The sequence below is a fragment of the Impatiens glandulifera genome, chromosome 2 (genome assembly GCF_907164915.1).
Source record: "Impatiens glandulifera chromosome 2, dImpGla2.1, whole genome shotgun sequence".
NCBI classification, from domain to species: Eukaryota; Viridiplantae; Streptophyta; class Magnoliopsida; order Ericales; family Balsaminaceae; genus Impatiens; species Impatiens glandulifera.
In genome coordinates this window covers 13,950,230-14,022,318 of record NC_061863.1, presented here as the reverse complement: position 1 = coordinate 14,022,318, position 72,089 = coordinate 13,950,230, and the positions used below count along the sequence as shown (strand labels likewise).

Sequence of the window (72,089 nt, the reverse complement as noted above, 5' to 3'; positions counted from 1 at the left end):
ATTTTTCTTTTTTTAAGTTGTTTCAATACAATTAAACAAAAACATATTCAAGTAATCTTATGTTACAACATCTTATTTATAAAATCACATTAAAAAATATAAATACTAAAGTACTATTACAGTAATACTCCTAAGCTCATTTACAAATTTAAAATCAATTATAATATACTAAAATAAAATGTGAGCTTATAACTTAAATAGCAAAAACCTTAGGAATGACATCACTTGAAAACATGTAAAAAGATATAAAGACAGAGTGAAATAATCCCCTGTTTGCCTCCAAGTAAAATACACGTACATATTTTGTAGAATGGAGATATTTTCTACTCTCATTTGATCATCCACTCTTTATTTATAATATAAATAATTTCTCAACTATTTTAATTAGGGGAGAGCATAATATGGGTTTACCCAAACCCAACCCTAACCCAAACCCAAAATATTAATTTGGGTTGGTTAATATGGGTTGGGTTGAGTATGAGTTGAGTTTAATTTGGGTTGGGTTAGGGTTACCCAAATTACCCAAATTATATAAATTTAGTTTAATTCTCTATTATTAATCCAATATAAACTAATCATCTTCCAACTTTAAGTCGAACACGTTTTTAACATGTTTAACATATTTTTCATACGTTTAACACGTTTTGCACACATCTAACACGTTTTTAATATTTTTAACACGTTTTACTTATAACATGTTTTTCACACGTTTAACACATTTTTGACACGTTTAACACGTTTTTCACATTTTTAACACGTTTTTCATACGTTTAAAACGTTTTCACATTTTGACACGTTTTCACGTTTTGGACACGTTTAACAAGTTTTCACGTTTTTGATACGTTTAACGCGTTTTTAACATGTTTAACACATTTTCACACTAATAACACGTTTTTCACGTTTTTGTCACGTTGAACACGTTTTTGACATGTTTAATACGTTTAACGAATTTTTGACAAGTTTAACACGTTTTTTACGTTTTTGGCACGTTTAACACGTTTTTAACATAACTAACACGTTAACGCGTTTTTGATAAGTTTAACACGATTTTCACATTTTTGGCACGTTTAACACGTTTTAAACATATTTAACACGTTTTTGATAAACTTAACACGATTTTCACGTTTTTGGCACGTTTAACACGTTTTTAATATTTTTATCACGTTTTCACACTTAAAACATGTTTTTCACACGTTTAACACGTTTTTACGTTTTTGGCACGTTTAACAAGTTTTTGACATGTTTAACACGTTTTCATACTAATAACACGTTTTTGTCACGTTTAACACGTTTAACGCGTTTTTGACAAATTTAACACGTTTTTTTACGTTTTTAGCACGTTTAACACGTTTTTAACATAACTAACACGTTAACACGTTTTTGATAAGTTTAACACGGTTTTCACGTTTTTGGCACGTTTAACACGTTTTTAACATTTTAACACGTTTTTGATATGTTTAACACGTTTTTCACACGTTTAACACTTGTTTCACACATTTAATATGTTTTTCACGTTTTTGGCATGTTAAACACGTTTTTGACATATTTGACACGTTTTTCACACATTAACACATTTTTTCACATTTTGGTACGTTTAATACGTTTTTGACATGTTTAACATGTTTTTCATGTTTTTCACATTCTTAACACATTTAACATGTTTGTAACATGTTTAATACGTTTGTAACATGTTTATCATGTTTTTGGTACGTTTAACACGTTTTTGATATTTTAACACGTTTTACACATTTAACATATTTTTGACATGTTTCACATATTTTTTTTGCACGTTAACACGTTTTAACAAGTTTTAACACATTTTTGTCACGTTTAACACGTTTTTGGTATTTTTGACACGTTTAATATGTTTTTCACACATTTCACATTAAACGTGTAAAAACGTATTAAACGTGTCAAAACTGTGAAAAACATGTTAAACGTGTGAAAAACATGTTAAACGTATCAAAATGTGCCAAAACGAGGAAAACGTGTTAAACGTGCCAAAAACGTGGAATATGTGTCAAAACGTGTTAAACGTGCCAAAAACGTGAAAACGTGTGAAAACATGTTAAACATGTTACAAACGTGTTAATAATGTGAAAAATATGAAAAACATATTAAACATGTCAAAACGTGTTAAACGTGCCAAAAACGTGAAATATGTGTCAAAATGTGTTAAATCTGTCGTAATCGTGAAAAATGTGTCAAACGTGTTAAAAATCGTGTTAAACGTGTTGAATGTGTGAAAAACGTATTAAATGTGTAGAAAACGTATTAAACGTGTCGAAAACATGAAAAACGTGTCAAAAACATGTTAAACGTCTCAAAACATGGAAAACGTGTTAAACGTGTCAAAACGTGCCAAAAATGTGAAAAACGTGTGAAACGTGTCAATAATGTGAAAAACGTATTAAATGTGTCGAAAACGTATTAAACGTGTCGAAAACGTGAAAAACGTGTCAAAAACATGTTAAACGTCTCAAAACGTGTCAAAACGTGTTAAACGTGTCAAAACGTGTTAAACGTGCCAAAAATGTGAAAAACGTGTGAAACGTGTCAATAATGTGAAAAACGTATTAAACGTGTCGAAAATGTGTTAAACGTGTCAAAAACGTGGAAAATGTGTTAAATGTGTCAAAACGTGTCAAAAACGTGAAAAACGTGTGAAACGTGTCAAAAATGTGAAAAATATGTTAAACGTGTCAAAACGTGTTAAACGTGTTAAAACGTGCCAAAAATGTGTCAAAATGTGTTAAATGTGTCGAAAACGTGAAAAAATGTGTCAAAAACGTGTCAAACGTATTAAAAACGTGTCAAAAAACGTGTTAAACATGCCAAAAACATGAAAAACGTGTTCAACGTGTCAAAAATGTGTTAACTGTGCCAAAAACGTGTCAAAAACGTGTTAAATGTATGAAAAACGTATTAAAAATGTCAAAAACATGAAAAACGTGTTAAACGAATAAAAATGTTTTAAATGAGTCAAATACATGTTAAATAAAAAAAAAAAATAATAATTTGGGTTACCCAACCCATACTCAACCCAACCCATACCCAACCCATATTGGTAAATAATATGGGTTGAATTATGGGTTGGGTAAATTTAATTTGAATTGAATATGGGTTGGGTAATACGGGCTGGGTTTACCCGTTTGCTCCCCCCTAATTTTAATATCTCAACCTTTAACCTTAACCTTATGTTTGTCAACTTTCTTAATCTTACTATCCAACAAAAAAAACAGTAAAAAATGTAATAAACAGGTTACACATATTTTTATAATCAAGGACTAATAAGTAAGGCAATAATTCAGTTGTATAAATAGTAGGTTACTAGATACAAATAAGAAACAAGAGACCCATCACCATGGCCAAATTCTCTTCCTTTACAATGATCATGGCCATTGTTGTATCATGTAAGTATGCACATAATAATCCTTAATTACTTATAACTCTTATAGCATGTTCATATAATAATAACAACTTTGATGATCATTCGTTTGCAATAATAGTATTTGGATTAATCCTGATGAAGACTCGAGCTTTACCCTGCCAGAACTCTTCCATAAATAAAGTGTCTGAGAATAAATGTTCAGCAATCGAGTGTTTACAAGAATGTAGAAAGAATGACAAGAATGCATTTGGAACATGTTCCCGTATTTTGATCGAAAAACCCATCTTCACGTGTACTTGCATGTTCAAAGATTGCATGATAAAAGTTTGATCTATTAGACAACATGTCTAATTTATTTATTTATTTATTGGTTCTATCTCTTAAACTTTATTAATATAACTTCGACCATCAAATAATAAATTAATAAAACTGTCGAAGGGTAAAAACAAATGTTATGTATGCAAGCAAAATAATATAAGAGATTATAGAGATTATTGTGATTTACTTATTTGTTTTCCTATGGTTCTAAGAAATAAATTATTACAGATTATAATATTATCGATTTTAAGGACTGAATGCCAAGACCACCACTCATATTTGTATATACTCTTGGATTTTCTAAAAAAACAATTCTTAAATTTCATGTATTCTAAAACCAAAGAATCCAACATTAATCGTTTACTGTTTTCTCATATATAAATAGTGATATATTTAAATGTTGGTCATCAAGCAATATTATTAAATATGATAAAAACAATGTAACTTTTTAAAACATGTTCTCTCTTACTTTCATTCACAAATATTAATACTTCATTCTCTGATTTACATTATCTTTTTCTATTATTCTAAGTATCGGAAAAGCCCAATGACATAACATCAGAGATGCCAACGGGTACTCTACCCATCGGGTAGTGAAGTATTCATCTCCGAACCCAATTTATATTCTACTACCCGACCATGACGGATATCTCTATTTATATATCATGCTTGATTTGTCGGGTATTCAATCTCCGACGTGTACCACATTACCCGGTTAAAAATTTAAAATATTGTAGAGGTCGAAGAAAAAGAAATATAACTATAATAAATAATAAAATTAGTAATACTGAAAGGTTAAAAAACAAACAAAGACATTATTTACCTGTATACATATGTTGTAGATTTTGAAAAAGATAACTTTATTGTTGTTAAAGTGAAAAAAATATATATATAGAATGAATGTTGAAAGAAAAATTTAAAGATCGAATAGAAAGAGTTTAGAGAGTGAAATACATTTTGTTATTAAACAAAATGTTGGAAATGATAAAAGAAAGAAATATTTTGGGAATATAAACAAAATATTGTTAGAGTGAAGTATGGATAAAAACAAAATATTAATAATGATATTTGTAATGATGATGTATTTGAAATGTCACATCAAATTTTAATAAAAAAATATTTTATTTTTATATATAGTCAGGTATCAGGTTTTAGTTTTGCACATTCCCCATCCCCGACCCCGTACCCGATTGGGTACCTTCTCCCATACCTCATGCCCGACCCCGGCCCCATAACCAATTTAAAATACTCGAACCCAACAATCGGGTACCTAGGGGTACTTGTGATGTTAAATAGCGACGAATATTGCAACGTAAAGAAAATGCGTTAAATAGATCATCATTAATAGGGTGACGGATTTTGCGTTAGTACTTGCGGTGTTTAATAGCGACAAATATTTTTAACAATATTTTGCTACCAATCGTTTGTGACGATATTTTCTGACAAATTATTTATGATTTATTGTGACGAATCATTTATGATGATATTTTGTGACGAATAATTTGTCACGATATTTTGTGATGAATCGTTTGTGACGATATTTTGTGATTAATCATTTGTAATAATATTTTGTGACAAACCATTTATAATGTTATTTTTCAGGATAAATTATATTTGATGAATTTTGCGATAGAAATATATTTTATGACGTAATAATTATTATGTCCAAACATTGTAACAAAAGAAATGTAATTTTATTTTGTGAAAAAATTAAACTCTTTTAATTTACGTTAATTTTAAAATGAATTACAAAATAAATTTTCAAAATATGTATAGACGAGTAAAATTAGAATGATACTATTTAAAAATTCAAAAGAACTTAATTAATTCTTAATATATATATATATATATATATATATATATATATATATATATATATATATATATATATATATATATAAATGGTATAAAATCAAATTATCAATATCTATTAGAAAATGCCTTCATGAATACCTTCATCTTTGCATCGATTTTTTTTTTTTTTTGTCGGAACGTTATCACATATTTCTGGCAATTTAACTTCTTATTTTCAAATATTTTTTATCTCTTTCTTCTCCTTTAAGCTGCAATTCTTCTATCTCATCTTTTAATATTATAATCTCCTTTAAAACTTGGGAAGATTACTATTGTTTTATGGATAAATTAACAATATTTTTCATCTTTCCTCAATCCAAATATCCGCCTCTCCTAGGGCCATCGACTGATAATACCCATAACTAATCTAGAGTGGATCATTTTGACTTGGTTAAAAGAAAATACAATTATCCTGTAAAAGTAAAATTGTTTGTGTAAATAATTTTAGTCTGATGAGAACAAAGACTGATGATGAAAATAAGTAGTAACAAACCAATAATTCGAAAATTTAGGTTGCGATTTATTAGTCACCAATTGATTTTAAAAGCGTTCTCATTTTATTTCAAAATTTTCAAAGAATTTTTTTTTTTTATTAAATTCGAAAAAATCATTATTTCGTGCCAAAAGTTTTAAACGCGTACAAAAAGAGATGTAGTAGAAATTATACCTCCATAATAAATGGGAGATTAATATGCATTTATTACGTAGCAGAAGTTGGAATCCACAAAATCTTACCTTGAAAGAGTTCAAGATCTCTCAAATGTCTTGTTCAAACCATTCACCAACTAGTATGCCCGAGTTCACCGGAAAATATTGAGTACAATTATAACTGAATATTCAATTATACATATAGAGAGAATTAGACAAATTAGTTAGCGTTGTCGTCGATGTCCCACGGTCGTAAACCTTGTACTCTTGTTGCGAACATGTGGTCGTCCTTTTAAGAATCTATTCTAGCTTGTGCTAGTAAAGGTAAAGGAAGTCTGAATAGAGTGAAAACGAAGAAGTAAGGGTCATGGTATCTCGACAATTTGTAACGTTGCACTAGTCCCAGTAGGATCTTTCTTCTCCACACTCTTACTAACACCAACAACCACATTATGTGAAAAGCCACAGTCTAACACATGTCCATAACAGCAAACCGAACCAAGAGGAGGATAATCTGAAAATGTCTCCACAACCATAGGCTCTATTAAGTTCAGAAAGCCCAGGTTAGGACAGTCATTTAATGTTTCTATACTAATTAATTTATATATATATATATATATAAATATAAATGACTACATCTAATTTAACTAATCAATCTTTCTTAATTTTTTATTTATTTTTTCTTTAATTTATATTTATATCTATATACTTTTTTAAAGCGATAGAGAGATGAAATGATGTGTTACTATATCACCACTGATTGGAAAAGGATAAAGGGTGACTAGAAATTGAAAAGAGAAAATTTTTGTTATTTTTTCAGGTCAATATTGCGCAAATGTCATTCCCTCCTAATTTTCTCTCAATCATTTCTCATATTTTTTAGGTAGATAAGACATTTTCATATCTATATATATAATGATGCTTAATTTTGAAAGTGTCATGCCGAGTCGAGAGCTATGGTTAATTTGAATATATATGTGAGAGTAAATGGATATTTGGGTCGAATTCTGGGTTAACCCGCCCATAATTTAAAACCGTTAAAAATAAAATTAAAAATTCTATAGGTATGTTTTGAACTCGCAACCTAACAAAACAAGTACAACTCTTTAACCAACTAAGCTAATAACACTTTATATTTTAAATTCAACACCAAATTTGATGAACGAGGGACATTTTTAACTAACTAATCTGTATATATATATAATGATGCTTAATTTTGAAAGTTCTGGATTGTCGAGTCGAGAGTTGTGGTTAATTTGGATATATATGTGAGAATAAATGGATACTTGGGTCGGATTCTAAGTTGACCCGCTTATAAACTTAAAACGTTTAAAAATAAAATTAAAAATGCAATAGGTATGTTTCGAACTCGCAACCTAACAAAATAAGTATAACTCTTTAACTAGCTAGGCTAATAACAATTTATATTTTATGTTCAACACCTAATTTGATGAACGTGTGACATTTTTAACTAATTTCTTTCTCTCTCTCTAATGATGCTTAATTTTTAAAGTGTCTAGAATGCCGGGTCGAGAGTTGTGATTAATTTTGATATATATGTGAGAGTAAATGAATATTTGTGTCTAATTCTAGGTTGACCCGCCCATAAACTTACAACGGTTAAAAATAAAATTAAAAATGTTATAGGTATGTTTCGAACTCGCAACCTACAAAAACAAGTACAACTCTTTAACTAACTAGGCCAACAATAATTTATATTTTAAATTCAACACAAAATTTGATGAACTCGGAACATTTTTAACTAACTAATCTATATATATATAATGATGCTTAATTTTGAAAGTGTCTGGATTGTCGGGTCGAGAGTTGTGGTTAATTTGGATATATATGTGAGAGTAAATGGATACTTGGATCGGATTCTGGGTTGACCCACCCATAAACTTAAAATGGTTAAAAATAAAATTAAAAATGATATAGGTATGTTTCAAACTCGCAACCTAACAATACAAGTACAACTCTTTAACGAACTAGGCTAATAACACTTTATATTTTAAATTCAATACCAAATTTGATGAAAGCGGAACATTTTTAACTAACTAATCTATATATATAATGATGCTTAATTTTGAAAGTGTCTTAATTGCCGGGTCAAAAGCTATGGTTAATTTGGATTTTTTTCTTTTTAGAAAAAAACGACTTACCGTCATTTTATTAAAAATTCCCAAAAACGGGAAAAAAAAACACAAGTTTAAGAGATCATTCTAGACAGGCCTAGAATGATTTTGAAGTTGTAACATTCTGAATAAAAGTTAAAAAGCTAAAACCGTAAATGAATTATCTGATTACAATGCTTTCAATTCTAGTGAGTTCAAAAAATGGTAAATTCTTGTTTCTATAGATATTCCAGTTCTGCTCCGTGCTTGAAATTCTTCTCCACGTTCTCGCGAGGGCGCCTCAATCCGATACAATATTTTTCCATGACTCTTCAACGCTCCTACGAGTTCTGCTATATGTCATTGCATTCCGTTCTTGTCAAATGTTATACACCACTACTCCAAAGACGCACTTGAACACTCTTGTTGCAAATCTATTTCCCTTGGCTTTGAGTAGTGCCGCTTCTTTGATTTCATTCTATTCGCTCGGAAACTGATCAGCTCCAGACTTTTATAGAATCTGTCTCAAAGCTCCGAAGCAATACATCAACTCCCGAATAAGTGATCTACGGTTTCTTCATTTACTCTACATAGAAGACAGCTCGCGTCCAGGATGCTCATATACTTGCTGATACAATCACGAGTGTTGAGTCGTTCCCAGAAGGCGAGCCATAGGATGAACTGGTGTCGAGGAATAATCTTCGTTGACCATACAAGAGGAGCCCATTCTACTTTCTGCACTTTTTCCCGGGTTTAATTTGGATATATATGTGAGAGTATACTTGGGTGGATTCTGGGTTGACCCTCCCATAAACTTAAAACGGTTTAAAATAATAATAAAAAATGTTATAAGTATGTTTCGAACTCGCAGATAACAAAATAAGTACAACTCTTTAACCAACTAGGCTAATATACAATCGTATTCGACTCAGTTAAGTCGTGTTATATTTTTAATCGTGTCGTATCGTGTTAAAACTCATTCTCATAAGTGTCGTGTCGTGTCGAAACTCATTCTCATACGTGTCGTACGTATCGTCTTTTGACCCGCTCAAAATATCATGATTTATGAGCTCATTCATGTCGTGTTAATTCGTGCCCATGAGTTTATTTGTGTCGTGTTCTTATTTAAATTTGTATGTTGTGTTGTTTTTATTAGAGTCGGTCATTGTGTCCACTCAATTGTATTGGGTTGATGTTAGTATGTGTATCATGTTGTGTCTTTAATAGATAGTTGATATATAATGGGTAGTTTAATAGGTTAAGTTGACCATTGCTAATTGTTAGGATCGGGGACGCCCTTGGAGGACCGGGGTGTTTTCCGGTTTTCGGAAGGGTGGCCGCTTACAACACACAACACTCAACTTTGGTGATAGTCCGGTTAGAGACTAAAACCGTTCTTAACACTACACAGATTGTCACAGACTCTTGAACCGAGTTCAAGTGCGGAAATGTCCGTTTCAATCTGAAGCAATGAATACGATTCGGATGAAGTTTTATGAGGAGTCGGTTTAAGGATATGAGTGACCGGTTTAAGGCGTATGATTAGTTTGAGGTTAAGGTTAAATAAGCAAGAAATGAAAGCAGAGGAAAGAACACGAGACAAGAGATTTGTTTATGAATGTTCGGAGCAAACCCTCCTACGTCACCCCTTCTTCTCAGGTTATGAGAAGGATCTCCACTAACTCTTTAGAGTTACAACAATACTGCCGGTCGAATCCAACTTCGCTACTCGCCGGTTACACCAAACTCACACTTTGATGTAATACAACAACTCAACACAACAACACACAAAAAAGCTTCCGGTTTTAGGCAAACCGGTTTTTGGAATATATGACTTTATCTCTCTAACTTAATGCTTTTCTTAAAAAGATGTGATTGATATTTTTCGCTTGATCACGGCTGCTACTTTTAAATGAAAACGTCTCGTCTTCCTTTTATAGCTGAGAGGACACAACGGTCATATTTTCTCTCTCCTGGTAATGATCAAGAGGCTTGCACGCCTTCCCTCTTGGACAGATCAATTTGGACACATGGCAGACATGCGCTTTAGCCGGTTTGCATGTTGGACACATGGCAGCTCTTAGCCGGCCGCCTGACAGCTACCTGCTGCCTGGAGATTGCTTCTGGATTTGGACAAGCATGCCTGACAGCTACCTGCTGCTGGAGATTGCTTCTGGATTTGAACAAGCATGCCTGACAGCTACCTGCTGTCTGGAGATTGCTTCTGGATTTGGATTACTCATTTAATAACCGGAGCTTGACAACATTTAATCAACCGGAACATTTCCGGAACATTTATGACTGAGCGACTCATTCAATAACCGGAACATTTATGACTGGGCGGTTGCACTTAATCAACCGGAGCATTTATGACTGGGCGGTTGCACTTAATCAACCGGAGCATTTATGACTGGGCGGTTGCACTTAATCAACCGGAGCATTTATGACTGGGCGGTTGCACTTAATCAACCGGAGCATTTATGACTGGTTTATGACTGGGCGGTTGCACTTAATCAACCGGAGCATTTATGACTGGGCGGTTGCACTTAATCAACCGGAGCATTTATGACTGGGCGGTTGCACTTAATCAACCGGAGCATTTATGACTGGGCGGTTGCACTTAATCAACCGGAGCATTTATGACTGGGCGGTTGCACTTAAATGTCGGTTGACCAATCCGGTTTGACTGAACTTTACTGACCGGTTCCGGACTCCTTGACTGAACTCCGGTTGACTGAACTTCTTGGACAAACCGGTTGCGGTTGCTTTTACTTCAAACCGAAGTCAAACAACCGGAACGGTATATATATTTCCAACCGAATTGATTTTGCTCAATTTCCCTGAAACAGCAAAACTTTAAATATTATTTGCAGCCAGTGGGATTTGATCCCTGGTCACCTGTGTGACAGGCAGAGGCGTTTACCACTACGCTACAACAGCTTTTTGTTATATTTAAACCAATTAATATACTTGATATAACTTAGAGGTTTAACATATATATTTGAACTTAGTTTTATCTATTCATTAAACTTTTCATAAGTTATAACAATTATTTTTCTATCAATTTCTCCCTTTTTGATTATTTAGAATAAATATTCAAAACTTGTAATGTATGACCGGTTTTAAAATTAATCTACTTAATTTTTCTATCAATTTCTCCCTTTTTGATTATTTAGAATAAATATTCAAAACTTGTAATGGGTGGCCGGTTTTTAAAAATCTTATATTTGTTTGGCCGGTTTTAAAGAACTTACACTTGTTTGGCCGGTTTTTGAAGAACTTACACTTGTTTGGCCGGTTTTTGAAAAACTTATATTTGTTTGGCCGTTTTTTTTTTTTTTTTGGAAAAACGGTTTCGTTTAAAGAATTTTTTTTTTTTTTTTAACAAATTTTCTTCAAATTTTGTAATCTAACAATTCTAAAATATTTCTAAGGGAAGAAAACTTAGACTCGAGAAGTGGCTTTGTGAGGATGTTAGCCACTTCATGCTTGTTCCCTTCAAATGATGTGTTCGTCAGCAGCCGGCTGTCCGGATGCCATGCTATCTCTTCCAAGCTTCTGTCTTGATTTACCTGCATTTATAGACAATAAAGAATCTGGTCCCCATTTTTCTTTGGGTCCGTGGCTTATTAGTCCCTTGGGAATCCAGACTTTAATAAGTCGGATAACTTTCCCGGTTATGGTTCTAATCACTTTTCCGGTTCTTGACTTAACATCTTTCTGTTGTCCTAAGAGTGCCTTATTTTGTGGGTGTGTATCGGTTTGTTTACCTGCTGGCCGGTTGGCTTTCCTTCTCTCAGGATGAAGCCATTTTTCCGAGTCAGTTGGACTTACATATTTTATTTCTTTTACCGGTTTTGAGTCACATTGTGCCTCATTGTCGGTTGATGAACTCTTGACAAATCTTATGAAAGGAAGATTGTCTTTTGTGAGTTTCATCCCGTTGGAATGCTTGTGAGTGGCGGATTTGTTATAACCAATACCAAATTTACATTTGGGATGTCTTTGGTAATTAGACATCTGGCTTACCGCTTCACTAGATCTCTTCCAAGAAGCCGTGACATATTTAATTCTCTCATTTTCTTCGGTTAACGATTGGACTGTCTCCTTGAGCTTCTCATTCTCTAAGGATAGTCCAACCGGTTCGTAAGTCTCGGTTCCGCTTGGCTCACCAGCGGTACCACTTGACTTTCCGGTTTCATATTTTGTTTGAGTCGGTATTAAAACAGCCAATTTTTTGAACTCATCGACCATGTCGTTGAGTGCAATAACTAAGTCTTCTTTAGTAAATTCTTCAGAAGAAAAATCAAATACCTCAGATTCTTTCTCAGCCGCGAAGCATGTATCAGCTTTATCATCACCGTCGTTGGATGATGAGTCGTCCGAATCGCTATCGGCCCATTTGCTATTGATTTCATAAGCTATCAGAGCCTTATGATCTTTCCGGTTCTCCTTTATTTGGTCGCTGCCTTCACACAGTTGGATCAACTTCTCCCAAATTTCTTTAGCAGAGGAGCACAGTTTGATCTTACTAAACATGTTTTTGTCCAACGACTTGAACAAAATATTTTTGGCAACATTATCCAAGTTATTCATCTTCTTATCTTCCGTCGTCCATTTGTATCTTGGCTTATCAATCTTTATCGGACCATCGGTAATAACATACCACATGTCATCGTCTTGTGAAGCCAAATGCACTTCCATCCGTATCTTCCAATCAACATATTCTTCGATGCAGAACATGGGGGGCTCGTTGATGAAAGACATGATGATATTCGGTTGCTTGAGTGTTAAGAACCTCGCTCTGATACCACTTGTTAGGATCGGGGACGCCCTTGGAGGACCGGGGTGTTTTCCGGTTTTCGGAAGGGTGGCCGCTTACAACACACAACACTCAACTTTGGTGATAGTCCGGTTAGAGACTAAAACCGTTCTTAACACTACACAGATTGTCACAGACTCTTGAACCGAGTTCAAGTGCGGAAATGTCCGTTTCAATCTGAAGCAATGAATACGATTCGGATGAAGTTTTATGAGGAGTCGGTTTAAGGATATGAGTGACCGGTTTAAGGCGTATGATTAGTTTGAGGTTAAGGTTAAATAAGCAAGAAATGAAAGCAGAGGAAAGAACACGAGACAAGAGATTTGTTTATGGATGTTCGGAGCAAACCCTCCTACGTCACCCCTTCTTCTCAGGTTATGAGAAGGATCTCCACTAACTCTTTAGAGTTACAACAATACTGCCGGTCGAATCCAACTTCGCTACTCGCCGGTTACACCAAACTCACACTTTGATGTAATACAACAACTCAACACAACAACACACAAAAAAGCTTCCGGTTTTAGGCAAACCGGTTTTTGGAATATATGACTTTATCTCTCTAACTTAATGCTTTTCTTAAAAAGATGTGATTGATATTTTTCGCTTGATCACGGCTGCTACTTTTAAATGAAAACGTCTCGTCTTCCTTTTATAGCTGAGAGGACACAACGGTCATATTTTCTCTCTCCTGGTAATGATCAAGAGGCTTGCACGCCTTCCCTCTTGGACAGATCAATTTGGACACATGGCAGACATGCGCTTTAGCCGGTTTGCATGTTGGACACATGGCAGCTCTTAGCCGGCCGCCTGACAGCTACCTGCTGCCTGGAGATTGCTTCTGGATTTGGACAAGCATGCCTGACAGCTACCTGCTGCTGGAGATTGCTTCTGGATTTGAACAAGCATGCCTGACAGCTACCTACTGTCTGGAGATTGCTTCTGGATTTGGATTACTCATTTAATAACCGGAGCTTGACAACATTTAATCAACCGGAACATACAACGTTTAATCAACCGGAACATTTCCGGAACATTTATGACTGAGCGACTCATTCAATAACCGGAACATTTATGACTGGGCGGTTGCACTTAATCAACCGGAGCATTTATGACTGGGCGGTTGCACTTAATCAACCGGAGCATTTATGACTGGGCGGTTGCACTTAATCAACCGGAGCATTTATGACTGGGCGGTTGCACTTAATCAACCGGAGCATTTATGACTGGGCGGTTGCACTTAATCAACCGGAGCATTTATGACTGGGCGGTTGCACTTAATCAACCGGAGCATTTATGACTGGGCGGTTGCACTTAATCAACCGGAGCATTTATGACTGGGCGGTTGCACTTAAATGTCGGTTGACCAATCCGGTTTGACTGAACTTTACTGACCGGTTCCGGACTCCTTGACTGAACTCCGGTTGACTGAACTTCTTGGACAAACCGGTTGCGGTTGCTTTTACTTCAAACCGAAGTCAAACAACCGGAACGGTATATATATTTCCAACCGAATTGATTTTGCTCAATTTCCCTGAAACAGCAAAACTTTAAATATTATTTGCAGCCAGTGGGATTTGATCCCTGGTCACCTGTGTGACAGGCAGAGGCGTTTACCACTACGCTACAACAGCTTTTTGTTATATTTAAACCAATTAATATACTTGATATAACTTAGAGGTTTAACATATATATTTGAACTTAGTTTTATCTATTCATTAAACTTTTCATAAGTTATAACAATTATTTTTCTATCAATTTCTCCCTTTTTGATTATTTAGAATAAATATTCAAAACTTGTAATGTATGACCGGTTTTAAAATTAATCTACTTAATTTTTCTATCACTAATATATAATATTTGATTGATATTTGGAGACAATTTAAATAAATAGATAATAAATCATATAATAATAATAATAATATAGACATAAATTAACACAACAAGACAAATGGATTTAAACATAGGTTAACACAATTAATTCAAAAACATAAGATGCCAAAATATGAATGAACTCAAGAGTATAATATTTTGAAGAGAAATGATTGGGGATGAAATTTGGGAGAGTGAATGACGTGGCGCAATCTGATTCGTTGAAAAAATAACAAATTTTATCTCTCTTCTCACTTTATCATTTTCCTATCCAGTGATGTGATGATACGTCATTCCCTCCCCCATTCCATTTCTAAAATTCCCTCCCCTATCACTCCTCTATTTTGAATGGGTCAATGCACGTCATGACACGCATAAAACCGACATCAATCTAACATGATACGATTGGTCCGACATGATATTTAAAGACAGATTGGACGTACGTATTTTAAATCGAGTGGTTTACGTGATTAAAAAATGTGTTATCTAAGAAAATATTTGACAAAATCTTATGAGTTAAATTTGGTATTTATTTTTCACATAATTTCGAAACGACATAACTTTGTGTTTTAAATTGAGTACTTTTTCGAGATATACACATTTCAAATTATAGGGTTTGAATGTCTTCAAAATTGTGTATTGGGTAAGAATAGTTGAAAAAATGGAAAAAATAGAGAATTTAATTTTTTTTAAGATATAGTAATTAGTTAAGAAAAAAAAGTACTATATTAAAGGAAAAACAAGTAAAATGAGTAAAATTATATATATAGACACGAGTTAGCACAATACGAATAAATTTATAAATCATAATATTTTAAACGGTAAAACACATATACGACACGGATGAGAATGAGTTTCGACACAACACGACACGATTGAAAGTTTTGACACAAATTACACGTGTCAAATATGTCCAGCTCTAGCATTTAGAGTTCTCTTAGGAAAAAAAATGGCTTCATATTCTAATACAAAATTTTGAACCACTTTACTTAAAATGAAAATTATTATACTTTTTTTGAACAAATTTAAAAATAAATCAAATATACAATTTTTCATACTTTTGTAGAGAAATACATTTTACCGCTTAACTTCAACTCAATAAATTTTAAATTGAAATTTATAAATTTTGCTCTTGATTATTACAACATTTTTTCACATTTTTACAACAAAAGTTATTGGTAGCTTTACAATATAAAGCTCGTAGGTGACAAGAAAAGAAAAAAAAATATCGCCAACCATTTTTATAAACATAAATTATAAAATCATTTTAGAAGCTTCGTTGTCCAGGAATCCTTCTCAAGTCAAACATAAAAGTAAGATTCCATCCTCTCTTCTTGCTTAGCGGTAACAAGAGGGAATAACTCTAGCCTCCATGAGATCCTAGGTTCGAGCCCGTCAGATGATAAGTTTTGCGCCTAGTTAAATGGTTAAGTGTTTGAGGGCTATGTGCTTAACCCGCGGGAATTAGTCTCACTCCAATTAAGAAGTAGAAACAATGTTCTAAAAAAATAAGATTCCTACAACTTCTCTAACTTGTTAGCAATCCTCAAGTAGGTATAACCCATCATAGATCAAATTGATGTTTTTCGCTATACATCAAAGACAAGTTTCTTCCTTCAAACTTTTGATCCTCCACCTCTTTCCTACTCCTACTAACCATTCCTCCTTGTCTAGAATAAATCAAGTAATCGGGATCTTTCATGTCATTATTGTGGTAACTTCCCGCATCAACTATCGATTCACCATTTTTCTTATAACTAGAGGTCCCAATCCCATTTTAAGGGAAAGTGAAGACCAACAAGAGCAAGGTCAACCCTAAAATTAAACTTGTCACCAATTGAACCAGTTGTTGGTCAACACTTCTCAAATCTTTCTTCTACAACCTCATCATCTTTTAAGTTCGGCATATGCTTTCGAGTTGTCTCATATGTCCACTTATACCTTTTGTCCTGAATAGAGCTAGATATTGTACTTAAACAATCGTATTCGACTCAGTTAAGTCGTGTTAGATTTTTAATCGTGTCGTATCGTGTTGAAACTCATTCTCATAAGTGTCGTGTCGTGTCGTGTCGAAACACATTCTCATACATGTTGTACGTATCGTGTTTTGACCCGCTCAAAATATTATGATTGATGGACTCATTCATGTCGTGTTAATTTGTGCCCACGAGCTTATTTGTGTCGTATTCTTATTTAAATTTGTATGTCGTATTGTTTTTATTAGAGTTGGTCATTGTGTCCACCCAATTGTGTTGGGTTGATGTTAGTATGCGTATAATGTTGTGTCTTTAATAGATAGTTGATATATAATGGGTGGTTTAATAGGTTTTTTGGGGGAGAAATGGATTAGTGTCATTTTATTAAAAAAACCCAAAAGAGGGAAAATGAGTTTCAAGAAACAAAGCTAGACAGACCCTAGCTTTGTTGAAAAAACCAAATGAGAGTTTAATAGGTTAAGTTGACCACTGCTAATATATAATATGTGATTGATATTTGGAGACAATTTAAATAAATAGATAATAAATCATATAATAATAATAATAATATAAACATAAATTAACACAACAAGACAAATGGATTTAAACATAGGTTAACACGATTAACTCGAAAACATGAGATGCCAAAACATGAATGAACTCAAGAGTCATAATAATTTGAAAAGAAATGATTGGTGGAGGAAATTTGGGAGAGTGAATGACATGGCGCAATCTGATTCGTTAAAAAAATAACAAATTTTATCTCTCTTCTCCTTTTATCATTTTCCTAACCAGTGATGTGGTGACACGTCATTCCATCTTCAAAATTCCTCCCTCTATCACTCCTCTATTTTGAATGGGTCAATGCACGTCATGACACGCATAAAACCGACATCAATCTGACATGATACGATTGGACCGACATGATATTTAAAGACAGTTTGGACGTACATTTTTTTAATTGAGTGGTTTAGGTGATTAAAAAATGTGTGATCTAAGAAAATATTTGGCAAAATCTTATGTATTTATTTTTCAACATAACTTTGTGTATGGTATACTAACTTAAACATATTTGTGTTATAAATTGAGTACTTTTTTCGAGATATACACATTTCAAATTATATGGTTTGAATGTCTTCAAAATTGTGTATTGGGTAAGACTAGTTGAAAAAAATGGAAAAAATATAGAATTATTTTTCTTTCTTTTTTTAAGATATAGTAATTAGTTAAGAAAAAATCACTATATTAAAGGAAAAATAAGTAAAATGAGTAAAATTATGATATTTCTAGTTTAATATGGCACCATTCTAAATTAGATCCCTGTTTCATATAAAAAACACGATCCAAAATTTAGCCACAAATAACAATTAGCCATTAAATTTAGGAAGAAATTTTATAAATTTAATAATAAAATATAATTTATATTCTTATAAAAAAATCATTAAAATAATAGTAAATCTAAATATAAATGAAAATTCTTAGCCCTAAAGCTTAAAGTTATTGAGAGCAACAAATGTGATTTCACATGTACTCTAATTTTATATTAGTATTTTTATTTCCCCTATTATCCTTCAAAAGACTCAAACCCAATATTAATATTATGAACAGAGTTAAGAGTCTCCAATTATTATCATTAATTATTATTGTCCTCTTATGAGAAAAAAAAGCATCTAATAAGGTTAAATAATTGATAGGGGCACAAGAAGAAAATAATAATAATAATGAACAGAAAGTAGGGACAAGGGATAAAAAAAAGTAAGTGTTCACTTCACAGTAGCTGTATCATAATAATGATAAATAGATAGGGGCAAATGGAAAATAGAAATTATAGTTCAATATAGTTTATTAGTATTATAATTAAGAAACAAAAGATATTAAGAAATATTTAAAGTAGTTTAAAATTATATTATTGAAAAATAATTGAGTTAAACTCATTCTCAACTCTAAAATAGGATTCCAACAACATAGTCTAAAATTATAACCTCCCACTTCAACTAAGTGTTATTAATGGGAAACAAAAATTGTATCCCGCATTTCAAATTTTTTTTTTTATCAAAATTGAGACTTTAATATAAGGGAATTTAAAAGTCAATACAAGAAGAGAACCAACAATACTGATGGCTTTCTAGCCTTCTGAATCACCAAAAACAGATGAACAAGGCATTATAAATAAGAAAAGAAACCTTCAAATTTAATAGCAAAAATTAAAAGAACTTCTCCTTATTTTTTGGCACAATTAGAATCTCACATCGGAAAATAATGGGAGTGAAAGAAGTTTCTTAGTATATAAAAGAAACTATATTCACAATTAGCATAAATCCCACATCGGAAGATGATGGGAGTTGGGGAAGTTTCTTAGTGTATAAAAGAAACTCTTCCCTCTTTGGTTTATTGCACCCAAATTTGTATCTCTTCTTCCTTATTAATTGATAGCCTTAGTGCTCGGAGATGTAGGCAACATTTTGGCCGAACTCCGTTATCAAATTCTGTTAGTGTTCTTTCAGTTTGTTTTTTCTTCTTTTGTGTTTCTGTCAAGGGTTTTTCCCAACAAGTGGTATCAGAGCCGAAGGTTCGTCCTTGTCATGGTGGAGTCTTCAAAAGGGGCGTCAACTCCTTCGTCATCCTGGACGAGGACACCGATGTCGAATTTGAAGTTTGCGGTGGAGATCTTTGATGGAACTGGGCATTTCGGCATGTGGCAAGGTAAGGTTCTAGATTGTCTTTTTCAACAGGGTCTAGATGTTGCTATTGAGGTCGGAAAGCCAGATGGTATAGAAGAAAAAGAGTGGAGTATCATAAATCGGTTGGCGTGCGGAACAATTCGGTCGTGCATGTCTAGAGAGCAGAAGTATGCTGTGAAGAATGAAACTTCTGCACAGAAACTGTGGCAAGCATTGGAGGACAAGTTTCTGAAGAAGAGTGGTTAGAATAAGCTCCTTATGAAGAAGCGACTGTTCCGGTTAGAATACCAATCAGGTACTACGATGAATGAGCATATAACTAAGTTTAATCAGTTAGTAGCGGATTTGTTAAACCTTGACGTTAGGTTTGAGGATGAAGACTTGGCTTTGATGTTGCTATCGTCCCTTCCTGATGAATTTGAACACTTAGAAACAACGTTACTTCATGGGAAGGGAAATGTTTCTCTTGATGCTGTAAGTTCTACTTTATATAGTCATGAATTGAGAAAGCAGGATAAAATGATAAGCAAAGTAGGTATAGCAGATGAAGCATTGATGGTCAGGGGCCGTCAGCAGAGCAAATCAAAAAGGAAAGGAAGAAGATCTGAAAGTAGAGTTGTCAAAGATGAATGTGCTTTATGTCGTGAGAAAGGACATTGGAAGATTAACTGCCCAAAGTTGAAGAAGAAAGAGAAAGATTCTAAGATGCGAATGTTGCAGAAAACAAAGGTGATGCAGATTCAGAATACTCCTTATCGATGTCACACACAACATCACATCCTGCACTTAAGGAGTTAGATGGTGGAGTTGGACTTAGCCTGCACTTATCATATAACAGCAGTTCGAAAGTGGTTCTTTGACTTTAAGGAGCTAGATGATGGAGTTGTTTACATGGGAGATGCTAATACATGTAAAATAAAGGGGATAGGTTCAATCAAGCTGAGGAATGATGACGGATCCACCAGAATTATTAGAGATGTTCGGTACATACCGAATATGAAAAAGAATCTCATTTCTTTGGGGGCCTTGGAGTCGAAAGGCCTACATGTGAAATTGAAAAATGGAGTTCTTAGGGTAATATCTGGAGCGTTAGTGATGTTGAAAGCTATCAGGAAGAGTAATAATTTGTCTTACTATCAAGGTAGTACAGTTAATGGGACATCATGTGTATCAACTTCCGGGAGCAGTAAGGAGTTAGAGGCAACAAAGCTATGGCATATGCGATTGGGGCATGCTGGTGAGAAATCTATGCAAACTCTTGTCAAGCAAGGATTGTTGAAAGGTACAAAAGTTTGTAAGTTAGATTTTTGTGAACATTGTATTTTAGGAAAACAAAGGCGAATAAAATTTGGCACTTCTATGCATAATACCAAGGGTATTTTGTGCACTCAGATGTCTGGGGACCTGCCAAGACTCCTTCTCTTGGAGGTAGACATTATTTTGTTACTTTTATTGATGATTTTTCCAGAAGAGTTTGGGTGTTTACTATGAAGAACAAAGATGAAGTGTTTGAGATTTTTCATAAATGGAAAACTCAAGCTGAAGACGAGACAGGAAGAAAGATCAAAGTTCTCCGAACTGATAACGGTGGAGAATACAAAAATGATTCATTCCAGAAGTTATGCCAAGAGTGTGGCATAGTTCGACACTTCACAGTCAGAAAAACACCACAGCAGAATGGAGTATCGAAACGTATTAACAGGACATTGGTGGAGAAAGTTCGATGTATGTTGTCTAATGCTGGGTTAGACAGGAAATTTTGGGCAGAAGCTGTGTCATACGCTCAACATTTGGTAAATCGCCTACCATCATCTGCACTTGGTGGCAAGACTCCATTAGAGGTATGGTCTGGAAAACCTGCAACTGATTATGATTTTTTGCATATTTTTGGTTCTACTGCATATTATCATGTAGTTGAATCAAAGTTGGATCCACGAGGAAAGAAGACTCTTTTTATGGGATTTAATACGGGAGTTAAAAAAATATCGCCTCTGGTGTTTGGATGCAAAGAAAATCATTATCAGTAGAGATGTTACTTTTGATGATTATTCAATATTGAATAAGGTAACACCAGACAAGATTGATTGTACTCCGCAACAGGTGGAGTTTGAGCAGATAAAGATAAGCCCAACTAGAAGTGACTCTCCGACGACAGACGAAGAGTTAAATGAGGAAGAGGTTCTGACCCAAGAACCTTCAGAACAAAGTAAATCAATTGTTGTGAATAGGCCAAGACGAGTTATTCAAAAACCAGGTCGGTTTGTTGACATGGCGGCTTATGCACTTCTAGTCGTAGATGATGTTCCATCCACTTTTTCAGATGTCAGTCGAAGTACTGAAAATGGAAAAATGAGAGGTGTTATGGAAGATGAGATGCAATCTCTTCAGAAGAATGAGACATGCAAGTTGACGCATCTACGAAAAGGGAAGAAAGCTATTGGTTGTAAATGGATTTTTGCTAAAAAAGAAGGATTTCCTGAAAATTTTGATGATCCCTACAAGGAAAAATTGGTAGTTGAAGACTACGCTCAGAAGGAAGGAGGTGATTATAATGAGGTACTTTCTCCTGTTGTTAAACACTCTTCCATTAGAATTTTGTTGGCCTTGGTAGCGCAAATGAATTTGGAGCTAGCTCAAACAGATGTGAAGACCGCAGACATACACGGTCATTTGAATGAGGAAATCTACATTTATCAACCAGATGGATTCAAAGTTGCTAATAAAGAAAATTGGGTTTGCAAGTTGAACATATCATTGTACAGGTTGAAGCAATCGTCGAGACAATGGTACAAGCGACTTGACGAGTTTATGATGGAGCATAAGTACACCAGAAGCAGATTCAGTTCATGTGTGTATTTGCGCAAATGGCAAGATGATTCTTACATCTATCTACTCTTATACGTTGATGATATGTTGATAGCATCAAAGAGCCAATATGAAGTTGATAAATTGAAGGCTCAATTGGGTAAAGAGTTCGAGATGAAAGACATGGGGAAAACCAAATCTAATTGTTTAGATTTGGTAAACATCTTCCGCGTTTGAGTCGGCGCTGAAGAGCGCCAATTGGAAGCACTGAAAAGCTATTTTTAATATTGAAGATTAGTATTTGGATATTGTGCCAAGGTGGAGATTTGTTGTTTTTTGGCACAATTAGAATCCCACATCGGAAGATAATGGGAGTGAAAGAAGTTTCTTAGTATATAAAAGAAACTATATTCACAATTAGCATAAATCCCACATCGGAAGATGATGGGAGTTGGGGAAGTTTCTTAGTGTATAAAAGAAATTCTCCCCTCTTTGGTTTATTGCACCCAAATTTGTATCTCTTCTTCCTTATTAATTGATAGCCTTAGTACTCGGAGACGTAGGCAACATTTTGGCCGAACTCCGTTATCAAATTCTGTTAGTGTTCTTTCAGTTTATTTTTTCTTCTTTTGTGTTTCTGTCAAGTGTTTTCCCCAACAATGCTAACATTGACAAACAGTAATAAGCAAATGCAATCATCAATCACTTCATTCATTCTTCAGAAACAGACAAAAGACATCTACAACAACTAACAAATATGACTCACATGTTTAAAATCTTTAAAACAAAATCTATTTAATGATTCTAAAATATTTATGAATATTATAATGAAAAGTGGAAGTGTAATTGGATCAAACACTTACCTTCACTCATTGTCTATATCTCTCGATAATCGCTGATAAACCTTAGTGTTTCTCCCAGAAACGTCGTCTTTAACACGATACCTAAGCTTTAGAGATTCTTCTAAACTTTTTATCTTCCTTAACCCTCAATGGTGCAAGTTCTTAATAGAATAATAAATAGACTTAGTGACCTCTAAATGACCAGTCCTATTTATAGAGTTATTGTCATTAAATAACTCTAAAAAATTATTTGTATAAATATAAACTACATGGACCATATTTTTATTTAATTTTATTAAAATGTCATTATGGAGATTATTGTAACCATATAATGTGTAAATTTAATTACAATGAATTAATTTGTAACACATTATCAAATAAAATAATCACAAATTATTGTGTTACATGAAATTAATATTTTCATTCTCTCACTTGGTACATTACATTAGTATAATATTTATCTTAAAGAAAAATCAAATATACAAATCATGGCGATATGTCCCTATTTAAAACTAAGTATTATCTTTTAATGTATTACTATATGAAATATCTATTCACTTTTAATGAATAATACATGTGTTTATTCTATGTCCAAATTTAATAATATTTTTCGAAACTAATATGTCCATGACATATGGACGAACAATATGAAAAATATCACTGAAGTAAGAGTTTTATTTTATCTAACTCATAAATGTACGTACAATTACATTGTGGGACAAATCTCATTCAAATTGTGTGATCCTTAAAATTCTTAATTGGCATGCCTTTAGTCAAAGGATGAACTACCATCAACTCAATATTAATGTATTTAATTAACACTTTCTTTTCCTTAATGCGATCTTTGGTGACAAATATATATGCCAATATGTTTATTTTGACTCACATTTTATTATAATTTGCCATAAAAAAATACGCAAAATTAAGGTGTAGTAAAATTTCAATGGTTTAAAAATAGAGTTTACAACTCTAAGCCCCCAAAATAAAACTCAATGCACCATGTAAGGTGGCCACAAAGCATTAAACAAATTCAGTTAATCCCTTAAGGATATCTCAAAAACATTCTTTACACTTCTCCATTGATCTTAATCTAGATTAGTAAGATATCTTCTTAATGTATATTATGTTTCCAACAAATGAAGCATACGAATATTTTGTAATTCCTCTTCATTATGATTCTTTGGACATTGTGTTAGAATTTTTAAAAACTATATTCACAATTAGAATAAATCTCACATCGGAGGATGATGGAAGTTGGGGAAGTTTCTTAGTGTATAAAAGAAACTCTTCCCTCTTTAGTTTATTGCACTCATTATTGTATCTCTTCTTCCTTATCAATTGATAGCCTTAGTGCTTGGAGACGTAGGCAACATTTTGGCCGAACTCCATTATCAAATTCTGTTAATGTGTTCTTTCGATTGTTTTCTTCTCTTGTGTTTCTGTTAGGGTTTTTCCCAACAATTCAAACATCCAACTCGCACTTCTGGAAAATATGGAGACAGTTTCATTGATGATTCTTATAAGACACCGAGCGATCTGAAAGAAGTTATTCTTTGGAGTTGACACGACAGAGAGAACATGGATCATGAATACTATCAACAAGAAAAATAGCCTATATTTGTAGAGGATAGTGACTTTACTGCAATTATGAGATGAAATTAGGGCACGTTATGAGTGAAACAATGGTCCGACAGTACTAATTAAAAAATATATGTTTACACTTCAACAAGGAAACCTAAATTTAGAAAATATTATTTTAGGACTAGATTGTATTGGGACGAACTCCTTCACTTACAACCTCATAGGAAATGCTTAAAAATCTATCGATTCCAAATTTAAAAATCAAAGAGATTGGAATTGCAAGAGATTTTACATGTTGCTAATGACATTCATGTAAATCAAAAAATATTTTTTGGATCTAATCGATGATGTTGGCCTAATGGGTCGTAAACTGCTAAAATCCCTATGATTATGGGCATTAAACTCCATGAGGAGTTTCATGAACATAATAGGTTCATGAGACTTATCGATGTTATTATATTTAAATTATATAAGACCCGACATTGCATATGATGTATAACAATTATCTCGGTTTATGAATGAACCATCGATATGTAATTGGGAAGTGGCGCTTCATGTTGTGAAATATTTAAAATTCATTAACTTGTTATTGTATAAACTTAGAAAGTCATTAACTTGTTATTGTATAAACTTTGATCATTAACTTGTTATTGTATAAACTTTGACAATTCTATTGTTTCTTCGAAAACAAATAAACAATCTATGGTCTCTAAATCTACAACCAAAGTTGAATACCTTAATTTAGCTGCTACAGCTTGTAAAATTAAGTGGATTCATATCTATTTAAAGACTTCCAAATTCAACTGTCTATTCCAGTATTATTATTTTGTGAAAATTAGGCTACAATACACATATATATGAAAATACAGTTTTTAATGAACGAATAAACATTTGATATTAGTTAGAAATATATTTTTATTAAATTTATTAAACTAATGTATGTTATCTTTTAAGAATCAAATTGCAGAAGGTTTGTTAGAAATTTTTCAGTTTTCAAATATGTGAGATTTAAACTATTTTTTTTTTTTTAAGATATCCATCTTGAGGGAAAATGTTAAAAGATAAGTATTTTATATGTTTGAATTTAAATTAATAATTAATGTAATGGTATGTTTTCATAACTTCGAAAATGACACTATTTAGTTTATTAAAGTTGTATTTCTTATTTAAATAAGTTTATAAAAATAAAGGCGAATTTGTATATATGACAAATTTTATTCAGTTATAGGCATTAACTCTATATCACTTGTAAAACACATATCGATTTTTTTAATCTCCGATTGAATCAATACAATCTCTCTTACATTTTCTAGGGTTTATTCATATTTCACAATGCATTTTACTATAATGTAATTGAGCTCGATCTTAAAGTTAATTACTTCTTTGCTCGACTAAAAATTTTATAACAAATGTCAACATACGGATAAATATTTAAAAACAAGCACTAATATCTGAGATAGTTTCAACGACTTAAACATGAAAAACATTAACAACAGTTATATGCAACTAGTATGTATCTCATACATTTGCACGAGTAATAATATAAAAAACGTGAAAATAATATTACGGTAAAAATGTGATATCATTTTTAATTTTATTTTTAACATTTTAAGTTTATGGACGGGTCAACCCTCAATCCGACTCAAATATTCATTTACTCTCACATTGCAGAACGATCTCTAAAACAATTGATACAGTTTGATTCCTCAACTCAATTAATTTGACCTCTAGAGTCCACTTCTTCCTCATATTACGAGTGAAAGGGAAAATGTAAAGATTATCATTAAAATAGCTTAGACGGGACTCACTATATACATATGAATTATGTCTCTTATCTCTATAAATATGACATAATTCTTCCATTATTGCTCACTAATAATAGTGAAATTTATAGCGCAGAGTCAAAAGAGAATTATGACCGATTAAAAATTATTGATGAACCACCGCGTTCATCAAATTTGGTATTGAATTTAAAATATAAAGTGTTATTAGCTTAGTTGGTTAAAATATTGTATTTGTTTTGTCATGTTGCAAGTTCGAACCATAACTATGGCATTTTTAATTTTATTTTTAACCGTTTTAAGTTTATGGGCAGGTCAACCCACAATCCGACCCAAATATCAATTTACTCTCACATATATATCCAAATTAACCACAGCTCTCGACCCGGCAATCCGGACACTTTAAAAATTAAACATCATTATATATATATATATATATATATATATATATATATATATATATATATATATATATATATATATATATATATATATATATATATATATATATATATATATATATATATATATATATTAGTTCTTGCGTTCATCAAATTTGGTGTTAAATTTAAAATATAAAGTGTTATTAGCCTAGTTGGTTAAAAGGTTGTATTTATTTTGTTATGTTGCAAGTTCAAACCATACCTATAGTATTTTTAATTTTACTTTTAACCGTTTTAAGTTTATGGGCGAGTAAACCCACAATCCGACTCAAGTATCCATTTACACTCACATATATATCCAAATTAACCATAGCTCTCAACCCAACAATCCGGACACTTTAAAAATTAAGCATCATCATATAGAGAGATTATACGTACTTTGGTACAAGCGGAATCTTAACCCTTCTGAACCGAAATTATACGCACTTTTTTAGGTTTGTTGATTTTGTTCTAGACAAATAAGAAAAAAAAAATGAAGGGATAATGATCCATTTCTTTATGAACGGAATCCAAGTATTGCAACATCTTCCAATAGTTCCGGACATAAACTAATGAATGTGGCTGACCTTATGACAAACAATATTTAATATTCAATATTCTAAAATCAAGCACAATCTATGCTTCTCATGACTCATCCATTCTTTATATATTTGTTCTATAATTTATTCAAAAACAATCAATATTCACAATATCTAAATTCATTAAGAAAGTCTAATATAGGGATGTTTTTGTTAACATTTACATTACCTTAATTTCAGTATATCTTAATTTGGTCCGATATAAATATTATACCTTGATATTTAAAAAAAATATATATATTGACTTAAATAAAAACAAAAAAATCAATTTAATATAATTATTACGTAAAGATTACACAAAATTAAAATTAAAGATATTTATTATAAACTAAAATATTTTTTTTTAAATCTAACATTCTTATAAATTAGTCAATTAAATTAAATTATAAAAATTGGAGTTAACAAAAATAAACATAAGTATAAACTTTAAGTTAGAGTAAAGTAATATGGAAGCAAGAGAGTGAGATTCAGAATGGTCGTTAATTGCATTTGCATCTAAAAAAATTATAAATTGATAATACAATTTCGAGAGTTGTGTTTTATGTCTTAAAAGAATTTAGCAACATATTAAATTCTATTAAGTTTATTTTGAAAAAAAAAATCAAACTCTTTATAATGAAATAAAATTAGTTTTATATTTGATAAAATAGAATGTATGGAGGTATATATTTAATAATATTATATTTGAATTTAATTTTAAAAAATTATGTTTGTATTTAAATTAATATAAATTTATTCACTTCCTTATAATTATAATATAGTATATATTTTTAATTTATAAATATTATTTTAGTATATATATCGATATACCAAAATTTTGAAAATCTCGTACATTTATTATATCAATAATTTCGGTATTAGTATCATATTTTAATACCTTATCTGTTTTTGATATATCAAAAAAATCAATATTTTTAATATATTGCGGTACGATATTTTCATTATACTTATAATTTTTCTCGGGCCTTAGTCTAACGCTATATATAATCATTATAAGTTCATCTAAAATGTGATAAAAATAAATAAATTAATTAATTAAATTGGTAACTTTATCGTGCATATATAATTTCTTTTACTAAAATAAATAAATGGTTTTAATGGTATTTTTATTTCTCATTGCATATGGGGCCTAATCACCAAAGCTCATCAGCCAAACAAGTCAGGAAAGTTTGATATCTTAATTATACAAAAGAGAAAATGGGGGACTAAATTAAAAAAGAAGGAAACAGATTGAAGAAGTGAGATTAACAAAAACAAATAAGAAAAAGAAAAAACAGACATGATTGATGTAGGGCTAGCCGCGACGCACGGAGGTCACAAAAGGTGCAACGGTTCGAGCTCGTTTTTACAACCATTTGGTGCCAGAGGAGGGCGAGATCAATGGGTATAGCAGGAATTTGCAATTTTGAGGAAAAACCCTAGTTGAAAACAATGATTTTCTAGTTTATTATTAGTTCATCTTGTACTAGATTTGTTTTGAAGTAAAACAATGAGTTTTTGATGAATGTTGGGTATGGGTTTTTGAATTGTTAGATGATGAGATAGATATGTTTTACTAAAGTCTAGATTAATGGATTGATTTGGAATTTTGATAATGTCATTTGAATCAAAAACTAAAAAGTGTTACAAAAATTGGTGAACTGGAAGTTTGCTGAAATTTGGGTTATAACTTATGGTCTAATTGATGAAATGAGATGAAAATTTGTTGGGTTAGAGTTCTATAAGTTGTCTAGGGTTGGGTGAATTTGATTCAAACTAATCTAAGCATTTGGTAATTATATTGAGGAAAATACAAAGTGTAATAGACTCTGGAATTTTAAATTTGGAATCTTTTCACTTGTCTTTGAACGAGTTTAATCTTGATTTTCTCTTTATGAATTTGCCTAATTGAGGTTCAACATGTTAGTTTTAAATGACATTATTCAATTTGAGACTTTACTTATTAATAATCTTTCTCAGAATGAATTCAGATAGTGAAAAAGTTGATTTCAAAATTCAAATTCCTAACATTTTCCTTGAAACCAATATATACTTTATAAGATGGAGGAAGTATGTAACAAAATAAATAAAACAAATGGAAACCCCAAAAGCAAATTCGATCTTAGTGATTATATTATACATAACAGTGTCTATCATTTATTTCTTAAACAAAAAAACATAGTACTATGTACATTCCTTAATTAGTTTTAAGTGCCAAAACAAGAAACCATACGAAAAGATGATCAAGTCTAAGAGGAAAGCTTTAACCATATAATTAACAACCGTGCCAAAATTCTGCAACTTTAGCACCGATGGGAGAATTACTACTATGTCAAATCAAGGCTCCCATGGCCATCATCCCAAGTAACTTGGAACAAGGATGAACTTTGTTCTGCATTTTTCGCCATTTTAATGGTGGACTCATCATCATCCACCGCTGCTGATGCTGATTCATTCGGGACTGAGTCTAGCTTCATGACGTAATCTTCCTCCTTTTTCTGCTGCAAAGGTGATGAAGTCTTCTTCTCACTTGTCGTGGACTCATCATCCACCGCTGCTGATGCTGATTCATTCGGGACTGAGTCTAGCTTCATCAGGTGATCGTCCTCCTTCTTCTGCTGCAAAGATGATTCAGTATTCTTCTCACTTGTCATGGACTCATCATCCACCGTTGCTGATGCTGATTCATTCGGGACTGAGTCTAGCTTCATCACGTAATCTTCCTCCTTCTTCTGCTGCAAAGATGATTCAGTATTCTTCTCACTTGTCATGGACTCATCATCCACCGTTGCTGATGCTGATTCATTCGGGACTGAGACTAACTTCACGGCGTAATCTTCCTCCTTCTTCTGCTGCAAAGATGATGAAGTCTTCTTCTCACTTATCATGGACTCATCATCCACCGCTGCTGATGCTGATTCATTCGGGACTGAGACTAACTTCACGGCGTAATCTTCCTCCTTTTTCTGCTGCAAAGATGATTCAGTATTCTTCTCACTTATCATGGACTCATCAACCACCGTTGCTGATGCTGATTCATTCGGGACTGAGTCTAGCTTCATGACGTAATCGTCCTCCTTCTGCTGCAAAGATGATTCATTCTTCTTCTCACTTGTCATGGACTTATCATCCACCGCTGCTGATGCTGATTCATTCGGGACTGAGTCTAGCTTCATCACGTGATCGTCCTCCTTCTGCTGCAAAGATGATTCAGTCTTCTTCTCACTTGTCGTGTTTTCAGTCTTCTTCTCACTTGTGTTTTCAGTCTTCTTCTCACTTGTTGTGTTTTCAGTCTTCTTCTCACTTGTGTTTTCAGTCTTCTTCTCACTTGTTGTGTTTTCAGTCTTCTTCTCACTTGTGTTTTCAGTCTTCTTCTCACTTGTTGTGTTTTCAGTCTTCTTCTCACTTGTAATGTTTTCAGTCTTCTTCTCACTTGGAATGTTTTCTGTCTTCTTCTCACTTGTAATGTTTTCTGTCTTCTTCTTTTTACTCTTCTGATAGGCAGCCATTTCTTCATTGAATCTTTCCTTATCCTTCTTGCTCTCTTCTACATATGGCTAGAAACAAAAATAATAATAGGGGCAGTTATAACAACAAGAATTTGAAGGTCTTGTTTGAGAAACCCTAATACAAAGGATATTTTAGTCATTTAACATCAAAATAATCATCAAACGAGTGCTTTTATAATAGTTTTGAAGGAAAATTTACACGTGCTTGTTTGATGAAGGGTTATTTGGATATAACCCAAATTACCTCCTATCTCCATAATCAAATCATTCAAGAAAACTAAACTAAGGTTATTTTAATTGTTATAACATATAAAAATATTAAACACAAAAATACTATACTAATTTAACCCAAATAATTCATTTTTCATCAATCAAGCAAACAAGGTTTTATGATTTAATTCACCTGTCGATCTGCCTGGCTGAGATTCCTCCATGATTCAATAGCAATATCCCTGAAATTTTGATTTCCAGATGTTTTATCCTCCCCATCTTTATGCATATTTTTCAGTCGAACGCATTCAATCCTTAAATACATTTGATACGCATTTCGCGGAGACATTGGAGCACCCTTTTCGCGTTTAAACTTCTCCTCTGTTTTCTTAGGACTGTTTTTCTTGTTTACAGGAATAGTAGTAGCAGGAGTAGTAGTAGTAGTAGCAGGAATAGTAGTCGTCGTCTTTGTATTATCATATGTTGTTGGTAAGCAAGAAATTTCAGAGTACTTCCTCTTCGCAACGGTTGAGAAGTTTGTGGTTGTGGAGTGTTCTTTCTTTGGAGACCGATAGTGATAAATTTGCTCATAGTTGTAAAGTATGTTTGAATATATGTTTCGTAGATCAGATGCTTCCATTGATATTGTATTACTACTACAACTTGAATTGAACCACGATGTTACTTCATTCCATTTCCCACCCTTAAGTACCTAGGTATAGGATTATTTGAAAATAATCAGTTTGGTTGAGATTTTGTAAAATTAGTTTTTTTTTTTAAAAAGACATAAAAGGGTATATTTATACTATGTGATTGATGCCGGGATAAATTACATGATGTCGATTTGTTTGAGATTATTTGAAAATTTCCAACCGATCCAACCGTGTGAATAAACTAAATGAGAATATAGTTGATTTGATCAAATGGGTAACTATAATCGTGGAAATACATTAAAGACTATTTTACCCTTATGATGATACAATTTGATTAAATTTCAGGGGTTGAAGATATAAATCTTGAAACTATGTTTATTGAAATTTGTTCCTTTTTTATTGTTTAATATTAGTAAGAAATCTATAAACAAACAATTTATTTGATTTCTATTGTTAGATGAGATGTTACCTTCTGAAAACCACCTCTTTCAATTACTTCCTTGTAAAGCTTGTACAAATCCATCTTGGTTTCCCTGAAATTACACAATCATAAGCTCTATTTGGTTGTTCTAAATCTTTCCCCTCTTATGAAAACAACATGCATTGATTCAATAACAATCATAACCTAAATGCATGTATTACTAACAAACAAATTAGCTGAAATCAAACATGCCCTTATGTAAAAGGTTTCACATTAGTGACAAAAAAGGAAAGGGGCTTACTCAATAACAGGGATTCCCGAAGATTCACACAACTTACAGACTTTCTCGTAGAAACAGTCGATGGCGGCGGAATCGTCGGACTGGGTTTGTTCTAACTTTCCACCGATCGGGGCAAAAGGCGGCGAAAGAACATCATCATGTTTGGATGGTTGTTGGTCGGAGTCGGTTTTACCGACATCGGAAGTTCCGATAAGCTGTTTCTTCTCCTCTTCCATATTTCCACCGAAAGTGATTTGATGTTTTCGTGTCAAAACTTTTGCACATTTTTATATGAGGAATCAGAAGAAAGAGACACGTATATCTGGGGTGATGACGTCATCCAAAACTATGGTCTCTTTCATTCCCGCCAACGTAAAAGCATGTTTGTTTAACGAACTAAACTAGTCTAGTTTTTTTTTTTTTTAATTATAGTTTTCTAGCTCATTTTTTTCTTTAACACTTTTTAAATTATATTATTTTTATCACTTAAATTATTTTAATGAGTTAAAATTATTTTATTATTTTAAATAAAGTTATTTTAGATAAAGTTTACATATGAATTAAAAATATCAATCAATTAAATTATTATTAATAAAAAAATAATTAGATTATTGTTTTACAAATTAATATTTTTATAAAAAAAAAAAATAAATTGTACATCAATTAAAATTGAAATAATAAAGGTACTAATAAACAATTCCTTTTATAGAGAAATAATCAATTTAAAATGACCGGAACTTTAACAAAAATAAGAAAAACATTTAAAAAGAGTGACCTCTTTTCTATTTAAAAGTACATTAAAAACTGAAATTTTAAAATAGTTAACGAGAAAAACTGAAAACAAAAAGAAGGTAAGTAAAAAAATAATAACTAAGATTATAAAATATAATACTAATTATATATGACAATTAAATTAAAATAAATAAGTTAAAAGTCTTGTATGACACAATAGTGTAAAAGTCTAAAATCAACTTTCTGGAAAAGTTTTTGTCTTGTCTCATTTTTTTTCGAATTCGAGTACATTTTAATTGTAGAATTCATTAAACTTCTTTACTTAAAATCCTCTCGTAAAATCCTCTCGAATAACACAAAATGAGGCGAGAAAATGACACTTCTTGGAGGTTGTGTTGCCCAAAGTAAGATGATGAATAAAAAACAAGGATTTAATAAAAATATAAACTAGTTTTGATTTTAAAAGTCGCCACCTAATTTGTTTCTCGAGAAAAATGAAAAGAAAAATATGTTTGCGTGTTTAGAATTGGATTTAAAGATTTTATTCATGCACTTGGGATTGTCTACTCCCATGTTCCCTCTGGAGAGGGGCAAACGTGTAATTAATATTTTTTTAAATGAAGGTTTTGGAGGAGTAGAGGATTCAATCCCGTATTAATGAGTGCTTAATTACACGCTATAAAGGGCATCAGCGCTATGTCTCGCGTGCTCATTAAATCACGGTCTATACTTTAAACATTTGACAATTTAAAAAATATCATTTATACCTCATTTATTTATCAAGTCTTAAAATATTCGTCTAAGAATAAATTCAAACATACTAAATGTAATGTGAGGTAAAGTAGGTACTTGTAAACAATGAGGAACACAGAAAGAATACTTGAAATGAGAATTAAAATGTTAATAAAATCTATACAGGTCCTTAACAAAAAAAAAAAATTGTTAGCAATTTTATTTTTAGATGTTTCATATTTTTTGAGTTTTTTTTTTAAAATAATAAAGGACAAATTACCTGGGCGGCCCTCGAACTATCTCGATCGCTCACTTTGGCCCTCAAACTAATTTTTGAAACAAATCGCCCCTTCAACTTTTATAAAGGTCACCAGTGGCCCTTCCGTCAACTTTTTAGTTAAACCTTACTGTTTAAGTTTAAAATATTATTTTTTTATATATTATCTTTAATCTTATATTTTATATTTATATATATAATTATTAAATCGCTTATATATAATATTATATATATATTATTAAATTTTATATAATTATTAAATCTTTTATATAATAAATAAATAATATATATATTATTTATTTTTATCTCTCTCTATATAATTTATATATATTATCTTTAACTAATTTATATATAATATATATTTTAAAAAATAATTTAAGTGTTAAAAGTATTTGAGTATTTAGAAAGTTTCAATTACTTTTAATCTTTCAAATTATTTTTTAAAATATATATTATATAAATTATATAAATTTATTTATATATATATAATTAATGATTATGGATAATCCATATAATTTATTTTAAAACTTTGTTATATATATATATTAAAAATAATTTATTAAAAGTAATTGTAACCTTCTAACTAATCAAATACTTTTAACACTTAAATTATTTTTTTAAATATATATTATATAAATATTATATATAAATTAGTTAAAGATAATATATATAAATTATATATATATATATAGATAAAAATAAATAATATATATATATATTATTTATTTATTATATAAAAGATTTAATAATTATATAAAATTTAATAATATATATATATATATAATATTATATATAAGCGATTTAATAATTATATATATAAATATAAAATATAAGATTAAAGATAATATATAAAAAAATAATATTTTAAACTTAAACAGTTAGGTTTAACTAAAAAGTTGACGGAAGGGCCACTGGTGACCTTTATAAAAGTTGAAGGGGCGATTTGTTTCAAAAATTAGTTTGAGGGCCAAAAGTGAGCGATCGAGATAGTTTGAGGGCCGCTCAGGTAATTTGCCCAATAATAAAACATTCAAACGAAGAAAATAAAGAAAACTAAAATTAAATAAATAGATAAATAAATAAAATCAAGTGGACGGTTCAGTCTCTCGGTCGAGGTCTCCTCGTGGTCGGATGACCGTTCGTATGTCCAGATCCCTCAGTCAAATGATTTACTAATTCTTAGGACAAACGATTAATCAAATGGAAAATAACACTCGGTCGAGATCAAGGTCATGCCCTGAATTTTCAGTTAGAAACCAAGCTAGAGGTCGAAAATGAGAGCCTTAGTTGGATAGATTTTCCTTCTATTGGGTGGCCTTGTTTTTTCTGTGGAATGGCAAGCCAAGCACCTAATAGCTGATTGACTCTTCTCGGTGGAATGATAGGTACTTAGTCACTATTGAGTTTTGTTGGTCATGTTAAATAAATTTAAATTAATAAAGTATTTAGTTTTTTTTATGTTTAATAATCCTAGAGTAATAACTAGGGGTGAGTGGGATACAAAATAATTTATTTTGTTATTTGAAGAGTCAACATATGAAGAGTCTATAATTTCTTATAAAGAGTTGTAAAAATCTATTTGAGATGAATAAGAAAAAGATATTTTGTCATCTTGTTACCAACAAATTGGTATCAGAGCTATTGTGTGTGAGGTGAGCGTGAGAAAACCTGTTAGTTTCAAAAGAGAACGCCGCGGTGTGCGATGACCGAGAGAGAAAAACAAGAGCGATCGAGAGCCTTGTGAGGTGTGTGTGTTAAGTGTAAACACTTGAGAGAAATGACAGGTCTAACCAATGACATCTCGCTACCCAAGTTGACAAAAAGCATCAACTACGACAACTGGAAGGTGCAGATGAAGGTCCTTTTTGGTTCCCAAGATAACTAGGATGTGGTCGAGACTGGGTATGAGGAATCGGAGAACACAGGTGGGTATTCAAATGCCCAGTTGAACGCGTTGAAGGTCGTTCGAGCTAAAGATAGGGCGGCTATGTATCTACTATACCGATCTGTCGACAAATCTGGCTTTGAGAAGATAGCTGACGCAAAATCTTCCAAAGTGGCATGGGATACACTCGAAATAGCAAACAAAGGAGACGAAAGGGCGAAGCAAGTCCGGCTTCAAACCCTAAGGGGCGATCTGGAAAACATGAGGATGAAAGAGTCTGAAAGCGTATCTGAGTTCATTACTCGAGTGGAGACCGTGGTGAACAAACTAAATCGGAATGGTGAGAGTTTTTCATCAAACCGAGTTGTTGAAAAGATTCTGAGGTCATTGACAGATAGTTTCGAAAATATTGTGTGCGCAATAGAGGAATCTAAGGATCTATCAACACTCACCATTGAAGAGTTTGTTGGGTCCCTAGAAGCGCATGATCAAAGAAGGAAAAACAAGAAGGGGGAGTCTCTTAAACAGGCTCTCCAGGAGAAGGCGACAATAAAAGAGGAGAAGGTTCTCTATGCTCAGAGTGCCAGAGGCAGAGGAAGAGGCAGAAGCCTAAGTGGTAGAGGAAGAGGAGGACGAGGAAGTGAGCAAGTCGGCCAACAAAACTGGCATGACAAAGGTCAAGCTCGGGGTGACCGGACAAACTCAAACAATAATATTGAGTGTTATAACTGTGGAAAGAATGGGCATGTTGCCAAAAATTGTTACTCGATAAAATGCTACAATTGCGGAAAACTGGGTCATATTTCCAAATATTGTAGATCCGAGAAGAAAAAAGGAGGAACCGACAAACTTCTTTGCTGAGAAAGAAGATGAAGGATTATTGCTGGTTATAAAAATTCCAGAAACTGAGATCAAGCCAAGATGTTCTGATAACTCATTTTGGTATTTGGATACAGGTGCAAGTAACCACACGTGCGGCGACGAGAGCTTATTCAAAATACTCTCAAAGGTGGAGTCTAGATCCATTTCTTTCGACGATGCTTCAAAAGTAGCCGTCAAAGTTCAAGGAACGATCAGGTATCAACAGAAAAATGGGGGAATCGGAGAGATGAGAGATGTTTACTACGTACCTGATCTCAAAATCAACATATTGAGCAAGGGACAGTTGATGGAGAAAGGGTACTCGGCTATAATGAAGGACCGAGAAATGCAGCTGAAGGATAAACTTGGGAGACTCATTGCCCAGGTAGAAATGAAATGAAGAAAAATCGTATGTACAAACTTGAGCTTAAAATAGTTCAAGATAAATGTATGCAACTTGATCTAGAGGATGAGGCCATGAAGTGGCATTATCGGTTCGGTCATCTTCACTTCAGGGGATTGAACGAGCTGGAGAAAAAGGAGATGGTTCTTGGACTACCTAACATTATATTCGAAAAGAGGTTCTGTGAAGAATGTCTGATCGGGAAGCAAGCGAGGACTTCTTTCCCAAGCAGTTCTGAATACAGAGCAAAGGAGCAACTCAGACTGATTCACACTGATTTATGTGGGCCAATAACTCTAGAATCATTTAGTGGTAAGAGATACTTCCTTTCTTTAATTGATGATTTTTCAAGAAAGACGTGGGTTTATTTTCTGAAGGAGAAGTCAGAAGTGTTTGAAAACTTCAAGAAATTTAAAGTGATGGTGGAGAAAGAAACAAACAAAGTTATCAAAGCAGTCCGATCTAACAGAGGAGGTGAGTTCACTTCTAACGAGTTCAACAAATACTACGATAAACATGGAATCAAGCGTTTCTTGACTGCTCCATATTCTTCGCAGTAAAACAGTGTAGCAGAACGAAAGAACCGAACTATTCTCAATATGGTTCGATCTATGTTGAAAGGAAAGAATATGCCGAAACAGTTTTGGGCAGAGGCAGTGCAGTGCGCAGTCTATGTGCAAAATAGATGTCCACATGCAAAGCTAGGAGAGAAGACGCCTCAAGAGATTTAGAGTGGTATGAAACTGAGTGTCTTTCATCTCAAGGTATTCGGTAGTGTGGCCTATGGGCAAGTACCAAGTCAGCATAGGACAAAGTTATAAGATCGGAGCAAGAAGTACATATTTATCGGGTATGATGAAAAATCTAAGGCATATAAATTGTTTGATCCTATTAATAAGAAATTGGTGGTGAGTCGAGATGTTCACGTGAAGGAATCAATGACATGGAACTGGAGTAACCCGATTGAGGAAGAAACAAGTTCAGAGGTTGTTATGCCTCCGATATCAACAACTACCGAGCTTTCAGAAGATGAATCCGAACCTCTACAGCCCAGAATGAGAAGTCTACGGGAGATATATGACACTACAAATGAAGTTCACATTTTATGTCTTCTCGCTAACTCAGAAGATTTGAATTTTGAGAAAGTTGTACAAGACGATAAATGGAGATCGTCTATGGATGAAGAAATTGGGGCAATTGAACGTAATAAAACCTGGGAGTTAACCGACCTTTCTGAAGGAACTCGACTCATTGGAGTAAATGGGTGTACAAAAAAAAAGATGAATGTCGAGGGAGAGGTTGAGCGTTATAAGGCTCGACTTGTGGTGAAGGGCTATAGACAAAAGGAGGGAATCGATTATGATGAAGTCTTTGCTCCTGTCACGAGAATGGAATCAATCCGACTTCTGATCTCGTTAGCTGCTCAAAACTAATGGCCGATTCTACAGATGGATGTGAAATCAGCCTTTCTAAATGGAGTACTGAAGGAGGAGGTGTACGTCGAGCAACCACTCGGGTATATGAATAGAGGTGATGAGAAGAAGGTGCTGAGATTGAGAAAAACCCTCTACGGGATGAAGCAGGCTCCTCGTGCTTGGAATGAGAGAATTGATGAGTATTTCAAGAAAAACGGGTACCAGCAATGTCCGTACGAGCATGCCTTCTACACAAAGAAATCAGAAAATGATATGATGGTGGTCGCTCTCTATGTCGACGACCTCATATTCACCGGAAGCAACACAAAACTAATTGAGGAGTTCAAGGAGGTAATGAAGAAGGAGTTCGAGATGACAGACTTAGATTTGATGAAATATTTTCTTGGCCTAAAAGTGAAGCAGTCGAAGGAATGGATTTTTATATCCCAAGACAAGTATGCACTTAAAATTTTAAAGAAGTTTAAAATGGAGGACTGCAACCCAATTTCAACTCCAATGGAACCAGGCACTAAACTCTCAAAGTTTGATGGAGGAGAACGAGCTGATGTTGGGAGATATCGAAGCTTAGTCGGAAGTCTAAGACATCTTAGAAGCACGAGACCCGACCTAATGTTGAGTGTTGGGATAACAAGCAGATTCATGGAGGATCCAAGCTATACACATTGGAAGGCCTTGAAGAGAATTCTGAGATATGTTCGAGGAACTCTTTCACTTGGTATTTTCTATTCAAAATCAAATGACTACCAATTAGTGGGTTACTCTGATAGTGATTGGTGTGGTGATGTTGATGACCAGAAAAGTACTTAAAGTTATGTATTCTTACTCGAAAATACGGCTTTTACTTGGTTGTCAAAGAAGCAGCCTATTGTAACTTTGTCGACCTGCGAGGCAGTGTATGTGGAGGCCTCTTGGAGTGTGTGTCATGCAGTATGGCTTTCAAATTTAATAAGGCATTTGGGAGTGATCCGAGATGAAGGGACTGTGATTCGAGTTGATAATAAGTCGGCGATCGAGTTGGCAAAGAATCCAGTTAAGCACGGAAGGAGCAAACACATTGACGTCTGATTTTATTTCATTTGAGAACAAGTCAAAGAAGGAAAGGTTGAGCTGGAGCATGTTGAAAGTCGAGCTCAAGCCGCGGACATATTCACCAAGTCATTACCGACCACATTGTTGGAGAGTTGTAAAAGGCTGATTGGAATGAGAGATGGGAAGAATATTTAAGTTTAAGGGGGAAATTTGTTAAATAAACTTAAATTAATAAAGTACTTGATTTTTTTGATGTTTAATAATCTTAGAGTAATAACTAGGGGTGAGTGAGATACCCAAGAGATTTTGGTGGGAACTATTTAATATGCAGAATAATTTATTTTGTTATTTGAAGAGTCAAGCATATGAAGAGTCTATGCTTTCTTATAAAGAATTGTAAAAATCCATTTGAGATGAATAAGAAAAATATATTTTGTCATCTTGTTACCAATAGGTCAAAAAATAAGTCATGGTCAAGGCCCTCGATCGTTTTTCAGGCGACACAACTAAAATTGCAGGTAGTAGTTTTTCTTTGTCTTCTCCAGTCATGATCAAATTCAGTCATCCATTTGTATAAAGTTAATATAGGGTTCTTTTATCTTGGGTATAGCATAATGAGATTTAGACTAAGTTAAGGCAATGCGTGTTTTCACTTTCTCTTTTTGATCGATTATTTCCATTATTCCATTCCGGCAAATTCATTATGGATTTATCTATAAAATAAAATAAAAATCATTCTAGTGACAAAAAGAAGTTAAGAAAATATTATGCTAAATAGATTTAAAAAATGTAGACTTTCTTCCATTGTCATGATCCTCTCTTTCTTTCGTGCTTTGGTGGGTCTTTAGAAAGTATACAGAAAATAACTATTTAACTCTTCACCTTTGCACCTAATAAATACAAAATTGTCACCACACAAACAACAACAACAACCTAGCTACACGAATTCAAGCCTAAGACGAGCTATCACATAAAGATCGAAACCTACACAAGGTCATTTTTTTAATTTTTGAAATCCTGACTCCAAATGTTTTCTTTTCACACTAACATCAGGGATGCCAATGTGATCGAACCTTCTAAAGGAGCCTAGTTAACCCAACGACCGAGAACAAGACCTTAAATTGAAAGTCCAAATTTTTTTATTTGGGCATTTAATTTCTTATTATCGATTTGAATTACGATTCTATCAAATCTGTTTTTTTCATTCCGTAAAAAATCGATTTTACGGTATAGACACTTATGACCTCCCCCTCTATGCCATGCGGTAATGATTTCTCTGGCATTACGAACTTTACCACAACGACGTTGTTCATAGATCAAATTGTTTTGTGGATTGAATTTCATTTGACTGTTTACAGTTCTATTGTATACTCAGGTTAAAAGTTTTTGTATAAATATATCACAATGCTCTTAAGTATTTTGATTTAAGTTCTTTTCTTTCTAAAAGGTGGACTAGAATAACCCGATAGTTCAAGTTCACATGGTATGTTTAGAACTATATGAAATTGTAAAAACGAACAATAACGAGCTAGAACATGAAATCATATTTTTTTCTTCAAATCGGGTTTCCTAAAATTATTGTATTACAAGATGAATAGAAGTTATATAAAAACTTCCACATGTTATAAATGAGTTCAGGATCAAGCTCCAATGATTCTCACTATCGACTAAAGCTTCTAACTCAAGAATAAAAAAAAAAAACTTAGAGCTTTTGTTAATGACGATTGTTTTAGTTCTCCTCTTTCTCCCTAGAGCTCCTCCCGAGAGATGATAAAGTAATCCCAACCTCGAGCTATTCGTCCAACGTCTTCAATTTCTCGATTTTCCAAATTTCGTTAACTATTCGTCCAACGTCTTCAATTTCTCGATTTTCCAAATTTCGTTAACCTATTTCATTCATTTATTTATTTGTACATTTTGGGTTTTATTTTAAAATAATTCAGATATTTTATTTGGAATTCAATTTATACCTCCAAATTAATTATTTATTTCAATCCTTTGTAATAAGTTATTAAAGAATTTTTTTTGAAATAATTTTATGAATTGAAAATTAGTTAAAAATTGTGAAATTATGGTGTAAAAAATGTGTATAAATTTGTTAATTTGTAAAATTAACCAGTGACATTTTATTGTTTTTATAAATACATTAATTAACATTGATAATATAATATATATTACTGAATTAAGAAAGGTTTAAGGAGAAAATTATTAATTATCTTTTATTTAAATAGTGATCTCATTATTTAAATAATTTAGTTTGTTTAAAAAATTTAAAAATTAAATTATTTAGTAAAATTATGTATTTATTAATATATAATGAAAAAATATTTTTTTTTTCAATTTTATTATTTTAATAAATAATTTAGAACACATCAACAAATGAATATTTAATAATATCACAAAAGTTTAAAATAAATTTTAAAGAAAAAAAAATCATTTAGACTTATTAATTTGTATAATTAGTTAGAATAAAAACACTTATTATATTGTGTTATAGGAAATACACATTTTATTTATGTGTTTAAAAAAATATTAAAAAATAATAATTGTGTTTACTCTTGTGAAATTTATATGAACAGTATTGATGACAACTTTAAGTCACTAGTGATTAAAATGTTATATATATATATATATATTAAATTAAAAAAAATTAACTCTGTGTTTAATAAAATTTAAAATTAAGATCTGAATACTGGATTTTAAGTATTTAATGACTTAAATAATAAGAAATAAAAAATTAAATTAACAAACAGGAACATCTAAAATTTAAGTATTCAATATTTTTGTTGGTTTAATAATATCTAAAACTAATATCTGAACAAATACATCTAGTGTTCATCTAGACTATTATATATACACTTATATATTACTCATATTAGTTAATAAACTTAATATAATATGTTGAAGTATATAATTTAATATATTAAATAAAAAAAATAAAAAAAAATATTATATTTTATTAACTAGTATATATTAAATTATAATTTATTAACGTAATAAAAAAAATTAAAAAATTAATACTATTTTATATTTATATATAAATAAATATAAGGGATAAAATGTATATATATTTCTTTTATTTTTATTTTATAATTAGTTTAGATATAATTATATTTTTATTGATAATTTATATATATATATATATATATAAAAGAGAATAATAAAAGAAAATATATTTATCCACAAAAGAAAAAGAAGTTTGTTTAATAATGTGAAAAAATTGGAAAATTAATAGACTTTATATTTATATATATATATATATAAATAAATATAAGAAATAATATATATATATATATATATATCTTATTTTTTATTTTATAATTAGTTTATATATAATTATATTTTTATTTGATATTTGAAAATGTATTTCGTAAAAATTAATTAAATAAATTATGATAAGGAAAATAAAAAAAAATGGAAAAGTAATACGAATTTATAATATATAACAGTAATTTTAATAAATTTGAAAGGATATATGGGTTTTTTTGATGATTTTATTTTTAGATTAACGTGTTAAGTTTTTTCTCTCTTCTAAAATAAGTTTTATATTTGAACTTATTATTTTTACATTGTTTTCACTTAATAAATGATTATAAATATGTGTTATCAAACCTACTTATATTAAATAAGTTAATTAATATATTTAATTAAGTGATAAGTCAAGTTATCAAACACCGTCTTAATATATATAATAATAAATTTATATATGTAACAAAAATCTATATAATTATATAATTTAAAAAAGTTATTTATAATAATTTAATAATAAAAAATAAAAAAATAACTAAATGTTTTTTTAATAATAAAAAATTAAGGAAGAAAAAAATTATTCAATACTTTACAGTGACATGTGCAATTATTTATAGGATGACAGGTAAAAAAAGCTTTATCTTTCTCGTGTCCGTGTCCAGGGGTATATATGTCTTTATTCCTAACTATTATATATATATATATATATATAATAAAAATTTATTTAAATATATCTTTTATTAAAAATTGATTTTTTAATCTATTTGTCTTACGTAATTATATAGTTATTTCTAATTTTAATTTATTTATTTAAATATATCTTTTATTAAAAATTGATTTTTTAATCTATTTGTCTTACGTAATTATATAGTTATTTCTAATTTTAATTTATCATACTTTCTTTCTCTCTATTTTTGTATTAAAATTAATTTAAAATATATTTATATTTATTTTAATATGAATAAACTTTTATTTATTAAAAATTTTTAATTATATATTTTAAATTAGTTAAATTTTAATTATTTTCATTTAATATTATAAAATATTTTAATAAATTAGTAACAACTATTTTTTTTATTTAAAAAACAATTTATTTAAATAAAATAAATAAATAATTGATTATTATAATTAAATTTATTTTAATATCTTCTCTTATTAATTAATTTTGTAAAGGATTAATTTTTTAAATGAATAATTTTTCAACTATTTTTTATACATAATTTTTCAATTATATAAATAATTTAAAATTATATATGTAAATTATTATTAATATATATACACATAATTATAATTTTAAAATATATTTATTAATTTACAGTTAACAAAATTAAATAATTATTAAAAATATTAATATATAAAAAAATATATTTTTAAAAAATAATTATTATTTATATAATTCTTTGATTTCAAATATATATAAACTTATTTATCTTAATTTTTTATATTAATTTTGAGTCAATTTTTAAATATATATCTATACTTGTGAGTAAATAAATGAGAGATTATATAAACTTTTAATTAGTTAATAATACAAAATCATAAGTCTAAATGTGCCATTACTATAACAACATAGTTTAATTGAATTTTATTCTTTTGAATTTTAAATTCACTTTAATTTAAGAGAATATTTTTCTAACTTAAACTATTATAGTGAATTAAGTAAATATTAACAAATGTATCAACAAAACAAAAAAATTAAAATAAATTTATGAGTTTTTTTCCTCTCTAAACTCAGCTATAACTTTGGATTAAGATGTTCCAAAATTAACTTCATAAATTTCATTCATTGTAAGTATATTTAGTTGTGACATTGACTTTAATATATATATATATATATAGATAGATATGTTAGGTCAAATACAATGGTCAAACTATTTAAGTGAATGATATAAAACTTAAAGGAGTATAAATTATGGGTGGTTAACCCCCCACCAACTATGAGGTTGAAGTTTATAATTCTAGGAGTTTTCTATTAGAAGAATGTCATATCCACTTAACTTCTTTTAGGAAATAGCTTATCATGACTTTTTGTATTATGAATAAAGTTAAACTCTTTGATTTTTCATTTGAATCAGATACTTAGGATTAAAACTAAACAAAAATATTAAGTTGAAGTATTGTCCTGTAAAACAAAAAGTGATATTAAATTCTCTAAAGCTCTAAACTATGAAATTATAATTAAAATCTAGAGGTGTAATTTTATTTTTTAGAAACCTTTTAAAGATTAAGAATTGAAATTAAAATTTCATTAAAATTTTAGAATATAAAACAAAATGATTTTATAATTTCAATTTCATTCTTTTTAGTTTTGAATTATAATTATAATTTATTTATATACTTTTTAAATAAAATATCTTATTATTTTAATAATTATAACACGGTTAATGAGCTATAATAATTTTAAAAATTCAGGAAGTTAAAATGTAACTAATATTTTTTATTTATTTTACTAATATAACATTTCATATATAATTTTTAATTTAAAAAGTTAATTTGTCAAACTGATATTTTGTTTTTTTTAGTTTAGGAAATTAATATTCTGAATCGGTAATTATTTTTAAATAACATATTAAACTAATATTTTTTTTATTAAGAATTGAACATTATACAAATATTTTTTATATTTAAGTTATTATAATAAGTTGTTAGAAACTAATATCTCAATAATATATATTCAAATTATTTTTATTATATATTTTCAAAGAAATTGAATTATAATTTATAGTTTTTTTAAGAATTAAATTGTTAATTAAGCTCAATTATTGTAGAATTAAAATTAAAATTTTATTATAAATTTTAATTCCACTCATCTAATATGACATGAATGGTAAAGTAATTTTTTCTTAACCAACTAAATTATTGAAATTTTATTTTAATTAATATTAATTTTTATAATTTCTCTTTTAACTTATAATTTTTCCTTCTATTTAGTAGTTACTCACTTAAAAGTGGTTTATCCGTCACCAACTTTTACCACCATCTTAGGGTAGATTTCTCTCAAATATTATTTATCATAATTTAAAAAATCCTTAATCTATGTGAAAATTTTACATTTTTTCCACAAAAATGAGTTCAAATTCTTTAGAAACATAAGATTTTCTATAAGCCCTATCCAAAAAGAAGGTGCACCAATGATCTATATGCATGGACAATGAAGGACTAGAAGAATCAATGTTTCCTTATATAGAAATTGGAAGATAATCTTTTATCTTTCCATTTCACTAAACTCCATTAAAAGGCTTAGATGATATTAGTGGTCAAGTTATGGAGTGATAACTTATGGAGCCATACTGATTTAGAGTTTGCGATATTAATTTAAAGGGCAAAATAAAAGCAAAATAATTAAAATTTTGAGTTTAGTATTAAAATTTTATTATTATAAAGGAGGTTAAAGATTTTGATTTAGGTAAATATTTAAATTTGTTAAATTCTTATGATTTTAAATTTACAATTTTAAAATTTTATGAGTTTGTAATTATTTGTTTCAATTTTATAAAAATAACATGGATATATAGTTACAAATTCAAAAACAAATTATTACTTACTCAAATAATTAAAATTATTTAATTGATTTGTGTAATTATTACTAGTTTTTTTTAATATATTTTTAGATTGTTTTATATATTTTCTTGGGTGACCCAGATTTAGTTTTGGGTGACTCCACACCTCTTACATAGTTTAATTAATTATACTTAATTATATAATAATAATAATAATAATAATAATAATGTGTAAATAATATTATTTTAAAGTAAATTCTTAATAATTTGATTTTACGAGTCTATAAATATTAACGGTTTTAAATAATTCTCAATTTTAAAATTGAACTTTCAAATTTTATTCATTTAAATTGTATATACTAATTAAGAAAAAATTCAACTTAATTTTTGTTTAATTTTGTATTTCGTTTCAGCCACTTCATTTACATCGATGTCACAAACCATGCAAAGTACTAATTTTTGGTCATTTTTATTTGTTATTAATTTTAGAAGTACGTTAAATATGAAGAATTCCGATGAAAGGAAACGAGATTGGATATAAGTTAATTTAGATAAGGAAGAAATTAGTTTGTCATATTATTTACAAGTGATGTGATTAGTTGTAAATGATGGGATTAACTACTTATGGTTGTAATTATAAGAAATTGCTGAATTATTGATTACAAATGTTTTAATGGTCTAGTTTAAATATTAAAATTTGATTTTTAAATAGGTTGTTTTTATTATTTATAAGATTTTAATATATATTATTTTTATTCGAACCATGTCAACCAATTCTATGTCGGTTTTTGTTGAACAAATAACTCCTCTTAGATAGTTTTTGTTGAGCAAAAGCAAGGAAACCGACGACCGAAGCCTCGATGAATTTGCAGCTCATACTGTTTGTTGACCATAGTTCGTTATCCAAGTTCATTTGTTATATGATTTCTTCTTCATATAGATAGATATAGGATCTATGAGACAATTACTTAGCAACCACGTTTAGTCATTTTTTTCTGTCCTTTTTATCAACAACAACATTTTCTCTAACAATCGATACCAACCTACCTATATGCGGTTTATTTCTGTCTTTTTTTTTTACTTAGTGTAATGACTTTCTATAATACCTTCATTTGGTTACTCCTCATTCTATCAAATATTTCCAAAAATAAAAATAAAACAAACAACCCTTATTAAATAATGTTTTTTTTTCATCCTTTCAAAAAAACCATATTATTTACAAATAAACATATGTCAAACATGCTCCAAGAAATATACCACATAAAAAAAATCAAAAGTTGAATAGCCCAAAGAAAAAGCCTGTACTTTTACAATTGGGCTTGAATCAACAATGGTAGGCCTGAAATTAACTGAATTAGGGCAGTTATGAAGCATATCCCTACTATATATACCAAAGAACTTCATATCTGTCTCTTTTCAGGGCGAAAACGAAGATACGAAAGCCGAAGAAGAGGGCTTACCTTCGTGGAGCATATTAATCTCAATTTATCGAAGAAGGTAATCCCTAACTGTTTCTTAGATTCAACCTCTTCTTTACAACAACCTTAATTTGATTCAATCTAAAGGTTCTATATCAATTATAGCCTGTTTTATCTAGATTCCTTGTCTCATTTTGTATAATCTGTTTTGTTTCATGTGAATTTAGGATATCAGATGGATCGGTACCGGAGAATCGAGAAGCCTAAGGCTGAGAAACCAATTGAGGAAAATGAAATCAGAATTACTAGCCAGGGAAGGATGAGAAACTACATCACATATGCTATGAGTCTGCTTCAGGTAAATTCTTTCTTCATTTGTTAATTTATTTGTATGGTATTGAATCAGTGTATTCGTTATGGAAAAATGTTTCCCTTTTAGGGTTGATTTTTTTGGTTGTTTTTATGTTATACCTTTATGTGATATTTGATGATTAAATAATAAGATTTTGTGTCCACTATTCTTTTGAAATTGTAGTGGATTATTAGATATATTATCATTTTTCAACACTTGGTGCATATCTATGTGATTAATATAAAATAATGAATAGTGAACTATATTGAGAGATTTTGGTTAAACAATATATAGCAAATTGCAAGGTATTTTTTTTGTGTGAAAGTTGTATTTAAGATTTTCTGAGTTAAGCACATTATTTAACTTGGTTGATGTCTGATGTGAGGGACACTTGAGTAATTTCAATATCACAATGAGATTGGTGTTTTTTCTTGAAAAAGCTCCATTTTGTTGGTTATCTTGTAACATAAATTGATTAAAACTAAGATTTTATAAACTCATCATCCAATGTAGATGTTTGTATATGATATCATTAGTTCTAGAATATGATATTTTGTGTGTTATTTACTTACCACTCTTTTCAATTGAATTGTTCCTTTGTGTAGGACAAGGGGTCAAATGAAATTGTTTTCAAGGCAATGGGTCGAGCTATTAATAAAACTGTTACAATTGTGGAGTTGATCAAGGTTTTTTCTTCTCTATTTATCCAAGTTAGTTTCCATTTGTCTTGTGTTCAATATTACCTAAAGTCTTGTTATGTGTAAACTATAGAGGAGGATTGTTGGTATTCACCAAGTTACATCCATTTGTTCAACTGATATAACTGATGTTTGGGAGCCAATTGAAGAAGGGCTTAACCCGTAAGAACATCCCAATAACCATTCCTTGGCATAATCTATGACTGAAATTTTTTATTGTTGCTAAAACAAAGAGAATTTGTTTGGACATGTTTGCAGTGTGGAAACAACAAGGCATGTTTCAATGATTACCATAACCTTGTCAAAGATGGAATTGGATGTATCCTCTGTTGGGTAAGTTTCTATTATTGCCTTTTTAAGATTCTAGTATTGGTTCTTTTATGTTAAACAAACATTAAGTGCTATTGTTTGTTTCCTATGTTGTGCATTACAAATCTGCAAGGCCTTATTTGGTGTGGGTTATTTGATATTATTTCCATATAACCCATTTGTGAATCACATCTTTCCAATCATCAACCAAAATATCCTAAATAACCCTATGAGGATACATAAGACCCATATATTTCTTCATTCTGTATCAGTTGCGATTGATATTGTGAGTTAGATATGTTTATTATATTTGTGTATCTTAATATTGTCAAAACATTTTGGTAGAGCATATTATATAGTCTGGTACAATTAAAGGAAATTTATATGCCAATCAATTTGTGATGTGCTCTAGGTACCAGCCTCCAATACCAGCTGAAGAGGTGAGGACAGCACCTGAGTTTGACTATGAAGGAGGAGGTATTGACACTTGTAAACTGGATTTCATATTTTGCTTGATTTTTACCACGATATTTGTGCATTGTGAGCTGTGATGATTTCATTTTATTGTTCAGAAGAATCACCTAGTGGTGGTCGTGGAAGGGGCCGTGGTCGGCGTGGAAGAGGAGGAAGGTCTAGAGGCGGTTATGGTATGCAATTTCACCTTTCCCCTTGTATTTTTTTATTTGAATGGAAGTCTCATTTATTTAGCTCTGAGGTAGAGCTTAAGAACTCATGCCCAGAAGGTCATGGGGTTGAGTCTTAATATGATTGGACCATTTTCAAAGTTGTTTATTTGAATGCCTATAGATCAGTTTCTTGTACTAAATGCAGTGTGGACAGATTATTATTACCATAATGAATTTGGAAACTAGGATTTATCCGAAAAAATGATTTTTACTGTATCTTATATTTAATTTAGATTTTGCCAATTTATTTTTAGAAACACTTTTTTGTAACTGGATCAGTGGATCTACATAATTTATTGGTTGTTTCTCCTTTGATACATAAACAAAAAAGTGTTTACAAGTTTTTGTTAATGTTCTGATCCTTTTAGCTTAATGATATGATAGATAACAAACTAAGTTTGATTTGTATGATAAGATGACATATGACCATATTTTTTTTTAATAATTTGATTGTTCAGGTAATGGGTTTATTGCCCCGAATGAGTACGAGGAAGGAGGTTGGGATCGTAATAGGGGATTTGCCCGAGGTAGGGGTCGTGGAAGAGGTCGTGGTTTCCGTGGTCGTGGAAGAGGTGGTGGAGGCTATGATGGGGGTCAGTTTGACAACAACAACCAGTACGATCAAGAACAAGGCCACGGAAGAGGTGGTGGTTATGATGATGGTGGTTACTACGACAATCAGCAACAAGGTGGTGGTGGTGGCGGTTACCAACAAGAACCACCTTTCCAAGGCCGCGGTAATGATTCTAGATTACCAAAATAGAACAAGATTTTAGTCTCTGTTGCATTTTTTAACTCGTGTTGGTTTGGTTATTAGGGCGTGGCCGTGGAAGTGGAAGGGGAAATAACCGTGGAAGGGGTCGTGGTGGCTTCAGATCCAATGGTCCGATCGAATCAGATGCTGTCGGAGCTTAATTGGAAACGACGTATCGACAAAAAAAAATCTGCTCCATATATTTTCTCTATGTTTTTTCATTCAAGTTTTGCTAGTTTTTTTTTTAAACTTGTAGGTATTTTATTTTTTTTATTTTTAATGTAGACTAATGCTAGATGTTTGTATGTTTTTTTTTTCAATCATTTTGGTTACCTGTTTGAACTTTGAATATGCATTGGAGAGATCAATGCTAAACTAATTACTAGTGTTTAAAATATGAGCAGATTTAAATTCTTTTATTATAGCAGGTTTGTTTATTTTGAAGTTTTTCCATAATATATATATATATATATTTTTTAGTATTTGAAATGAAATTTTACAAATAAATCAAGATAGAATTACAAACATTGACTTAATTATTTAAAAAAAATATTTACATGATTGAAGTGCTACATTTAACTTGCTAATAGTAAGGAAACACATGAATATTAGCCTTTCAAGTTCATCAACTTGTTCCATAAAACATGTTTGATCATGTTCTCGATATTCTCTTATAACCTCCTCCAAAACCCTAATCTCTCGATTCACAACACAAATCTCGAACACGAATTTCATCCTATCAATCTCATTTCGCAACCTCCTTACAAGTACGCCCATCGTGTCGAAATCTTTCGTAAGTAAATAAATCCCTCTCGACATAAAATCAAGTTGACCACCTTTCTCGATTAGTTCTCGCTTCATCGATGAATATACTAACCTTTTCGATCGATCAAGAGAACCACAACCCACGAGTGAAAGAGCCTTCACGATTCCCATCCGTAACTTCAATCTCCTCTTGATTCTTCTAGTCTCCATCGAAAAATCTCTAAGCAAAACTAGATGTTTATCGTTGATGTATCGAAATTGAGTTTCGTCAATTACCATCAAAGGATTCTTAACAAGAACCAATGAAGATAATTTTTCAAACATAGTTTCGAGTGATCGAGAATTCATTTTCTCGATCAAACGATAACTATCCCGAGCTTCGTGAACACCGGAGAGGAGTAGTTGACATGCATTACACGATTCTAATACAACTTTAAGAAAATCAATGAAAACGGAATTGACAATACCCGAGTTTTGAATCATGTCGATTAGGGTTTTTTGAAGTAGTAATTCATCAACACCTTCAATTTCATTGAAAGAAATTGTCTTCAATAAGTCTATATATTGTTCTCCAATATTTAACTTGTTTTGTAAATAACCGTTGTGATCAGCCATGATCATTTCTGAAAGATGAAGAAGAAGAGGAAGTAACGATCTCATTGCGATTTTGTTAATTTGAAATTCAAACGCATATAAAATATATATATATATATAATATAATGACCGATTTATTGCTTGGAAAGAAATCTAAAGAGATTAGTGGGTCCCACTTTCCTCAAATTAAGAAAGATATTTTATTTATTTTTGAAAAACTTCATATTGTTATTCACACGCTTGACATTTCGCCTCTCTCTCTATCTTACGTGTCAATTTTCATTATGCATGCAAAAACAAATAAATAAATAAAAATTGAGCTAACACAATTCTACACATTTGAATATACTTTTTTTTTTTGTATAAGAAAATGTTCATAAATATCTTGGAATGTATGTATTTTGACATAAATAATTACATTTAATATAAAAAATGTGATTTAACATTTTAGGGTGAAAAGTATTTTAAAAAGTGGCAATAAAATAATTTTAGATGATAAAATTTTTCCATATATGTATATTTGTTATTGTAATAAAAGTGGATATTTTTTTTTATCTTAATTATAAGATATTTATCAAAATAAGTATTAATATTATTATATAGGATAAATATATTTTTTTTAAAATATATATATATTTATTTTGGTGAAATTGTCAAATTGTTGTCTCTTTTTTAGTGAGTTGAAATTTCAGATCTGTCCTTTTAAATTTTACATTTTGAGATTCTTGTTAAAAATTTATATAAAATGAGGTTTTATCCTAATATCACTAGTTTAATTATGGATTTAAAAAAAAATTAATAATTAAAACTCTAAATTCATTTAAATTCAGTAATCAAATTAATGTTATAAATCTTTTATTTATTTATATATGTCAAGCATATAATAAGTTAACGAGCGTTTTAAATCGTTAAAATAAAATTTTATTTTTGTAGAACTTTACCAATAAAAAAACCCTTAAATCGTGATGTTTAAAATAAAATCTCAAGTCCCACTGAGAAATCTCCAATTTGACATATTTGTTTTATATTTTTAAAATTAATACTATTTTTAAGTTTTATGCTTAGACATTTTTATTGAGAATTAAATATTAAATATTTTAAAACAAGTATATATTTATATATATTATATTTAAAATTTAGTGATTATATAAAAACATACATAATGCTTATATAGATTAAAATTAGTTTGAGAAATTAAATGCAATTATTAATTCTAATATATATATAATTTGTTATTTGTTACACACTATATTACTTATTTGGCATACAATTTGTTCTACAAATTTATTTACTCAATTAAAAAGTCTCATATTTGTTTATATCGGTCAACAAGTCATTCAGATGATCATATCAAATCCACGTCCCGTATTTATCTTTTAAGTTTACATTTAATATATACATATACATATATATATATATAATTAATAAAGATTATTTTTTTTAACATTAATTAGTTGAGTTGGCTATAAAAATGTTGACTTCAATAGTAAATTAACCCAGACAAACTTTTGCTCTTAGTGGAAAAAAACATACAAAATAAAAAATGGTATTTTTGGAAGAGTTATCAATTAATTCTTTTTTCAGCTTATGACTAAGAGCTATGAGCTTATTGTGTTTTTTTATATTTTTTTTTATTGAAAAGTGATTGATGATATTTTATTTATTTTAATTATTAAATTATTTAATCTATTAATTAAAATATTCACACATTATTTTTATTAATTTAAAAAATAAAAAATATTATAATAAATAAATTAATCACAAAAACTCAAATAACCATTTTTTCATTTAACAATATTATTTTCAAAAATAAAAAATCAAATGACCGAACATCAAGCTATAACCAATAAGAATAATGATCCAATAAAATGCTTTGTCAAAATTAGATTTTTTGCGTAATTTTTCTGTTATTCAGGATTATTGTAGGGACTATTATCATAAAATATATATTTTTTATTTTAGTTATGACAATAACTCATCATGATATCATACTTCAATTCATCTGCTTTTAATAAGATTTGGACCAGAGTCTTAAGATTAAGAATCTTTCTAGGTGGGTGAGGTTTGATTTTTCAACCAAATATGTATCATAAAAAATATAATTTGATAATATTACATTATATATTTGAGACTAATCAAAATAAAGATGAGACGGAGTATAAGTTATAACCAAATAAAGTACGATAAATAATACAAAATTTACGTGGAAATTCAAGATAGGAAAAAATACCGACAGAAGATGAAATTTTTCACTATAATTAAAATAGAAGATTACAACTTAGAGAAAGAACAAAAGAATGACAAATATTTTATCTGCTAATAAAACTCTACACAATACCGATATATTTATAGGTCATATAACTAGATCTAGTGTGCATAATATTAAATAGTTCAGATTTTATTTTATTTTATTATACCGCGAGACTAGGCCCAAACCCCAATCAAAACTCATTTAGATCACCATAATCTAACAATCTCCAATTTGACACATATCAATTATGTCAAAAAAAATTATCTTCAGAATATAGACAACTATAATAGTTTTCACCTCTTCTAAAAATCCCAGTGGACTTACTCAACAACCAAGATCAACTAAGTTCGAGCAATGCTCAAACTTAGCAATGAAGAGCGCATTCATCATATTAGCAGAATTATCAACAATATTAATTTTGCTCACATCAATATCACCAAGAGCAATAACACACTATACAAAATGATATCACACATCAATGTGCTTAGTTCTTTCATAGAACATCTGATCCTTCATCAGAAAAATATCATTTTGACTATCACAAAAAACTGTCGATATTTGTAAATCTTTCTTGAGCTTCTCGAATAGCTTTTTCATCCAAATATTAGTTTTACAAACTTCTGGAATGGTCATGTATTTTACCTCGATAGTATACAACGTGATTGTACTTTGTAGTGTAACTTTCCAACTAATCGCACAACCGCAAATACAAAAAAAAATACGTGAGCAATTTTCTTCTATCAAGATTGTCAGCATAATCAAATTCGATATAATCGACAACTCCATTTCTAGACCTCCCAAACTATAGGTGAACATCCATTGAACTTCTTAAATAACGTAAGATCCATCAATCTGTTCTTCAATACTTTACTTGAATTTAACAGGCATCTACTAACTACATTTATTGAATATGTCAAATCTAATCGAGTACAAACCATTGCATACATAAGTGAACCAATTGCAATTAAATCTAGAGCTCGTAACAAATATTCAATATCCTCATCCAACTAAGATGACATAGTTTAAAATGAGTTGTTATTAGAGAACTCAACGGACTAGCATACAAATGTTGAACAGATAAAGGACTTTGAAGTAGACAAAACTATCAAAATCACTTCACTTGAAGTCATAGGTGGTCATAAAAGAGTCAAACTTTTATACCACTAAATTGACGATGACTTTAAACCATATAAGACTTTTTCAAATAACAAATACAGTAATCTTCTCTTAAGACTGTAAATCTTTTAGGCTGATGCATATAGATTCCGTGTAGAAATACGGTCTTCACATCTAGCTGCTCAAGCTCTAAATTATGCATCGCCACAATACTAAGTAATGATCGAATCAAAATATGTTTCACACCAGAGAAATCACGTCAATAAAATCAACCTCAAGAATTTGACTATAACCTTACTTATCGAGTCTTTGAGGAAGTCTAATTTTAGATATTGGTTTATCTACATCAATATGATATTGTGGTACAAGCGGTTAAATATCTGACCACTCTAGTGTAGTTGACTGTAGTGCTGTAGGTTCAAATTCTGATATGCTCTCTAACTCCACATTCTAGCTATATTTTTGCTGAATTTTATCTAGAAAAGGTTAGATTTTTTCTCAATATGTTCACAAGAAGATATAAGAGGTGTAACATGTAACATATGTGTTTCATCAAAAATAAAATTTTGACTAATTATAACCTTTCTAGTTTCAGGAGACCACAACTTATACCCCTTTACACCAGATTTGTAGCCGATGAAAATACATTTAATAAATTGAGTCTTCAATTTCCTTTATCAACATGAGCATACACAGAACAACAAAAAATTCTATATTAGAATAACTAGAAAGAATATCATACCATACTTCGTGCAGAGACTATTTATTAATTGTAATCGAAAGAGAATGATTGATGAGGAAACATGTTAAAGCTGCAACTTCAGCCAAAACAACTTTGATAAATCAACATTAAGGAGCATACAACGCACCTTATCCATCAAAGTCTTATGCATCCTCTTTGCCAAACTATTATGTTCTAAATTTTTAGACACTGTGTGGTGCCTCATGATTCCTTCAGCTCTACATAAAGTATTAAACTCTTCAAAACAAAACTCTAAAATATTATTGCTATGCAAACGTTTTATTGGTTTTCCAGTCTGATTCTCAATTATAGTCTTCCACTCCTTAAACTTAGATAACACATCACTCTTTTGTTTAAAAAATAATCCAAACTTTTATGAAGAAATAATCGATAATCGTCAACATATAATAGGCACCTCCCATAGAAAGAACCGTATATGGTCACAAAGATGAAAGTGGATGTAATCAAGTGTTTCTTAATTATTGTGGATGTCTTTAAAGAATTTGACTCTTTCCTGCTTGCCAAGGACATAGTCTCACAAAATTTAATTTACTAATACTCTATCTATCAAGAAGTCCTCATTTACTCAACTCGGTAATGTAATTCTCACTCATATGACCACGTCACATATACCACAACTTTGTGACAACATCATCAGATAATGAGGAAATAGTAACTCACCAATGTAGCCAGTGGTAAGAGTCAACTTAAGAGATCAAAATGTCACATGTTTGATTTCATTTGGAAACGCTTTGAATTGAAGCGGTGAGTAATGGTCGGGGTGTCATACTAGTTCTTTTTAATTAAAAAAAGATAACAACGAAGTAGCAACAACAACATTGCCTACAACTGTGAAATCTTTAAGAACATATACCATGTTAGGTTTTATTTCACCTTTCATCACGACAACTACACATCTACTAACTTTTATAACTTCGTCTTCAACAATGTACTTGTACCCATTTAAATCGAATGTACTAACCAAAGTAAGATTTCTCTTCAAACTTGGAACATGTCTCATATCACCAAGTGTCTGAATAGCTTCATAAAAAAATCTTGATTTTTATTGTTCCTATACCCATAACCTTGAATGATGAATTGTATCCCATTAACACAACACATTTGAAAATTGTATCATATGTTAAAAATCAATCCCCGATCGGGAGACATGTGATACATACAACCATAATCGAATATTCAATCCTCTTGCGATCTTGAATCACAAACAAAAGTCACGAGGAGTTCACTGTCTTCGGCTTCAGCAATACGGATTTCGCTAAAATTTTTGTCTGTTTTACAATCAGAATATCATTATCTTTCTTAACTTTATTTTGTAGCTTCTAACACTCAGATTTATGTAGCCTCATTTTTTACAATAATTGTAAGTCTTCCAAGTTTTCTTTAATTTGATCAATTTGTCTAATAATATTTTGAACCATTTTCTTGGGTTCTCTCTCGAACAATAAAGCTCTCCGCCGGACCATAAAAATAATCAACAAGATGCTTTATTTTTTCCTTAGAGAATAATGCATTATAAACATCATTAATCGTGATAATATAATGACTAAACAACATAATATATATGAAACTTGATATATGATGGGGGCAACGAAGACATCGTAATTAAAGTTAAATCTTCATCATCATACTTGCATTCCAATGCTTCTAATTCAACAACAATTTCTTTAAATGCTGATAAATGTTCTTGTAAAGACGTATCTTCAGACATACGATACAAATATAAATTTTGCTTTAGATGCAGCTTACTAGTAAGACTTTTTGTCAAACATAGTTGTTCTAGCTTCACCCATAACCCAACATCACTCATTTCCTTTAGAACATCCGGTATAATATTATTCGACATATGTAAATGTATATGAGACATAGCCTTGCGATCCTTCCTCATTTTATCTTTTATTGTCAACGAACTAGGCATCTTATCAAACCCTAATATATTTTTATCCAAATTTATCTGAGTGAAAATAAATCTCGTCTTTATATGCCATAGAGAAAACCTAGTATTGTGATCCAATAACGAAATATCACACTTCATACTTGACATCTCCGAAAAATATATAGTCTCTGAATTAAATAAAAAAACTCAATGCTCTAATACCAATTGTTGAAAAACGGAATATGGATCCGAGACTAATAAAGATAAAGAATAGATGAAGTATAAATAAAAAGTACGATAAATAACACAAAATTTACGTGAAAACCCTAGACGGGAAAAACACATACAAAAGATAAAACTTTTCATTATGATAAAAATAAAAGATTACAACTTAGAGAAAGAAAAAAATATTGTCAATATTCTCCGTGTGTTAAATTTTTTTTAACTAAGACCATATATATACATGTCACCTAACTGAGTCTAGTGGGTCAAATATCAAACAATTAGAATTTATTTTATTTTATTGCACCGCAAATCAAGATCCAGATCAAAACTTATATGAATCATTATATATAATATAACCTAATATTAATAAGTTGATCTTATTTTGAAATGAATTGATTAGTTCATACATAGATTCGTCTAATTGATTAATATAAATATGAATAAGAATAAGGATATTGAGCGATAATTTAGTGTCATAAATGATGTCGGGGAATGATGTATCAACATGTGATTGAACTTGAAAATAAATTTTTTCTCTTATATTATATTTAAGTCAAAATACGTATTACCACATCATATTTAATATCATTTATGACACCAAATTTTTACTCTTTTTTTATTACTCTTTATATATATATATATATATATATATATATATATATATATATATATATATATATTTATATATATATATTTATACAGTTATACAAAAGTTAATTTAGTTAGATATTTATATATATATTTCTACAAAATTATAAAAAAAAATCCGTAGGAAATAAAAAATAAAATTCTTTATGTTATAAGCAACACAACAAATTTAATAATATTGCTCAAATTCATATGGAATAATCTAAAATTCCATAGGTTATACATCAATCATAAATTTAATTTATGTAACCTTCTACTTATCTAGCACATGGAAAAACAAAATTTGATGACATCAAACTAATATTTGATTCTTATTTATTTTGTTTGAATAAGAATATTACTTCAACTTAAAACATTAAAAAAAATGTAATACTAAAAAATATATACTATTATTATATTCCTTAGGTGTTCGATTGGAGGTCAAATTTCTAGCTTTTACATTTAAAAAATAAAATAAATTATCATTCATAATCAATTATTTTAACATTTTTCATAATAAAAATTTATTATCTATTTATATTAATTTATGTGAGCAATCTAATAATTAGCTAGTTAGACTTAAAAAAATATTTTGAACTCATGAATTAATTCACTCATCAAATAAATGTCTCTCTAAATCATCACCAATAAAATAAACTGAGTTAAGGTCTATTACAATATATAAAATATGATATTTACAATAAAAATAACCATTACAATATTTGAAGCTTAATAATTTCTATTTTGGTATAAAGTACAAACCCTAATAAATAGTTGATTCATGAATATGGGGGGAAATAATTGATGTCAGGTCACGTGACATTTCTTATAAGATAGTTATGACGTGTCATCATTTTAAGGTTGTTCTCTATTATATCATATGTTTAATGAAGTTTCACAAACTACCAGTCGTGAAAGAAAACTTAAAACTTCTTTGAATCAACAAAAAAAAAAAAATAGGAAACCCTAATTTCCCCTATTCTTTCAACCCATGTTGCTTCACCACCCAAAACTTCATTATTTGCAAAATTTCCCCAACTATTAATTTATTAAAAAAACATAATTATGATTCACAAACATAAATTAATTAATTAAAAAACCAAAGTTTAAGAATAACACAATATCATTATCTTTCGTTTTTTAGATATTAGAAAGTAGGTAATACAAATTAATTGAGAATACTCGCCAACTTAAACTTATTCAACCAAATTCATACTCAACGTTTGAACAAGATAAAAAAAAACGATAAAGAAAAGTGTGAGCAAACTCTAAACTCGGTCATGTCAGTTGCTCCACCGATTCAAAGTCGTGGGGATTTATCAGCGACGTCAATAACAAACCGATACCTAACATCGTTCTTGGAAAGTCGAAGGAGGGCTTCATTGATTTTATCCGTCTTAACTAGCTCGATATCACATGTAATGTTGTACTTTCCGCATACATCCATCATCTCTTGTGTTTCTTTTATGCTTCCCGTCATACTTCCCTTCACCGATCTCTTCCCTATAAATAAAGTATAGATATATTAATTAATAATTTTTTTTTTGGATATTTTCTAGTTCAAATTCAAATCTAGTTACAAATAGAGATACCAAATATTAAGGGAAATGAAGGCAAATCAATGGGCTTATCAGGTGCGCCCACAATAGATAAGGTCCCTTCAACTTTGAGTAGCTCTAGATAAGGCCCAAGAGAGTGATGGGCCGAAACAGTGTCCAAAATGAAATCCAATGTCCTTTTCCCTGCCTGTTCCAAAATAAAAAATTAATATTTATTTCTAATTAATTATACTGAAAAAATTGAAAATCATTTTATTAATTATATTTATTTTATGGTGTTTTCATTTTGGATTTTAAGCAAAATACTTTTTAAATAATTTTAATATCCATTTTCACCATAGATCTAAACAAATTGTTTGACCTAATTGAACGATAAATTAATTATTTAAAACGTTTTTTTTAATAAATACAGTTAGGTACGGCCAATTTTCTAATTTTGTGGGACTCTTATTTACTATGACATAATAGAAAATTTTGAAAAAAATTATATATATAAGTTGTTATTTTGTAAGATTAATTTTAAATAATTTATCATTTAATTAATAATTTATTTATTAATCATTAAAAAAAAATAGATATATTATTTTCTACCTTTTTCAAATTTTGTATACTATCAATATTCTTTATTATAATAATCTCAATAACACGATTTTTAATAATTTAACTTATTATTCAAATAATCTTATATCAAACAAGATTTGTGTAGTATCAAAGTTTTGTCATTTTTAATTTATTGTGTTTTTGTAAATGATAGAGGTAGTTACATTTTAATGTTAAAATGAATAAAAATAATTTAACCTAATTTTGGTCAACTATTTTGTTTATAAGTTAAGTAGTTTAGGTGAACATGTTCAAATATATATTTTTTTAAGTGGCTCTATAAACTACTACCCATATTATTTATAAATCCCTTTATGATTGAAGTGATGGGTTATTATGTGTGGTGTTAATTTTGTTTTTGTTGGTGACTAAATTTTGTTTATTTTGAAAAAAGGGGCATACATATTATTGATAGTTTTATGTATAAATCAAGAAAGAATTCCGGTTAGGAGATTCTCTCGTGTAAGAACAAAACAGTCATTTCTTTGTAAAATGACCATTTTACCCTTATATAGAAAAACATAGAAATTCTATAGAGAAGTGATAGAGGAGAGAATTTGGGAAAAAAAACGAGAGAAAATTACGTGTCACTATATCACGTACCGAAAAAAGAATAAAGAGTGAGGAGAGAGAAGAAAGAAAAAATTTATTATTTTTTTAACCAAATTATTATAGCATATTTCATATTACAATCATTTATGTGGTTATCTTTAATTGTAAAATGAATGGTGATTATAATTTGAAGGGTTCTTTTCATATTGAGGTTCATTATTAATGAGGGTCCCTTTTAAAAGTATTAAAAGTATTCATTTTTGGGAAAAAAATGAAAAAAATAGTTAGAAAGTATATTTAAGACATGCCTTCATTTGTTGAGGATTGGTGCTAACAATAAAATCATGTGCTCCCAAACGGTCCCTAGCTTCCTTTTCCTTTAACGGAGATGTGCTAATAACGGTAACGTGATGACCAAATGCCTTACCAAATTTAACTGCCACGTGTCCTAATCCACCCAATCCAATTACTCCGATCTTCTTCCCCGGCGAATCAAGCAATCCACTGTCTTTAAACGGACTGTAAACCGTTATTCCGGCGCATAATAGCGGCGCCGCCGCATCCATCGGTAAATTTTCCGGCACTTTCACCACATATCTGAAAAGAAAAACCCTCATAATTTTAGACAATTATTTTATTAATACTCATACCCCCATTAGAAAAAAAAAAAATCTTAGACAAATCATTTTAGGGTAACACAAAATAGTTTATTTCAAGAAAAAAATTAATTCAAAGTCATTTTTTCCAATCTTTTTATTAGTGTCAAGTCAAAATATAATTCTTAATACTCTGTATAAAAATTGAGTTAAAATCAAGAATTTATTTAAAATTGTTAATTAGTTAGGAGGCTAATTTTATCTTACATCCATCACACTCACTTCAACTTAAAAAATATAGCTAGTTATAAATTTGTAAAATTGAGAATCCCCTTATAGAGTAGGGGCAACAAAATGTCAATATTCCCAACCTCCCTGAAGTCTTTGGTTTGAGATCATAGAGGACAAATTCTACGCCTGATTAAATAGTTAAGTTTGTTTGAAGGTTATGTGCTTAAACCGCGGAAATTAGTCATACTAGAAAGGAGAAACGGAACCTAAAAACTTATAAAATTGAGAGTTTATGGGCCTGTCCTATTTGTTTTTTTAGATTAAATTTGATTTTTCTCTCTCCTCCTCTCCATCACTTCAATCATTTCAATCACTTTATTCATCTATTTAAAATACCATTTTACCCTTATCAATTTTTCTAAATTTTAAATTATTAAACCCTATTATCCAGTGACACACTCCGTAATTTTTAACAACAGTGAGGACTTAAATGTCCTAAAACCCATTATACTCAAATAAACTCATTCATATTTCATACAGGTTTTTTTTTTTTTTTTTTTGTCACTTTAGCCAAAATAAATCAAATAAACCTATTTAGGACATGCTTTCATATAAATATCTACTTTAGAGCCTAGTTTTTCTTAACCACGAGCCATGAATTTTCCACTTTTTTTCTTTAACTCTAATAAGATTATTTAGTAGCTCAAATTATGTTTATATTTGATTTATGTGATTTATATAAGAATATTTTCCAAAACAATTGTACGGATCTTACCTGTGATCTGCAACTAGCATAGTGGAGTATCCACCATAGGTTATACTTCCATCCCAAAAGATACCATTATAGGTAAACTGGATCTGATCACAGTAATTTTCTCTATCAGTGGTACAAAATTCGCATTCCAAACAGGACGCAGCAGGACATCCGACTCCAACTTTGTCACCAACAATGAAATTCTTAACATTGCTTCCAATTTTTGTGACCACCCCTGTTATCTCATGGCCAGGAACGACAGGATACATTGTGATGCCCCAATCATTGTTAATGTAATGAAGATCAGTATGACAGATCCCACAATAGAGTACTTCAATTGTTATGTCATTTATGCCATTTTCTCTGATTTTAAGAATAACCCATATCAAATCTTAATGAAAAATTCAATCTTTTTTTGAAATTGGATGATGAAACAGAGTATAGTATGTATGTATGTATGTACCTTCTTTTGAAAGTGTAAGGTGTAACCTTGCCGGATTGTTCATGAGCAGCCCAACCTGTAACTGTTTGTGTGTGGTTTGGAGTTGTTTGTGCCATTTTAAGACAGAGAAAGTGTCAATGTTTGGTTTGTGGAGTTTTACTTGAGTTATCATGGGTATATATAGAAGTATAAGGTGAGCTAACAGATAATAAGAGATAGAATTCTCGATATTCTCATATGAGGGGCAAAATGGTCATATTTAAATTATTTATTTTTTTTACTATTTTAAATCTCTCGATTAATCGATAATCCCGTAACAGATGATCCTATTTGATGAGAAAAAAGATTTTTTTTTATGGATTGAATGATTATTTTATTTTTATGTTTGATCAGTATATGAGTTTAATGATAGTTATTTTGATTTTGACTATAATTTAATGAATATTTATTTATTTTATTTGTTTTTGTTGGTAAGACAATAGTAGTGGAAAATGTATTGGTTTATTTTCTATAGGTTTTTTCATTATAAATGTTTTTGTCGGTTTGCACCATGCTTAAATGATGTATATATAACACTTTTGTTTTTGATAAAAATCTGAAAATTTGTGTCTTAAAGAAAAAAAAAAGTTAAAAATTTTAAGTTTGAAAATTGTAATTAAATTAAAAATAAAATTTTGAATTATGTGTGGAAGAATGACTTTATTTGTATATAATTAAGAAAGGGTAATTGACTGTTTTCCAAATTTGATAGCTAGAAATTTAATATTTGAATGGTTGATTTTTGTTTCTTATATAAAATTTTAAACATAAAAAATCTTATTATTTTCACATTAGAAAATTAGTTAATCTATTTGAAGGAAAATATTAATAAAAGTTGAACATGTGACTTTGCTCTTTTTTTTTAATTTGTATTAATATATATATATATATATATATATATATATAAAATTAATAATATAAAATAGCCTATCTTCCAGCTTTCAAGTTTTTAAAAATAATCCAATTCACGCATGGGTTAGCCGGTGGGTAGTTAGTTCCCATTTATAACATTTATTTATTTAGGCATTAAAATTTCAATAATAAAACCAAACAAAAAAAAAATGCCACTAAATGAGAGTATGATATTACACAAAAAAATACCATTCAAAAAAAAGAGAAAAAACATAAACAAATTTAAATAAACAAAGAATTAACAGTTTAAATCAAAAATTAATCATTTAAAAATGATATTTTATAGTTTGAAAACCCAATAATAGATCAAAATTTATCATTCCTATATAAAAAAAAAGTTAACTTTCTAATGTTAATAAAATTTATAGTTTGAAAAATCAGCTTTTACAGAAATCAAAGAAAAACACTTTTATGTCTCATTCAAAATAAAGAAGACTTGAAGTTTGAACAAATAATAATGACAAAAGGTGTGTTGGTTCCTTTGTGGTTTCCTGGCAGTTTGGACCAAATTCAGTAGAAATTTTCTTTTTTTAATTTTATTGCTAAGTATTCTTTAATAATTAGATGGAATTTCCTTTCAATGGTCATGTAAGTGTATAAGTCATTTCATCCAATTTGTGTTAAAGTATACTTTAATTAAAAATCTTCAATCCTCATGGAAATCCATAGATTACAACTACTCAATTTGACAAGTTACAAGTTTATTCAATTTAATCAGTTCGTTATTAATGATTATCGTCACAAACATGATATATAATTTGTTGGTTTCAACATATTTGATTTTAAAGATTTCAGATACAATCTTCACTAAGAATCATCTCTTTTCAAATGATCATAATTACCGGATTATAATAGCCAACAACGAGAATAAATTATGATTTCAATTCAATACATATTTATGTGAAAATAAGATAAAAATATCCAATTATTTGAATAATCAATTAATTATTGTAAAATCATCTTATTTGTTTGGATAACAGAAAATATACATAAAAAACGTTAGTTGGTAAAACGGTAACATAAATTTATAATGAATATATGTATATATGTTAAAAAAATAAAACATATTTTATTGTTTTAACTAATGATTTGAATATAAGAAAATATAAGATGAGATGAAATAATAGGTTATTTGAGGAGTTTTTTCAAATATCCAAAACAAAGAAGGCTTTGCAAAAACAAATAAATCCCAATTGTAAATTACTATTGTATTATTTTATTTTATTTTATTTTTAAGTAAAGACAATTAACACGATACCACACAACTATTCCTTCCTATTCTCATTAAAAGCATTTCCGTAAAAATTGAACCCACGATATTTTGTCTTTATGTAAACTCTTTCTACAAATCACTCTGGTAAGGTAAGGTGTTCATTTTTATGTTATAACATTAAAACCTTGTTCTCTTTGATTTTTTAAAAATAATTCAAACAAAATGATTAATTTTTTAATGAATCACTTCTTAACAATCAAATCACTCACTTTATTAATAAAAAAAATACTAAAATACCTTTTATTTTAAATTATTATTTTTTATTTTATTTATATATATTAATACATTTTAAGTATTTTCATAAAAAAATAATCATTATTTACGTTTTTTAAATTAACTATGTGTTTTCACACTAATAATAAATAAATAATTAATTGTGAATAAATTAAAAAGGAAATAATTATATAATAAATGATGACCAACCAACTTTAAGAGCTTGTTTGATGTTATTTATTTGAGGATAAAACCTGGTTTTTTATAAAAAAAAACAATTTTTTTTTGTATAAAATGTAAAAAATAGTTTTTGAAAGGGTTATTTATTTAATTGTCCTTAAATAATAATAAAATAAAATTATAAAATATTTAAATGATAGTATTGGGATATTTTGTATATGTAAAAGGACAAATTGATTGATAAAATGATGATGGTTGAAATTTTTGGTTTTGGGACCAAATTAAAAAAAAAAAAACATAACATTATGGAACAGGCCCTTAGATTCTTAAATACATTGATGGGGAACTCACTACCTACCTGTATCATTTAATATTTTCTTCACATTAAATTTATTACAACAGCTGTACCTCTCTCCATATATAATATAATAATATTACCCATGCACCTCCTTCATTTAAATACAGATAATTTGCTATTTTTATTTTGCAATTTTGTTTTGTGTATTTATAAACACATATATTTATTATGCTATTCATCTTAAATAGAGTTTAAATACAAAATTATAGTTACTCCCTCATAAATTCATTAACAAGAGATATAAATTCACATCTTACCACATAAATTTTATAATTTTAAATATATTTCAATATTCTTTTAAAAAAAGTATTTATATACAGGTTCACTACACGAAATTAAAATAAATAATTATTTGAAAACTAAGTCATATGAATCGGACCCCAAAATAATTAAATTTCGATATAATAAGTTAAGGTAATAATTAACCTAAGTTAAGAAAAAAAAGATTTTTACCATACTTAATATATTTAAGGGGTTTTTATCCTTTAAAGTCACCTCAAGGTCTTTTCACTTTATTAAATTATTTGTTTTAATGGTTAAATTGGATTTTTTTCTCAAATAATTAAATTATTTGTTTCAAACTAGGAATAATTAAATTTTTTTTATTAGATTTAGCTAATTAGTAAATAATTCATTTTGGGTATAAGACTAAGTCTATTGATTTTCAACTTAGTCTTTTCCCTTTTATCATTTTTATTATTAATTAGAATGGTTAGTTAGTTTAATTAACAAATTGTCTTTATTAATTAACAATGTCATTTTTTTTGTATGGACACTTGAAAAAACGTGAAGTTTTGTTGCGGGAGGAATAGCCTTTCAACGAGATAATGCTTTTTCAACTCTCTCAAAATGGAATCTATTCCAAACATATATGCCAGGGTTCCTTACTTCGACAGGGTACAAATATCTAAATTTGAGATTTTTCGATACTTTTTCAGACCTATTGCCGATACTAAGTAGCAGTCAAAAATTTGTATCCATTTTTCATGATATTATGATATCATGGCGATTTCTTCAGAAAAAATTGTGGAAGACACAATGGAATCAGATAAGTGAGATTTCGAGTAAGTGTTTCCATAATCTTCTTTTGTCCGAAGAAATGATTCATCGAAAAAATGAGTCACCATGGACACATCTGAGATCGCCAAATGTTTGGGAGTTCCTCTATTCAATCCTTTTCCTTCTTCTTGTTGCTGGATATCTCGTTCGTACACATCTTCTCTTTGTTTCCCGGGCCTCTAGTGAGTTACAGACAGAGTTCGAAAAGGTCAAATCTTTGATGATCCCATCATCTATGATTGAGTTGCGAAAACTTCTGGATAGGTATCCTACATCTGAACCGAATTCTTTCTGGTTAAAGAAGGGGTGAAAGGACCTAGAAGTTTCCAACCGTGAACAAGTTGAAAAAGCAAGAAAACTTGGTCTTTTTGAATTAAAAAAATTCAAATGACCAAATAATGACATAAAAACCAAGGGATTATTTAATCCATTGGCCTAAAAATGACATTAATGACATGTTAATTGGAGATAATTCCCTTTTAAACATTTTCATACGTTAAAAGAAGAATTATTCCTCAAATGTGTATGTAGTTGTAGATAGACCCATCACTTGTGCATTTGCACAAGGACCTCTTCTTGAACATAACCCCATGCCCCTAAGCTGCACTATCTCTTTTACTCACACACCCCTAGGTTGTCCATTCAAGAACCACCCTAAGAAAATACTCATTCTTGTTAAATTTAGCCTCGCTAGTTCAAGAACGCAGCTGCACATTGTAAGCTTCTTTATCTACTTTTATTGTCTTTGCCTTTTAACATTATTGATGTTAGAATAAAGAGAAATTGTATTGAATGTTATATATTGAATTACATAAGTTATGTGTATTATATAGACATTACATTGAGCTTATAAGGAAACTAATAATATAATATTGATATAATATAATATACTAATGATATTATCACAATTTATAATATTGTGATAATATCTTAAATTATATATTATCTTATATTCTAACATCCCTCCTCAAACTCAAGATGGAAAACGCTTGATCAACTTGAAATTGAAGACGAGATGATGAAATATTGATGTTGTATTCTTCAAACTTTAAAAACTCGTGAGCTCCATCTAGTTAAAGGATGGCATTGTGTTGACGGATAAACCAACGAAGAGGTAGAATCCCATGGGAATAGAATGCTGGGGTGAAACAACAAGCGAATGAACTCCGAAGTTATTCGCGAGTCTCGAAATTCATCCAACGACGGGATGACAGTGTGTTGCATTAAAGAAAACCAGCGAAGAAGGTATGTAGAATCCCATGGGAATAGAATGTTGGAGTGAAACAACACCTGTAAAATCCATTCTAACGAGAGAATGACAGTGTGTTGACTAAATAACCAGTAAAGGAACACATATAATTGGATTAACACCAAAAAATATTGCATTAACTACTGGAATAAAGCAACAACTGAAAACAAACTCACAGAATATGATTGTCGAAAAAAATAAGAATATCAACATAATTATTTGAAAGAAGAAAATATTATTAAGAGATATATAGTAATAATACTTAATAAAAAATTATTAGAGCCCTCCATCAATGGCTAAAGTAACCATTGATGGAGGCAGCGGAAGACTATCACTTGATTGACTCAAGAACGATAATAAGGCTCTAATACCATGTAAGAATAGATAGAAAGAGAAATTGTATTAGAATGATATATATTGAATTACATAAGTTATGTCTATATATATTATATAGACATCACATTGAGTTTATAAGGAAACTAATAATATAATATTGATATAATATAATATACTAATGATATTATCACAATTTATAATAATGTGATAATATCTTACATTATATATTATCTTATATTCTAACAATTGAAATGCTCTGTCTTTCCCTTTTTCCTTTTATTATGTAATTGCATTCTTGCTTTCTAATTTAGGTTTAATTATGTATTTTGTTAGGTAAATATGTGATATATAAACTAACTTGTAAATAAATTTAACGAAAACACAAACAAAACAGAAACTAAATGCAAACAAAGGTCTCTACAAAGGTCTCTTGATCTAAAGATATTTTGAAAACCAAAATTGGCCCTTAAATTGGCCAATTGAAGGATCCTCAATTGATAAATTCTAATTCGTGTTTAAATTTACATTCTTCTCAACTAAAACATTTTGGCTCAGAAGAATTATAATTTAATATTGGATTGGGGACATTTTACCGAAAATCATTCCAAAACTTAAAATCTAACAAAATAAAAAAATATTAATTTGGCTTTGATTATTCATTTTGATCTTGATATTTCGATGTTAAATTTAGGATTTTACTCTATATTATTATTAATATGTATGTTACTAACAAGTCTATCGAGTTTCATTAAATTTGGGGTCCATTTCGACCACTATGTAGTTAAGTTTTTAAGGTTAGGTTAGAAAAATCGGAAAAACAACAAGTGTGTTGTTGTAACGGTGCATCGGACCGAAACAAACCTACAGGCGCGCTGAAGGAGCATTGAACCTAGAAAAATGCACCCTAGACCGAGTGCGGATACCAATCGACCGAGAATTCCTTGGGCACGCTGAAGCTGATGCCTTCCCGACGCTTCCAGCGCTTTCGGATGCTACTACACGCATATGACCAAGAAAACTAACAAAACTCCGCGTCTATCTATATTTATTAACACTTAGGATAGAGAAAACACACCCTGGGTTCGCTGCTATTTTACACCCGACCGAGAAAATATGTTCTATTCTTTTATGATGTTTAGGATTGAGGAATCTTCTTTATTGTTGATTCCTACCCCCGGTAGCTACACCCGACCGAGAGGAAGTATGCCCTTTCATGCACCCGATCGAGGAGCTGAAGGCTCTGATTTCTACACCCGATTGAAGTCTGCTGCACACCCAAGACCGATGAAAATGAGCCTTCTTGACATCCGTCAAGATCGATGATTTGCACAACTGACATTTTGGTACTCGATAGGAGCCCGCTTTACACCTAAGACCGAGGAAAAGGAGTCGCTTGACATCCATTAGGACTGAGGAATTAACACCTAATAAAAGCTTGATGCATGTTGTCGACCGAGATTTCTGCACCAAAGTCCATTTATTTTATATATTTTCTGTTTTGCTTAGATTTAGGTTTTGATTCCTATATTTGTTTTTTAAGATAGGTTTATGGGTTTGCTTGATTATAGGTTAGAATTAAAATTTAAAACAACCCTAAACTAAAATTGAACCAATATATGAATATAAACTTCCACAAAGTTAATCACTTCAACAATCTTTAAAAATCAAAATAGACTTTAGCCAACTTAAATTTTGATAAATAATGTGCTTAATCTTGATCTTTTTAGGATAACCATACTTGTGAATTTATTTTCCTAGACTCACAAGGTGTCTTTTAATTTTTTTTTATTCAATTCCTTTCATTTCATACACTATTCTTAGAATAAATTTTAAAATAGAAAACTTTAAATAATAAAGTGTAAGAAATTCGAAAATCGGTCAAAATTAATTAGTAGAGACTTTCGGAGCGTTGTGGGACAAAGTGTCTAAAAACTATTCCCCACACGTAATCAAACACCGTACTCACATATCTTAATATCCTAATTATTTAAATTAGGTGGAGAGTCTTTACACTAGTGAAAAAAGGGTAAAAAACGAGAGTAAAAACTCTTGGTTTTGATCGTATAACTTTCGGTATAGACCCAATACCGAAAGTTTAGGTAACTCTCGCCATGTCTCGGTATTAACTCTTTCGTTAAAAATAATTGGGAGTTTACCGAGAGTTATCGTATAGTTTTCGGTTTAGATACTCGAGAGAAAAACCGAAAGTTTTCTAATGAACTTTCGTTTTTTCTTCAAAGAGAAAAACCGAAGGTTAATAGGAAAACTTTCGGTTTTTCCATTTGAAGAAAAACCGAAAGTTAATAGGAAAACTTTTGGTTTTTACCTTTGAAGAAAAACCGAAAGTTAATTGGAAAACGTATTCAATTAATTCGAAACATACTAGAATTAGTTGGTGGGGGGAGGAGGGGGTGGTTGATACTACCTCATAAACATTTCAAAACTC

General features: G+C 30.1%; 4 protein-coding genes across 4 annotated transcripts in view; 1 reads left to right on the top strand and 3 right to left on the bottom strand.

Moving 5' to 3' along the window:
• Positions 1-30,009: 30,009 nt before the first annotated feature.
• LOC124924379 (silent chromatin protein ESC1) lies at positions 30,010-32,991 on the bottom strand. Its single transcript, XM_047464423.1, has 4 exons — positions 32,777-32,991; positions 32,524-32,587; positions 31,595-32,113; positions 30,010-31,239 (listed from the first exon to the last, which is right to left on the bottom strand). Exons 1-4 carry the CDS (start codon positions 32,989-32,991, stop codon positions 30,010-30,012), a joined length of 2,028 nt encoding a protein of 675 aa, XP_047320379.1.
• A 15,258-nt stretch (positions 32,992-48,249) lies between these two features.
• Positions 48,250-51,500, top strand: LOC124926024 (ribonuclease P protein subunit p25-like protein). The gene is made up of 9 exons (XM_047466180.1): positions 48,250-48,356; positions 48,505-48,635; positions 49,235-49,315; positions 49,401-49,489; positions 49,586-49,660; positions 50,049-50,113; positions 50,209-50,283; positions 50,781-51,059; positions 51,140-51,500. The coding sequence occupies exons 2-9, from the start codon at positions 48,513-48,515 to the stop codon at positions 51,235-51,237; spliced, it is 885 nt and encodes a 294-aa protein (XP_047322136.1). The 5' UTR covers positions 48,250-48,356; positions 48,505-48,512; the 3' UTR covers positions 51,238-51,500.
• Positions 51,501-60,356: 8,856 nt separating this feature from the next.
• Positions 60,357-64,184, bottom strand: LOC124927880 (probable cinnamyl alcohol dehydrogenase 6). The gene is made up of 5 exons (XM_047468373.1): positions 64,046-64,184; positions 63,604-63,945; positions 62,310-62,598; positions 60,883-61,036; positions 60,357-60,793 (listed from the first exon to the last, which is right to left on the bottom strand). The coding sequence occupies exons 1-5, from the start codon at positions 64,138-64,140 to the stop codon at positions 60,591-60,593; spliced, it is 1,083 nt and encodes a 360-aa protein (XP_047324329.1). The 5' UTR covers positions 64,141-64,184; the 3' UTR covers positions 60,357-60,590.
• A 3,807-nt stretch (positions 64,185-67,991) lies between these two features.
• LOC124924378 (aspartic proteinase 36-like) overlaps positions 67,992-72,089 on the bottom strand; it is a 25,226-nt gene continuing 21,128 nt past the window's right edge. The window contains exon 8 of the mRNA XM_047464422.1: positions 67,992-68,237. Coding sequence (XP_047320378.1) covers positions 67,992-68,237 — 246 coding nt within the window. The remainder of the gene's footprint in view (positions 68,238-72,089) is intronic.

What these genes read in the sequence shown, in the direction of transcription:
- LOC124924379 (XM_047464423.1), bottom strand. Translation starts at nt 32,991, where the DNA reads ATGGAAGAGGAGAAGAAACAGCTTATCGGAACTTCCGATGTCGGTAAA. An exon ending in TCGGGAATCCCTGTTATTGA is followed by an intron (nt 32,588 to 32,776) that starts GTAAGCCCCTTT and finishes GTGTAATTTCAG; the next exon opens with GGAAACCAAGATGGATTTGT. An exon ending in AAAGAGGTGGTTTTCAGAAG is followed by an intron (nt 32,114 to 32,523) that starts GTAACATCTCAT and finishes TCCTATACCTAG; the next exon opens with GTACTTAAGGGTGGGAAATG.
- LOC124926024 (XM_047466180.1), top strand. Translation starts at nt 48,513, where the DNA reads ATGGATCGGTACCGGAGAATCGAGAAGCCTAAGGCTGAGAAACCAATT. An exon ending in ATGCTATGAGTCTGCTTCAG is followed by an intron (nt 48,636 to 49,234) that starts GTAAATTCTTTC and finishes TCCTTTGTGTAG; the next exon opens with GACAAGGGGTCAAATGAAAT. An exon ending in AAGGTCTAGAGGCGGTTATG is followed by an intron (nt 50,284 to 50,780) that starts GTATGCAATTTC and finishes TTGATTGTTCAG; the next exon opens with GTAATGGGTTTATTGCCCCG.
- LOC124927880 (XM_047468373.1), bottom strand. Translation starts at nt 64,140, where the DNA reads ATGGCACAAACAACTCCAAACCACACACAAACAGTTACAGGTTGGGCT. An exon ending in CCTTACACTTTCAAAAGAAG is followed by an intron (nt 63,946 to 64,045) that starts GTACATACATAC and finishes TCTTAAAATCAG; the next exon opens with AGAAAATGGCATAAATGACA. An exon ending in CCAATCCTCAACAAATGAAG is followed by an intron (nt 61,037 to 62,309) that starts GCATGTCTTAAA and finishes ATTTTGGAACAG; the next exon opens with GCAGGGAAAAGGACATTGGA.